General features: G+C 39.9%; 4 protein-coding genes across 4 annotated transcripts; all 4 read left to right on the plus strand.

Moving 5' to 3' along the window:
• Positions 1 to 3,375: 3,375 nt before the first annotated feature.
• LOC115048701 (uncharacterized) lies at positions 3,376 to 11,026 on the plus strand. The gene is made up of 6 exons (XM_029510397.1): positions 3,376 to 3,649; positions 6,938 to 6,982; positions 7,282 to 7,344; positions 7,908 to 8,055; positions 8,680 to 8,841; positions 9,559 to 11,026. Exons 1-6 carry the CDS (start codon positions 3,599 to 3,601, stop codon positions 10,692 to 10,694), a joined length of 1,605 nt encoding a protein of 534 aa, XP_029366257.1. The 5' UTR covers positions 3,376 to 3,598; the 3' UTR covers positions 10,695 to 11,026.
• Positions 11,027 to 16,422: 5,396 nt separating this feature from the next.
• Positions 16,423 to 31,610, plus strand: pdcd4a (programmed cell death 4a). The gene is made up of 11 exons (XM_029507115.1): positions 16,423 to 16,849; positions 22,271 to 22,570; positions 22,876 to 22,973; positions 24,680 to 24,793; positions 25,025 to 25,246; positions 25,857 to 25,954; positions 26,385 to 26,499; positions 28,249 to 28,356; positions 29,196 to 29,306; positions 29,463 to 29,602; positions 29,979 to 31,610. Exons 1-11 carry the CDS (start codon positions 16,804 to 16,806, stop codon positions 30,028 to 30,030), a joined length of 1,404 nt encoding a protein of 467 aa, XP_029362975.1. The 5' UTR covers positions 16,423 to 16,803; the 3' UTR covers positions 30,031 to 31,610.
• A 1,567-nt stretch (positions 31,611 to 33,177) lies between these two features.
• On the plus strand, positions 33,178 to 38,373 carry mogs (mannosyl-oligosaccharide glucosidase). The gene is made up of 4 exons (XM_029504344.1): positions 33,178 to 33,526; positions 33,915 to 34,138; positions 34,322 to 34,515; positions 35,554 to 38,373. The coding sequence occupies exons 1-4, from the start codon at positions 33,178 to 33,180 to the stop codon at positions 37,322 to 37,324; spliced, it is 2,538 nt and encodes an 845-aa protein (XP_029360204.1). The 3' UTR covers positions 37,325 to 38,373.
• Positions 38,374 to 47,802: 9,429 nt separating this feature from the next.
• LOC115049284 (early growth response protein 2b) lies at positions 47,803 to 49,544 on the plus strand. Its single transcript, XM_029511375.1, has 2 exons — positions 47,803 to 47,959; positions 48,211 to 49,544. The coding sequence occupies exons 1-2, from the start codon at positions 47,803 to 47,805 to the stop codon at positions 49,542 to 49,544; spliced, it is 1,491 nt and encodes a 496-aa protein (XP_029367235.1).
• Positions 49,545 to 69,814: the final 20,270 nt, after the last annotated feature.

A 69,814-nucleotide genomic window follows, 5' to 3' on the forward strand; every position in this document is an offset into this window, starting at 1 on the left:
TACCCACTGTGTGTGTGGTTTTACTATTAGATAAATGACTGTACTGTGGAAATTTCGTTGCAGGCATGATTGTTGTGCAAGTGCGATTTTATCTGCAGGTGGAATAGAAAGAACAAAATTAAATCCTTGTTGTATATTTCTGTGTAGAGTTAAATACATTTTGCAGAAAATAAATAATAAAAATATTATGATGATATTCTAATTTCCCGGACAAATTTAAAAACATCACAGTCATAGCAACAGTTCAGAGGATGCAAAAACATAAGATCTAGAAAGGTCTATCATGGGTTGATGGGTGTTTTTTTGTTGTTGTTGTTGTTTTTTTTCTTTTGCTCAGCCAATGCTCTCGATACTTTTTAGAGAGCAGAAGTAAAGCGCCCTGTGCCAAGAAATTGTTCAGTGGTTGTAATTGTCTTTCGAATATCACATGTGCCTGTTGTTTGAGGATGAGTCAGTTCCAAATGAACTTTGATCAAAGTCTCTTTAAACCTTCACTTTAACCGGTTGCTATTTTACTAAATACCGTAGATTTGTGAGAGTGAAACTGTCCATTTAAAAAAATCCCTATCTGTATAAAACCTTTTCTGGAGCAAATATCTGTAAAACTGTGTATTTAGTCACGTATTTGCAAATGTGCAGTTCCTGTTTCACAGTAGTTAATCCCGGTCTGTGGATAGAGAGAGGTTGATGACTCTGATATGAGATAAGAGAGAGGGAGAGAGAGGAAGAGACGTGCAGCAAGGCCACAGCTCACAGACTTTGTGCCAGTTTGCAGTTTGTGTAAACTCTTAATTACCTTGGCTATGCACCAGGCATAGCTGAGTTAACAGGCATAATTGATCTTTACTATAAATCATGTGCCTAACATCACCACATGTAGTAAAACAAAACATGTAATTTCATTTTGAATTTCCTCTAAATAATATTGCAGGCTGTGTGTCCTCTTTTGTACTCGGCCAAGTGATTGTAGGTTTCCCCAATCTCATTTTTTCGGAGAGTGAATGTGTACATGGCGCTGTACTTTATCCAAGTATTTATTAATCTAAGAGTCAGTTCTCACAAAAAATAGAACATTTATCAGGTTGTATTGCTTTCATGTGTGGGTGGATACTTGCATGTATAAGTGGTGCAGGAACAGATGACGTGTGCTTTGCCACTGTCATTATGTTGGTGAGAAAAGAAAAATAAAAAAGAAACTTTTGACCAAATTCCTTTTCTTACAATTTTGAAAATATTACTGTAATCTGAAATCATTATCATTTCATCATGTCTACAGGATGAAATGGGAGAGGTATATTAACCTAGATTTTCCAGCTTCTTATGTCTCATTCATCCCTTCCTATTTGGTCCAACATAATTCTCTTGAATTTAAATTAGTGGACTTAAAAATACCCTAGTGCCCACCATTGTATCTCACTCATGCAAATTGTTGAGAGTTATGCTAGACAACTTTTCACATAACACGGCTGTTTCCTGTAAATTCCTGTCTGATGTGGCTAACATATTATGAAAGGTTGTGGGGTTAGACAGCAAACTAACACCTGTTTAACGGTTTGAACATAACACTCCTGAACAACCTGTAACACACCCTTATTACTAATGCTGCATTTAACATGCTTTACAGGGTTTATACGTGACTGCACAACCAAAACTAGTGGGCAAGAACTTCAACCTGTGACAATGTGAGGAATGTCAACCACAAGTAAGTATGGAGAAAACAATAAAGGCAGGGCAGTGGACTGTACTGGGGAGTTTCCTTGTTCCCCTTTAGTGCAGATGGACTAACACAAACAAGTTACCATAATGGTTCCTGAGCTGAAGTCTTACTTTTCTGCCTCTGGTCATTGATCTCACTTCAGAGCACAATTGCAAAATGCAATATCATGTAGTCTGCTGCCCTCTTGTGATCAGGAGACAGGCTACCACTGATGTACTGCTGGATTTATATTTACCCTGTTCCGTGAGCTATTAGTCAAGGCAGCAACATAAAATTTATATCACGTCAGAATTTATGCTATTTGCTCATTGGTTGAATCAAGAATACATGGACATGTAAATATAATTCTGTTCAAACAGATGCACAAGAAGTTTCATTGAATGTTTGCATAGCTGAGGTTAAGTCACCACATCACACACATATATATGTTACATATGCTATATATGTCATACATGTTATATATGTTATATTTCCAGGATTAGTTAATGAACCAATTGTTATATCACCAAATTACAATGTATTCTGTAAAAAAGGCTACTTCTGTTACACTTTGCATAAACATCAGCTGTTTCATCAGTCTGTTTAAGTCTGTTTTATTCAAGAAACTCCTGTAAATTGCCCCCGACACAGAATGAACTGAAAAAAAAAAAAAAAAAAAAACTTGCCAGTGATGTTTGAACATGAAGATTAAGATAAGAGGGGAGAAAGGGGCATGTTTTCTGGATTGCTAAGGCTGTCAACATCATTAGGCCTCCATAGGAGCCCAGGGAATCCCACACAGGAGAGGCTTAAGGGCTGGCCCACCTCTACATCATAATCTTGGCTCGGCAGTGTAGCATCAACCCCAATTCAATATGTACATTTAAAATAAAATTTGAAGGCTCTACATATGCAGTTACTGTTGAAAGCTTTGGGGATGTTATCATCTTTGACCTTGACCTTAAAAGTCAGTTTCTTGAAAGGACCCAAGGGGTTACTGAATTCAGCTCATGCAGGTTCGACTCTTCACACACAGACAACCAAGTCCTACAGCTGTTTGCAGTTTTGCATTTGCCTGAAATTAAGTACATTTTCTGTTTGTTTGTTTTGTGTGTTTATCTAAATGGCTACCAAGTCAATCCAGCTTGTCAGCCAAATTTTAAGTACTTTTTTTTGAGACCTTTCTTTATAATGCCCATGTATGAAAACGTAGAAGTGGTCATAGCCAACTGTTAGTTAGTTGTTTTGTGGTCCAGATAGGATCTCCCATAGTCTGCAAACAAATACAGACCCTGTTCATTTTGCGCGAGATATAATAATAATATTATATATATAATAATAATCTTTCAGGGTTTTTTTTTTCATGACACCCATCCACCAGCTTTATCGTGTTATCCTCATTGTTGTTGGACTTATTTATTTTCTGCTGTAAGTGGAACATACTGTAGTTTCCATCGACCATTGGCTTTGCGGTGGTTGACAGAGCATATATGTGTGAACAGAGGGCCGCAGCTGCAGCCTCTGTGCGGCTGTTGCTGGGAGCTCCGGCCAATCAAAGCCGCAGTGCTCCCATACAAGTAGATGGGGGGCTGGAGAGGCATGACATCATACTCAGCTCCGGCCCTCTCCACCAAAACAAAGATCATTTCACTACGGCAAACCGCAGTTGATAAGCCGACCGCGCCGACCAAGATAAGACCGCCGGTCGGGGCGCCGGTCTGGGAGGTGGTTACCGTCCCTCCGCCTGTCAGTCGGTCCGTCAGTCCGGGGGCGGGGGAATGGCGGATCAGGAGGCCGCCGTGTCCGTGAAACCGGGTCAGCGGTGATGGGGCTTCAGCGGAGCGACAGCCCGCCTCTGCGTGTCCGCCTTCCTGCCGTTTAGCTCTGCGTTCAGCTCTGGCAATGGATCCCGAGAACAAGCTGACTTTCTGCCTCGGGCTGAAGGCGGAGGAGGTAACGCACCGCTGTCAGGAGCTGCAGAGCAACATGCTGCCATCCTGTCATGCCAGCCTGTGTTGTTGTTTGTTACTGCTGCTGCAGCAGCAACAACTTGTTGTCGTGTGCAAACCTGTCTTTGCATTTCTTTTGTTTCTTTTGGCACATTTATCCATACAATAGCTGCATTTTTTTCGGCGCTACTACAGCAAATGGTTTGTGTTCAGTAAAGTCAGTCAGTCGTGGTTACTGTTTTGTTTGTAGTCCAAAGTGGAAGGCTGTGTGTGATGCTGGGGTCAAGACACAGCACAAGTTTGGAAGGTCATGGCACTCAAACGCATCACAAAATGTACCAACAATCATGACATACTTTTGCAAATATCCTGAAATTGTCCAAATGTGACTTAAATCAAATTAAACATGGGCAGGACACAGACTTTGTCAACTTTCTTTGGAAGAAATTGATTATAATATTGATTTCCATGTTAGTTTGTGACTTTCTGACTTGTGGTGTTGTCCAATGCATCAGGGGATTAACACTAATTTATGCAAGCGTGCTTACAAGAGCCTTTTCTGCCAGACCACTCACAGTCTCATAGGTCTAATGTACGGCTGCATGTCCAGCAGAGGAATAGCTTACTGTCGAGTCAGGACACTGCAACTAACACCTTTATCAGACTTTCACGACAGGAAATCTGTAATGGTTTCCCTGTTCTGCTCATACTCTTGCATGTCATTTCTTTGCTTCCAAGAAGTAAATATATTCAGTCAGACCTCAACCCACATCATGACAGTAGATTGATACAGCTTTAGAAATTTTATTGTAAATTTTATATAAATTTCTGAGAATTTTATAGTTTAACATCCTTGATAATAGTCTAAAATCAACATTTTTTTTGGCAGGTTTTCACTTTCCGTTCTTCAGCCAGCATCAGTAAAGCCAATGTCCTCTTCGTCACAGCTTACAGAAGTTTGCATATCGCCATTCAGCCATCATCTCTCTTTTTTTTTTTTTTTACCTTTCATTTGTTTCTGTGCTGTGAAAAACCTTTGGGACCTCAGAGACGGAAATTGTGGTTGGTCTATGGTCTGAAGGAAAGCCTGAATGAGATCCTCATTCACACTCAGGGCTCTGTGGTGGGCTTACCACAGGAACTCAGCTCAACATCACTGACGGCAGAATATTTCCCCTCTTCACTGTGACTTTCGTAATAGCATAGAAACACAGTCATGTTAACCACGTGAGGTTTTGATTGACTTCAACTTTGCAGCTAGTGGTGTGCACATATCAAAAACACATAGCTTGACGGATCTCATTTATTTATAGTTTGCTGTAGCAAAGTCACTGAAAAATAGAAAGTAACAGTTACTCAAAATTGACCTGAATACTTGCAGATATTTATATTCTACTTAGTCTCCTGTCAGCTAATTTCTTATTAAAATCCAAAGTTTTGCTTATTTATTACATGAACAAACTTTTGTAGTAAAACATGTTTATATTTTATGAGAGCTATTTGAGTAGTTCAAATTCAAATCATTTAACCTGCAATAATAGCATGGAAGATCACATGTTCAAGGTCATATATTATTGCCTACCACCAGATTAATATCTTACAGAAACTCTGTCCGATGGAGAGCGGCTTTTTTTGAGCCTGTATATCCTTCAACAGACATTGCTCTTCCACCAAAGTGCCACATAATGATAAATTATGCATTTTAATAAATCTGTGGATACATCAGGTGTTCGAGACGTATTTGTTATTTGCAGCTTTAAATTACTACTACTACAGTGACATGTGCAGCCTCAAAGCTGTGTGTGGAGCTGGTTGCTTTTTGAAATTCAGCTCAGCGTGATGTGGTACTTTATAAAGAGACAGCAGCTGTGATCTCACACACACACTGCAGTCTTGGTCTATCATTGTTCCTCATGCTGACTATATAACCAAGAGGAATTGTCAACAGGAGAGGCCTCATTTACACAGCTGCAATCCTGGTGTTAAAGACCCCCTAACCCAAAGATTATATGTAAAAATGCTCTGCTATGACTATTTTTCGATTGAAATAGCTTTCCCACAAAAGATTTGTTTAAAAAAGCTCTCAAATAAGCTAAAAACACGTCCACTATTTCTCCCTCATTGAAAAATTCAGGTTTTTATGAATAGTCATGAGTATGCAAATACGTCAGACTTGTGCCCGCCCACCGTCGCTGCCTGATCTGGGTTGCTCAGTAACAGCTTTGTGCTGTGTCAGCTCTCAACCGTTGTCGCAACCCCAGGAAAAACGCTCGGAAAAGCATCATACTTCAAGAGCTTCGTGGCGAAACCCATCCGTTTGTGCGCTAGGCTCAAGAAGCAGCTGTCCTCAAAATGCTTGCTGCAGACCCGCGTTTTAGGTGGAATATTTTCGGGGACATTATCATTCCAAATAATTTGCAACCATTTTTCCCGCGTGGTATGAACCTTTGGTAAAAGATTAAGGCTGGTATCACGATTAGCCTCTCCATACCCAAACACAGAGCAAGCGTTCGCCATTGTTGTCTGTTTTACGTTGCTCCCGCATTCCAGTCTTTGCATGTATTATGTAAATGAACTGGGAAAGAAAATCCATGGGATTGGTTGCGAGGATTTGTGACGTATAAAATCCAACTGAGGAGCTGAAAAACTGAGTCCAACTTTTTCAGATCTGGTTTTGAAACTGCATTTTCAAAACTAAAATGCTCAGTTATGGTGCACACTAGAGACTTCACAGCTGAAATGTCTTGTAGCAAAACCACTACACAGACATGTTAACAATTTGAAAAACAAAATTTTTGGGTTAGGGGGTCTTTAAACATGGTAGAGAGCCCCTTGTGTGTCCCCATTGTTGTTATAACAGAAGACCCAGTCATACACACACGCAGCAATTTTTGTCTTTTCATGGACAGTCAGCCGTTCTGGTATTTACTGAGGTCTATGTGACTTTTGGAGCTTTTAAATGCGCACATGGACAGAATTGCACATGGATAGCATAAATCTAGGTTACATAAAGTATCAACATCAACACAGCACAAAAATGATTTTTGACTATTATCGATCAAGGTCCTTTCATCAACCGAGATGCTGCACGTAAAAATAATTGTAGTAATATCATATGATTTGATGAAAGTATTGGTTCTTTTAAAGGTCATCGCTGATTTACAGGTGTATGTTTTGCATGCATTTGTGTTTGAAAGTGTAAAGAAAAATGTGTATCTGAAATGTGCAGTTCCAATTTTTGTTTATTTTTTTCCATTGTCATTGCACCTTTTCTCTTTCTGTCTTCCACCAGATGACCATGTCCCTGCAGTGGCTGGATGGTGTTGAAGCAGCTACGGTATGAAGCTTGACCTTCAGCTACAACTAAACATGTGATGCCACTGGATAGTAGAGAGCATTGTCCACATGAGTTACAAAAAAAAAAAAAAAAAAGAAGTCCCCAAGTGGTGGTTGCTATGGCGATGCATAATTACTTGTTATCACTTCAGAGTCTCATGTGTGGTAACTATGTACATAACAGATTTGGCACCCATTTGCTGTATGATTTTTGCTGAAGAGACTGTGCTCTTTTTTCCACAAGCAGTGAAATTTTGTCATGGTCTGTCAAACATTCAATATTCTCATTTCTCATTTTAGGTGGCTGTTGCACAGAAGGAGGCTGTTTCTCGGACAGAGGCTAATTTGCGCCCAATTAATACGGTGGGAGAATAGGTTCATTTAGCCTGTAGCAGCCATCAAACATACTGTTGTCTGAGACAAATTTAAAGCTGCACTAAATAATATATATTTTTGATTTATTTCGTGTGAAACCAAGCATTTTAGCATTTCTTTCAGTTTATTTTTCTGCTTTTGTGGTCTGCAACTGGACAGTCTTAGGTCATTTCCAGCCTCAACTGCAGCCCTGTTAATAGCAACTGCAGACAGCTTTTTTCAGTAAAGCAGCTATGATTATCATTGGTACAAATGTTTGCAAAGACTAAGATCCACTTGCTAGATTTTTATGGAGCATTTATTGCTTGTCACTACTAGATGTTAATCCGGTGTTAGTCTGGTTCTGTCTGATTAAAAACTCTTTCTAATGCTAATAAGTGGGGCTTTGAGTTAAGATGATACTATCAAAATCTTTTGCCAAGGTTGACAATGAACCTACACTCATACTGAGAAAGGGAAAATCATGGCCACACGAATCATTACAGCATTATAAGCTGCAAGAAAATAATTTCCTCTGTGTTTACATTGTGATTTGCTATGTTGTCCAATAGGTGGTGAAGCAGCAGGGGGATTCTGGTAGCCAGCCTGTAGTCAGTCCCAAGTATTGTCCTGGAGTGAACAACAATCAGGGTTACCTATGTGAAACAGGACACTGCTGTGGAGAGACGGGCTGCTGTACCTATTATTATGAACTCTGGTGTAAGTGTGGTGATATTTTGTGATATTAAGTAAAGCCACACAGAAGAATTTGATATTTACTTCCATTGTCATGACATATTAAGAGCAGCTTCTAAAATAGTAAAATGATTTGCCATTTTACTTTTGTCATTGCCTCTTTTTTTTAAATCTTATGCTTTAAAAATACCTAAACGGTTGTTATTTGTTGCTTATGACTATCTTAAGGTGTAGGTAATTAAAGATCAAACAAATACATTTGTTTTCATGATTATGTAATTTGTTTAATTTTAAACCAAAATAACTCAAACTAAAACGTTGTCATTGTTATACATCTGTTTTAGGCTAAATGTTTCAGTACTTTCTAGTTAAATTTTTCATCACTTCAAGATGACAAACCTGACTCACAAGCTCATATAGCGTTGGGCAGTTGGGAGAGGGTTCAAGTACATGTTTACAAAGATTTATCTGCCCTGCTCTCTTACAGCAGATGGCATACAAAGCTAGGATTTAAATTTAAAGTTGTAGAGTTTGGTTGAGAAAATGTAATAATGTGACACATAATCACTGTGATTGTAATGAGGCAACTTAAATATTTCTATCCATGAGCATGAAAGTTCTGCTCATTTCCCTTTATTTTTTTTTAAGGGTTCTGGCTTTTGTGGACAGTACTGATCCTCTTCAGCTGTTTCTGTGCATACCGCCACCGCCGGGCCAAGCTGAGAATTCAACAGCAGCAGAGACAGAGAGAGATCAATCTGATTGCTTATAATGGAGCCTGCAACTACCCTTCCTCCATGCTGGACCTCAGTATGTTCATTTCATTTAAAATGTTTTTTAATATATATATATTTATATGCCCAGGCTAGCTTCAGATTTAGTATGTTCTGGCGTCTGGTGCTTTTCTATGAGTGAACTCAAACATTATTACACTTAGATGGGCCTACACTTCTGTTGCTTTAATTCATTTTCACCGTAGTAAACGCTTCTGTTTATGCGTTTGTATAAAAAAAAAAAACAACGGTTCAAGAAATAATGCTTATTACACTACACACAATACATTATATATATATATATATATATCACAGCAATGGTCTTCACCCACTGAGATATTATCAGAAACAATACAATTCTTCAACCATCCACCTGAACCAAAATGCATGAACAGGAATATAAGAAATTGATGTCATTTATAGAGAAGCTTGTTTGGCCACCCATGCTGCACAGAAAACCTTGTTTGTAGCAAGTATATTTTTCCAAGTTTTCTCAATTAAGTCTTATGAGCCCCAAGCATTTTGGTTTCTATTATAGCTGGTTAAACTCTGAAGATTTATCATGATAGAAAAAATTCATAATTGTCTGTTGTTGACATTATTGAAGTGTTAAAGAAAAAGGCTGCAACATATCACCTCATGGAAAAGCATGACCCAACGTTGATCTGCTGTTAATAGTTTTTGGATGGCGGTGGAGAGGAGATAATACTTGTCAGTGGGTTAACTCATTATTTTGAGTTAATGTTTTTTGCAGGTTTTCTGGCTTCCTTCAAATTGCCTTCATATGAGGAGGTCGCTGCACAGCCTACCACCCCTCCGCCGCCTTACAGCTCTGTCTTCGCCGTGCAGGGAGGTAACATGGGAGGTCCCAGCTCCTCTTTCCCACATCATCACAATCACCACCACCCCTGTCCTCCCTATCTGGGCCCTGGGCCCAGTGGCCTGACTTCCTCCCAGAGCTCTGACAACTGCTACACCAGTTGCTCCTGTGAGTCATGTTCCCTCACCTCCCCCTCCAGCACCTCCTTCTCTGTCCAGGTGACAGATGAAACGTACGACAGCAGCCACATGTCAACACCCAGCGAAGCAGGGGGTGACTATGCTGTCATGTGTCCACAGGCTGGGACCACCTTTACCCCAACCCTCTCCCCACCAACTCCATCACAACTATCACCTGATGTTGTACCTGTAGTTACTCGAGATGTCATACCTGTCCAGAGACGCTACACAAATGGCAGTGAGGGACTCACAGCTCCACTTCCCCAAATGTCTCTTCCTTTACACTCTCGGCCCTCACAACCTTCTCGCCTTCCACTTTCTCCCCTCATCCTGTTATCATCCCTCCCTCCTGGTCAGGTGCATCCTCTTGTCCTCTCAGACCCTCTAGGAGCCATGGCTGCTAAGAAAGAGAAGGACGAAGAGGCCTCACCAAATGGTCCCACCCTGAGGCCGACACCATCTCTCCCCAAACAAGCTCTCTCCTCCTCAAATGTGGCTATTTTTATGCATTGCAGCAGCAAAGGTGAGCAGAAACCAAACAAAAAAGAGGAGGAAGAGGATGGAGAAGAGGATGATGAGGAGGATCATTTCCGGCATCGCCGCCTAACGGGCGACTCTGGTATTGAGGTGTGTCGCTGCCATGTGAAGAGAGAGGAACAGGAAGAAGAGCAGCTACAGAAGGGGCATTTTACTAAAAGGCGCAAAGAGGCTGTGAAGGGGGAAGAGAAGGCAGATGCACTGCATGATAGTGTGGACTGCTCCGTGCGCGGGACGGTCGGTGGGAAGTCACCTCTCCGTGATCATTGTGCTGAGCAGCATGTCCACATCGCATCATCATGCACTGTCCTCCAGAAGACAAGCGATGCTGTTATCACAGTGGAGTCGTCATAGGCTGCCAGTGGGATCTTGTCAAGCCAGTAGAGTTAAGTGAGATGTTTATACATAATGGCATCCTTACAGATCAAGACTAGTAGGTGAAAAGTTTAATCACTGAAACAAAGTCTTGAAAGGTCTTAAGCCAAGGCATGGGATGAGAAAGAGATCCATTTATTTTGTGTATATCCTGTTTCAGAGGTGCACCTGACGGCTGAGTCACATTTTTGTAGTCAGTTAATTTGGCTTGTGGTTTAGGAAAAAGCTTATCATCTTTTCTAAAGTGATGAAAATAATAATAAATGTTTTTTCTTTATTTTGCAAACATTTTTACAAGTGACTCAGTGTCAACATACCAACTTCCCTCCAACATTCACCTTTAATCTCCCCTTTTTTCTGCATGATGCAACAAATAGCATTTTAGCTCCTGATAGTCAGTGGTTCAAAACATCAGGACTGAACAAAAGTAGGCTCATATAAGGATTAATAGCATAAGACCGAAGAACAGCGTAGTTCTGCTTTACGGAGTTCTGTTTTTCTTAAGTTTTAATTTTTTATGTGAAAATTACAAATATTTCACAGTTAAAGTTGATTCAAACTACAGTACAGGCCAAAAGTTTGGACACACCTTCTCATTCAAATGAATAGGAAAGCGTGTCCAAACATTTGGCCTGTACTGTAAACAATCTTAAAAGCAACAGTGGAATGGCACAGAATTTATTTACATCTACAATCTGTAATGGATCTTGACAAAATATTCTTTAATTTTAATGGATGTTAGGACAAAAAGGTTTGGAGCCATTGCCTTACTGAGTAAAGTAATACAAGACATTACTTCTGTAAACTGATCCACATTTGTAACTATAAACAAGACTATTCATTCTTTAATAATTAAAAAAAAAGATATCTATGAATAAAATAATGGGTTTACATAAGTGCTCAACAACAAGCATTATATAATCTTCTAGCTTTTGGCGAACTAGAAGATGTGATAGTGATCAATGTAATATTTAAAATGTTTCGTTATAGGGTGAACTCTTGCTTTCACCAGCCACTTTCCTCTGTTCATCAGTGGAAACAATGACAGGAGGCAACTATTATGACGGAAGCCAGGGGTGTGTGTTTTATACATTTACATCTTATATTCCCTTAAGGAAAAGGGGAGCAAATATTGATTTAAATGTGTGGGTGGCACAGCTTTACAGAGGTATTACGACTGTATGTTGTTGTTTTCAGACTGTTACATAAATACACTGTATAATCACCTGACTGTTTGATTTTGGATGTAATGTGTTTGAACATATTCCTAGTTGGTCATTGCCATTTTTGCAAGGCAATCTAAAGCTAATTCCATTATTGGACTGTTGTTTTTTTTTGTTTTTTTTTTTAAAGACAGAAACTTTAAGCCCAATCTCATCACTGATAATGAATGTAAAATGGTGTATATCAGTGAAAAAAAAAAGAATTATACTTTAAGTGTCTATGAGGAATTTTTACAGCATGATGCTTGACTCCAAATTTAAAAATGTCAGAGAGAAATTGTCCGAAACTGCAGCAAGGCAACACTGCTAACTGCCAGGTTTGGGTTTTGGGGAGACACTTGCCACATGCCTATTATAATATCTGTCCAAGCTGAGTGAGGCATGTAAATGTTTGAAGTGGGGTGAAGGCTGTGTCTAATACTTTGTCAGCTGTCCGTCACAAGAATAATCTCTGCCTTAGCAGCTGGAATTTGATACTCTTGATCAATGCTGTGTACTCCTTAGGATTTTGTGAAGTCAGTTCGTATGGGACATAGCAAGTGTATTCTCCTGTAATCAACTCCGAGAACAGACTGTACTGAAGAGCAGAGCAAGTTTCACATGTTTGTCTTGCTGTAGTTACTATGGCACAAATATCTCTGTAGTTCTTTGACTAGAGGCGACCCTGACGGTTTAAATGTCTTAACGCCTGAAGAGAAATGCTTTCAACTTGATTCTTAGTTCTGTAGGGCCAAAAACTTTGCCTCAATTCAGCTCTGTAATATTTTTCTGTCAAAGACAAATCATGTGTGTTTGTGTGCACCTTAAAAAGTGTGTAGGGAGGCAAGTAGGATTGTATTGCAGTGTGGTTTTGCGATGAGAGTCACCTTGATAGCCCTTGATCTTCTCTGTTCAAAGCGCTTGTGAAGTGACTCACGTTGTGTTTCAGAGGTAACAGATATTCATCATCCTCTGAACACATCCAGATAAAAACCTTTTGTCTGCTATATGTTTTTGTTGTTGTTTTTTTTTTTTTTTTCTTTTGGGGGGGGGGGGGTACAAGTCAGTCTTTATTTGCATTTTATTTTATTTTATTTATTTATTTTGTCTTATCAAATTATATGGTGCCTAGATGAAAATACACTTTCTTTTAGCCATTCTATAGTTAAATGCTGCTATGTGAAAGTGTGCGTTATGTAAATTGTGTATAGTTGCATATCAAATAGGCAAACATTTTTTAGCAGTGCTTGGCAGTCTTGTTGTAAAATAAACACAATATATTTGAGACTGGCAAAAACAGTATTTAGCAATAGTATTCACACTTTCTTTTCCTTATTCTAGTTAATGCTGGTTGATAGGAAATGAAATGTGAAAAAGACATTTACCTCTTCATGACTGACCCATGAGATGTGCTGGGCAAGGGTCCTTGATTGTACATAACACAGCTTGCCATTGTTTTTGGCGTAAGGTTTCTCCCACTTGCAAACTCAGATAACCTGGTTTTGACTAAGTCCTTCTGTGTCTTGTGTATTACAATTACATTCAATTGATATCACATCTTGAAAAACTTCAAAGACTTTTTCTGCCCATCTTGATGTCAATAAATATCCTTCCTATAGAAAAGGTTTTCAACTTATTTCCCAAATTAAAACCTTATTTGTGATTATCGACCAATGATGGTAGCAACAAGGTGTGTCATTCTTCCATTGTATGACACCAACCAACATGTAAAAATTTTATTTTATGTTATTTTTTTTATATTGGTGACTTTAGGATGGACTTTTTCATAGCAAATAATTTGTTCATTCCATCCTCTTCATATCACACTTTGTTAAATTTCAAATCAAAAATCGTTATTTGAAAATGTGATAATTGTTCTTCTCCCTTCAGGTGTTGAGATTGGCAATAATAGGAGCAAACAAACTGCATCGTAGGAGAAAGTGCACCCACTTTGTTGTGATCTTTACAAACTATGATGAGTCTAGAATGGCAGCGGGAAAAAATACTTTTGCAAAACTAAGCGATCAAATAATTAAATCTTAGACTTCTTTGTGAGGTCTTAACACTAGATTGCTAAATGAATTATGAAGCTAAATGTAAACATTTTTAACCTCTCTCTTTTTGTGGAATTTCTGGACTAGTTTTGTAGTAGATATAGTCTGGGTCTTGCCCTGAAGATCATAGTTTGTGTGTGTAATAATAAAAATCTTAATTGTGTGAATAAATAAAAAATATATATATTATTTTCATGTACTCAACAATGGAAATTATCTTGGATGAAAAGTAAAAGTAAAGTTGTGATTTAAAAAAAACATCTCTGCAGAAAAAAAAAAAAAAAAATATATATATATATATATATGAAGAAGAAAAAGTTCTTAATTGATGTTTAGTTTTCTGACTCAAACATAATACTAATACATGAATACCATGAACTGGGCCAGTTTTACCCTGACACTGATTTCTCATTGAAGCCACACTGAGTTCAGTATAAATAGAAGTCGTTTAGTATAGTACCTAGTACATACAGACAAAATGCCCAAAATCCACCCCACTGTAGGCCAAGGCCTGATATAAGACTGTTACCTCGCTGAGTTTTGACTGAAAAGGACTGTTACTTCTCCTTATCAAGATAATATTTACTCTATATTTGTACTGACTTTATTTTGTAGTTCCAAGAGTTCATGAAATTACAAAAACAAATAAGCATACTGGCACACACAGAACCCACATTGGTACAACTAAACTAGCTCACCAGGAAAAAACAAAACATCAAACTGTGTTATTTATGGATAATGGTTTGTCTCCTGAAAGCGTTCTCCTTTACTCCTGCAGCTACGGGACAGCAGGATTTATAACAGTATCAACATGTGATTGTATGTGGAATAGTTCAAATTAATATTACTACAAAATGTGATGTTCTTTGAGGGTATTTCTGTGCAATTCTACCTGCAGCTCTTCAGTGTCGTACGCATGTCTGAGAGCTTTTGTCAGCTGTCTTTTTGTGGTGTTAAATCATTGTCGCTTGTTATCAGGCCAAAGTTGAGTGTTGCTAGCATTTGTTAACACGATATTTGTCTATATAAAAATCCACATTTTTATGTCATCATGAATAGCAAGTTGACTTTGTACCTTTTTGCATATAGCATAGAGATTTCTGATGCAGACTCTGGTGTAAGATCCAAACAATGAGATTCTGTCATATTTTTTAACATCTATTTAGTTGCACATCTTTTGGTGCATTTTCAGAAGGTGGGATTGTATATAGATTTTTCCCTTTGACTCTTTTCCCCCATTGTTCCTCTTTGGGATTTTATTGTGTTGGACACCAACATCTGTGCTACTCTATTCAACAAAAACTGTGGATCTTGTGTCAAAATAAATGCTGCCAAACACATGCCTGTGCTCTCTGTCTAACTTTTATTTTGGCACGAAACATGCACCCACTTGTGAGTAACTGTCAGTAGCTGTGACTCAGTTGAATCATCAGTTTGCATTCACTCAGAAAGCCTCATCCTTTGAGGAGTAAAGGAAAATAACATTTTATGAAATGTGTGTTTTGTCAGATTTTTATGCACAGTTGATAGGCTATTTCAAATTTTATTTAGAGTGGAAGGACCAGAAGTGAATCACAGGTCCATCAGCCCATTCTTGCCCTGGTGACCCCCTGCAAGTTAATCCAGCCTTGATTATTACAAACTGCACACAGCACTGTGGACCAGTTGTTGCCATAGAAATTACATTCTGATGCAGACAAACAGAGGAACCACCAGGAGGAACAACACACAAACTGATTTGTGTAAAAACATGGACAGTGACACAGTGATCTGTATTATCCTACAGACATACTAGCAGAGGGACATTTGGCTTGTATTGATAAATACATCACTGATTACTGCTGGACTTCAGTAAATTGAGCTGGACGTGTGTTTAGCACCATCCAGTGGTGTGAATATGGATGACAAAAATAATTGTGTACATGCTCAACAAGTTGAACTCTTTGTCTACTTGGAAAATCTAATTTCTACTCTTGCAATTACATACTTAAAGCCAAAACCGTACACATACCAGAGACAGCAGCCTCACACCACAAACCGCAAAGTCCATCCCCTCAAAAAAAAAAAAACTAAACAAAACACTGAACAGCTCCCCATTCCTCCAACAGCCATAGCCTCTTGCAACAATGCCCATTAAAAAGCAGAATAAATATTAAAGAGAGTTAGAATTAAAATCACTACCTGATCTAACTGCAGTTTTATATCACGGGTCTAAATCAATACAGCATTTTACAGTACAAAAGACGAAAAATGTATTTAATACGACCAAAATGATTGCTAAAGGTGACAATAAAGCGATTAAATAATAATAATAATAATACTAATGATAACAAAGGGGTATTTAATCCGAAACTAATTTCCGGCTCTGTGATTGGTCAGAACAGACCAGCACCCACCCCCTCAGTTGACCACTCCCCATCCGCGTTTTCTCCACGTGACTCCTCTCGGCTCGCTCTTGCAAAGTTAAAAACAGACTTTGTTTATCTTCGTGGTTGTTTGCTGAAATTCTCTCGGACTAGTTTATCTGCTTCCTTCCCTCCAGCTCTGCTCAGGGGTTTTACTCTTTCTAATTCAATCTCATAATTTCTTTTGGTTCTCTTCAGCTCGTGCAGCACGATAACAAAAAGAGTGAAAGGGACTTGGGAGTTTTTTCTCCTTTTTTATTCGGTGCAATTGGACCAAAGACTTTTTTTTTTTTAAGAGTAATCGATCTGCTCTGCAGACGTTTGACTGGCAGCTTTTTGTTGCAGGAGCAGCGAACTGTCCCTGAGGATATCTTTCTTTCCGTTTTTTGTTTTGTTTTTCTTTTAAATCAAGCATTTGGAGAGCGCGATGGCGACCGAAGTGGATACGTGGTCCACCGCTCCCCAAGCCGACGGTGAGTCGATGCACCGGGTTGTGCAGCAGCAGCCGCCGCACCTCGGTGCAGAGAGTCCGGCTGATCCGCAACAGGGCCTGCCCGCAATGCTCTGCCCGATCCATTGTCCCTGCATGGGATGGGCTGCAGCGCCAGCCATGCTCCACCATGTGCTCTATGAACCCCCCTCCGCACACCCGCACACGCACGCACACACACACACACACACACACACAAACGTGGTGCGACAACCACTGCACACTTACGCAACATTAAGCTTTCAACGTCGCAACTAAAATCAAGCTGTGTTTGCACGTTTGTTGAACGGCTCTCTACATTTAACCCCTTCGCGTTTTCTGATTGGACGAAGCCGCGGCATTTACTTCCTCTTTGACTCTCTCGGTTGAGCAGCCGAGACTCAAAGGCATGAGACATTATCTGTCTCAGTTCCTGTTTTAGCTTTGTATCTTGTTTGTCAACAGTTTGTGCTACTCTGCTTCCTGATGTGACCTTTAGTCAGATCAGGACGCAGTGCAGACCCCCCCATTTCCTGCAGAAATTTTGATTTCTTTAATAAACCTCACGTTTGCAGAAACACATCGATGACCTGTTGACACCAGAAGCAGGATGTAAGGTAGACTCGATGTCTTGGCCTCATCCTGTCAGTTCCACAGATGATCGACATGGGGTGACTGGTACTTTCAGCCATTTCAGGTTTCTTTATTTTAATGATACGTGAGCTAACGTTGGCTTCCGTTTACCTCTCAGCCTGGCAATGACGTCGACACGTATACCCCCCCAACACACACACACACACAAGCCAATGGGAAAACCTTACATAATCTGTTGCTTTTATTGAAACGTTACATAAGAGCTATCAAGTTATCGAGTTGTAATTGTATCATCATGATATTCACGACTGTTGACACAATACCTTAATTTGTGTTTCTTAAAAATACACACACAACAGCTGATTGACGTTTGCAGCTAAACAATGGCCATGTGGGACTGCACATGCTAACTTGTAGTTGTTTTTGTGAAGTGATTGTGAGTGTATGCACCTAAAAGCGCCACAGATGGGCCTTTCCTGCATCAACCTGACTGGCCTATTTTCTCAAGGAGGGTTGGACACGCTAGATGGAGCAGCCTCGTTGGATGAGTTGGTCACACGCAGTCAAAGACTCTATTGTCTGAGCTGGACGGGAGGGAGGAAAAAAAAGCTGAAAACAATTCCCCTATATGTTGTGGGTCAGGATGGAACTTGAACCCACGTAAAGCAATGGGAAGTGTATAAAACTTAAAAAGCAGAGCGTGCGTCCCTTCAAACATGGATCTAAGAAAGATAAACCATCCATGCTTTAAGGGCTCTTCAGTGTTCTATAATTTTAGGTTCAAAACAAAGTGATTCATTAATATTTTACTAGTCTGGCTGGTGGCCCCAAAAGCCCAGTACCTGTTTTATAAAATGATAAATGTAAAACATTTTTGGATACTATCAATTCAGGATATGCAGTTTTGGCAATCAGTAGCTTGTGAAAGTATGAGAAGTAGTATTAAGGCAGCTTTGTCAAAGCTCGGAAAAGTAAGTTATTGGTCTCTGACCTGATTTCAGAAGAGAAGATCATTATTCATTTTTTTTTTTTTAGCATTTTGTGTTAATAGCCTGTTGACCTGTCAAATGCGTCCCCACTGTGGACATGTTTACTGTGTCAATTTTTAAACTGACACTTCAGTGCTGTGATTGGTGCTCCATTGAAGTCCATTTAAAGACTATGTGGAGGCCACCTGTGAGAACCTTTCCATAACCGCATCATGGAAGAAACCCACTGCCATAACTGTCAAGCCAAATGTCTCTTTGGCCTGCTGAGTGCAAATTATGCTATGGTGTTTGCCTTCTCCTTTTTTGTTCGTTTGTGCCCCCCTCCGCCATACATTCATGAAAGCAATGTGTGCCTGCACCTTTCATTTGCGTTATTTCCAGTCCTTCAATTTGGAAACCCAACAAACCCCCCATGCAAAAAGTAGTACTTTGCAGTGTACCATTGGAGTTGATTGAGTGGTACACACTATCAGACTCTTAACTGTATCTAAGAATCTAATCTTTTGTGTGCACCTCCCCTTGCACTTTATCTGTGCTGTTGCTGTGTGTTTATTGCAGAGAGTGACTTGAGAAGCACAGTCAGCAAAAGTCTGAATGAAATTAAAGGGTTTTTTAATTTTCTCTTTAATGAAAAACATTCATGTTTACACATACATGTGGCAACTAATGCACCTACATTTGTGTATCATGTCTAGCCAGTTTCTAATCTTCTGTTGTTAATTTATTTATTTTTTAATTTTTTTAACAAATTACCATACGCAAACAAATTTGGATGACGTGTCTAATATGCAGATTTAAGTGAGAATTTGTCCTGGTGTCCTTTCATTTAATGAAATGACAGCTAAACCACTAAGCCATCCACACCCGTTATTCCTACTGATAATTACCACCCACTTGTCCCTATATCATTGTGCAGACATTTATTTGACATGAGAGGCTGAAAGGTTAACAGAGAAAGCTCTGGATATTTACCCACTTGAACTGTAAATAACCTGACTTTTTTTTTTTTTTTTAAACTGAGGTTTAGATTCTGAGCAACCATGATTCAAAGCAAAAGAAAAAACATTTAATGGTATGTAGTAGAGATTGACCAGTAGTTTTTTCAGGGCTGATAACCAATATTTTGAGCCGATATGAATTTGCAGTCAAAGGTAAAATATTGGCATCAAAAATTTGAATAATACAAACTTAACTTCCTTTAAATGCCTTTAGGCATATATTTATTAATTAGCTTATCAGATTTGCAACATGTTAAAGTTGTTTTTTTTTTTTTTTTTTTAATCTTCAACAAATAGAAATCTTTGCAGGGAGCTCCCATGCTCAGTAGCGTCTTATAAAGTTTTCTACAGTAAATTAAGTTTCCAAAATTTCAATATAACTGACGCTCAAGATCCAGGTATTTTTATGCCCGCCTTGACACCTGGAAAATGAACTTTTTTGGCATCAGGCGCCACTGAGCACCATCCGTAGGAATGAATGGGCCCTGCCTCCAACTCTGTATCCCATACTCTTTATATATTCATGTTGGGAACTGCTATCCGGACCTTTCACTGCAGATTCACTGTTACCTGTGCCATGTCTCTGTGTGTAACAAATCAGATGGTGCTGTGGGTGGGGCAGTGCTGGAGACAGAGTAGTGACAGCAGACAGAGAGGCGCGGCTGCATCAGAGCCCAAATAAACCAGTTTTAAATTGATCTCTTATCGGTCGATGGATTTTAAAAAAGAAAAAGGCAGATGCCAATATGCGTCAAAATACCAAATATCCGCACCGATAATCGGTTGATCCCTAGTATGTAGTTCGTTTCCCCAAAATATTAACTGACCCTCAATCAAACCAGCCTGTGGGGTTAGTTGAGGATGTTTTAGAGCAGACATTCAAACCTTCATCTGTTTAATCATTGGGTTTTAAGATTCCATCCACACATGTATTAAGGTGTATGGAAATACTGTGCTTTGGATAATAGTTGCATTGACTCTCTTCTCCCACATTAAAAGAAACCTACAGTATATATATTTTGAATTTGTCCATGTTCATAAATATATGTAAGAGAACCTAAACCTGTTTGTGCGTACATGCCTGAAAGCCACATTTGAAAGGGCGCACAGAAACTTTGCCAATCAGTAGAATAATGTAAAAACAACTTTTAAATGACTTTTACAAATGCTGGAGGGTCTGACAGATTCTCTACAGTTAGTCATTTTTTTGTTTTTTTAGCTAGGCCTGCCTCGAGTTAAGGTTTGTGAGATCTCTGTTCCACTGACTTGCTTCTTCATTCATAAACACTGCCACTGTGTGGACACAACAGTCCACCTCGAGCTTACTGGTTCCCACATAGTATGTAGGGCATAGGTTTTCTTCTTGTCCACATCTGGCAGAGCAGCTTAACAAAACTTAGTTTCAAACTGACTGGTTTTCTGCAGTCAGAGGCACATGGTCTTTGCCATGTTTTTTTTTTTTTTTTTTTTTTTTTTTGAAGTTTGTTTGTTTGGCTGTATTTTGGGTTTGCTTGTTTTGCAATTCTGGCCTTTTGGCAAACGGTGCCAACTTTTTCTGCCCTCTCATTTTTCTGCTTGTTTCCATTTGGCCGGTCTTGTGTTTTGGCTCTGTGCAGTTGGTTCATTCCTAATTTACAGTGCTGGCAGGCCCTGTGGCCTACATTACGGGGGAGGAGGAGCAGAAGGAGGAGATGACACATGGTGGGCTGTTTACAGAGTTTTGAAGGCCAAGGGTGTGGTGCTGTTTTTTCTGCAACAGGTTAATTCAGGGAGGTGTCTTGTTTTGTTTTGTTTTTTTAAGGTGTTTCCCTTTGTTGAATTGACTTAACCCTAACCCTAACCCTAGGTAATAAGTTAGTTGGAGCCATTTTGGTGTTTTTGCAGCACACAAGCTGCTGCTGTTTTTCAGATTTAGATTGATCTGGGGCTTGGATATGTTCCCCTCTCCTCCCCCAGTGTGTTTTCTACATCTCCTGTAATCTATAGGCCCATAACTCCTCTAACAGCCATTTGGGCCCATGCATAAGGGATCTAAGTATTCATTACACCCTCAGATATTCCTCCTCCTCCTCCTACTGCTGCTGCTTTCCTTCTCTCCTTCTCTCCTAGAGCCACATCATGTGACCCTTCGTGGTCCCAACCATGCCATATGTAGTCAGGTCCAGTAACTGCTGCAGACTGATCGCGAGAACAGAGGGGAAAAAAAAGATTGCTGTCAGCATTTCTCCAGCATGTGTTTGCTCTTTCCCTCCTCCCATGCCCATGTTTTGGCTGCAGTCTGAAGGTGCTCATGCTGTTTGCCAAAACCACACCAAATAATTAGTTGTGTTTGCTAAACTGGTACATCTAAGAGAAACGCCAACAAATCAACCTTCACCAGATTTAGTTTTAGCAATTAGTGCTGCCAGATCCTTTTAGACTTGACTTAAACAACTCACACACATAAAGACAATATGAACTTGTTGCCAGCATCAGCAATTAGCATCTTATATTCAGCAGCTGGAAAAAATGCTTTTAGGTGGTTTATTGTTAAGGATCAGATTGATTTGATTATTAATATATTTTGACAAAATATCCTGTCTGTATTTCTCTTTTAATGAGGGTACTGAAACTTTGGGAATAATGTGAACTTTATGCAACTTGTCAAAATCTTATGTTAAATAAATAAAAGCATGTCTTCATGGATCTCAGTTTGTGGCAACGTGATGGAGGAGGTTTCCATTTTCTGTTCAATGGGACAAATTGTGTTTACACATGTTTAAACGCGTATTGAAGAATTATGATTTTCTGAAGTGACTAGTACAATTTGCAGTAAATCAGTTGTTCCAACTCCTTTCCCCACAGGCATGTTCTCTTTTGATGACAACATAGCAGAGGCAAACCATCCCTACGGCGACGACGACGTGCTGATTGAGGCTGAGGTCAATGGTAACTGGACACCCCAGGAGAAAGCACTGCACGAGGCAAGGCTCAAAGCCAAAGCCAAGCGCCGCTTGCGCAAGTCCTCGTCCCGCAACTCAACCAGCGAGTCCTTCTCTGAATCAGGAGATTTGGCAGGAGGTGACCCACACAGTCCAAAAGGCAAAGTCACCACCAATGACCGTAAATCCAGAACGGGCAAAGGCAGAGGCCTGCCAAAAAAAGGTAGAGCTTGCAGTTGGAGGCTTTGAGCACATTTTTATATGCCTGAAGGAAGTTGGAACTTTGTAGAGGGGCACAGAAGAGGCAGACTTCCTCTTTTTTGAGGAACAGAAACAATTAACTGATAATGGACACTTTGAATTACTGCAGGTGAAAAGTAAAAGCACACTGATAGACATAGCCGTAGTAACAAGGAAGGTGGTTATTGAAAGAGCCTGTGGATTTTGTGTTTGCTTATGTATGTGTATATACATATGGGGGTTACATTGGTGATTTTGATTTATTTGCTGGCTGTTTGTTTGTTGCAGGTGGGGCAGGTGGAAAAGGAGTTTGGGGGGCTGCTGGGATGGTTTATGAAGATGAAGAGCCTGATGCACGTGACCCAAACTATGATGAATCTGCTCAGGTTAGTGCGTATGACACCAGCATGCATCATCAAATGGGAGGCTTGAAAAGTGATATCAGAAAGGGATGTTGGCCAATCACCTGTCCACCACTCATATTCAGGATACTATCACATATTACAGACAGAAGCCACATGTCCTCAAATTTGAAAAGTATTACTTTGTCCTGACAATCGCAGAATAATTTTCTGATAGATTGTTAAAGCTCTACATTAGGGGGAAAACCTTTATGTGGAGCAGTGAAAATAGAGAAGTATTTCACCAGAAAATAGAAAACTATTTTCTCTGCTCCACAGAAAGATTTTCCCTTAAGCGTAAGAACACCTTCTCAACACTAGTTTGTTTTTTTTTGCCCCAGGGACGAATAAACATCACTAGTGCAAGCTTTTTGTCCCAGAGAAGGCCTGCTGAGTGTGTGATCGAATTGCACCTTTTCAGTTCTTGTGTCAGACAATGATCTTGAAGGGCTGCTGCAGCTTCTCTGATGCTCTGAAGATCGAAGAGGCTTCTCTGAATCAAATAATGATCTTCCATCCTTGTACTCATGGAGCTCTAAATTACAGAATATGCTATTCTCTTGTTATGAATTGAAAATGTCATTTATGTTGCATCAGTAAATCTTGCATCAAAGCTGCTTTTATATCCGAAAAGTCCCAGAGATTTGGTTGGCGCTCACTCACAGCACGCCTACTCGCATGCTTGTTTGATCCAGATGGCTGTGTCCCATCAGAATCAATGGTGTTTTCAATCTTTAACCCTGTTATCAAGCAAATTGTCAGCATGGTGCTTGAAGCCACATTTGTTTGTTTGGTGTTTAATGGTCAGGCTGAGTGATGCAGAGTGGGAAAGGAGCTTCTGTCAGTCCAAAGTTGACAACGGTTTGTGAACAGTTCTGAAAAGCCAGTGTGATTTGACCTTGAATGTTGCAGGAAACTAATGGAAAAATGTCAGTGTGTTAAAAGGGAACTGAGGCAGAATGGTCCAAGAGAAAGAGAAAACAGATGGAGTATGTGCAGATGTTTAGAATCATGCTGAGGGGTTTACCTGAAAAAGGATCTCTGAATGAAACAAGCCACTCTGTCTTTGGGACATTAAAGAAATGTAAAAGAAATTTCAAAATCCCTGCACTGGGCACAGTTTTCTTTCCCCTTTATTTTGTTTGACCAGTGCTTTGTTAAAAGATCAATAACCTCCACATGAAGCCAAAAAATAAAGAGCCTTTTCCTCAAGCTTGTTTTTCTTTTTGGCTTGTTCTTGACCAGAAATGATTATTTAGGTTCCTTCCCATCATCCTCTACAGCCAACAGCTTCTTCAAGTAACGTGAGTGGTAAACAGGAAATTGAATCAGCTCTTGGCTGTACACCTTCTTTTCCTCCTATTACATGAACTTGGCTTTATCAGAGAAGACAGTTGATTTATTATTTCGACACTCCAGGTCGAGCAAAAATGTAAAAGTAACAAAATCAGTTGGACTGGCTTTTTACTAACATACTTCATTCATGTGTACAAGTACTGAAAATGCAGAGAGACGATGAAGCAATTGGTTTGCTTTCCAGAAGGACAGAACAAAGAGGATCACACTTGTATTTCCATTCACTTGTCATTATTCACATTAATTCACTTTGTTGTCTGCATTTGCATGACATGAACATGGATGGATTTTCTTTTTTATTTCTTTTTTACTGATGATAAATTGTTCTTGCACAGGGGGACACAGTTTATGCAACAGTTGTGCCAGAGGTGGATGAGAGGGAACTGGAAAAGATGGTTAATCCAATTGTGCAGGAGTACTTTGAACATGGAGATACAAAAGAGGTCCAGGTAAAGGATTTCAGATGATGCATTACCTCATTCCTTAGTGGATATTGACCAGGACTGATTGGTTTAGGGAAAAGATTAAATATATTATGTATGAATGGAGATCAATAACAGTACTGGCTAAAGTCTATATATCTCTGTAAACTATTATTTCAGAGTTTACACACAAAAAAATTATAATTATTGATTTAGAATCAATTTATTGATTGACTTTTCCCCCCCCATTCCTGTCAGATGTTGCTAAAGGGACTCAACCTAGGCCCCCATAAGTACGAGTTCTCATCCTTGGCAGTGTCCCTGTCCCTTGAGGGCAAAGCCAGTCACAGAGAGCTGACCTCCCGCCTGCTTTCTGATCTGTCAGGCAAAGTGCTGTCACAGAGTGACATGGCCCGTGCCTTCGACAAGATGCTGAAAGAACTGCCAGACCTCATTTTGGACACACCAGAGGCTCCACAGGTGAAACACAAAGGAGACTGTAGCAGACAGAGCAACAGATTTTCGCACCCTTGCTCTAAAATTGTTTTTTGTGGTTAAATAGCTCTTAAGTGGTTGGTGACCAGACACACTTAAAAGATTAAATATGACACAACAGGCATTTGGTGGTTTTTCTCATGGCACTCATGGCCAAGTACTTGGCTCCAATTACACACCCTACATATTTTAAAAATTTAACACCAGTGACTTCCTTGAGACACACAACTTTCTCAATTAAACAAGGATGTGTGTTATTTTATTTTTATCTGTTTATCTGCATTTTTCATTTGTATGATTAACTCAGACAGAATGTATTTTTACAGTTGAGATTATCATCAAAAGGCACAAGATCACTTGCAGTGACAGTAATCATCTGTGCTGATTGTCTGTTGTAGTTATCCCAAAGAATAGTTAGTCTGATACTGAAAACAACTCTAGAGGCCCAAATGATCTATATAGTTGTTCTAAAAGGTACATGTGTATCTCTGGTCAAGGATTAGTAAAGATGCACTATGGCTGCATACTGTCATACTAAGAACGCATTGGACTTGTGATGGGGTTTTCATGGATTAAAGGATGTTATCTTTCTCAGATGTTAGGCCAATTCATAGCCAGAGCCATAGCGGACCATGTCCTTCCCATGTCTTTCCTGGACTGTTACAAGGGCAAAGTAGACTGTGAGCATGCCAGGTGAGTCAAGAAGAGATCAAGCTCTAATGTAAGAGCTGGAAGATGTTTTTATAAGCTCTTTGTGGTTCTTTAATGGGATTTTATGTTCAATTCGTGATAAGATGAGCAAACACGGATAATGGATGTTGCAGGAACACACTTTGGCATTGCTGTCTGTATGTCAAAAACAGTTGGTGCTTTTCACTTTTCTTTATAGAGAAGCAGATGTCTTCTTTTCCTGTAATTTTGTAATTTTTCCATGTTTACATGGACTGAAAAATGTTTGTTGTTGTAGTCATTTTGGGCCTCCATGTTAAATTCTCTCCAGTCTTGTCAGTTTGTTTGTTTTTTTTTCCAAAGTTAATGTATAATGTAAATACACACTGTTCATTTATGATCATATGAAAAGCATATTGTGTTTTGGATTTTTTTTTTTCCCCCTCCCTACCAGAGTGGCTTTAGACCGAGCTGCAGTGCTGCTGACCATGAAGAGGGAGATGGTGCGTTTGGACAATGTGTGGGGTGTGGGTGGTGGCCTGAGACCTGTCAAACATCTTGTCAAAGAGGTAAGCTTAGTCCTAACAGAAAGAGCGTCATACCCTATTAAAATCTCACCTGCTTGTATTCATATCCAAAATAATTGAATCCCATCACCTGTGGTTGCCTTGTTTTTGTATTTTATTTTATTTTAATTTTTTTGTGCTTCGTAATGTAAATGGAAGGCAGAGATGCACTCTGGGTAGAGAGCAACAGACCAGACCACTGCTATGTTGCAATGTCAGCAGGGCACTTGTCTCCCCTGAAAAGTGGGAATAGCCAAAACAAGTGCATAAGAGGGACTGACACAGATACGCATCCAAGCTTTTAACTCAAACATACACTTTACAAACACACACACACATGCACCCTGCGTATTCTCTGCTTTGTCCTTGTTTTACAATTGTTGTTTAATTGTCTGGATTTTCTGGAATTCTTCATGCTAGCGTGAGTGTGGATTGTGTGGGAGGTTCAAGAGCACAGTTTGTAAAATTGCTGTAGCATGTAAGTTACAAAACATGTTAAGAGAATGTTAGTTTATGTAGAAATAAAAGAGTGGTTTTTCTGTGTCCAGCTTTATAAAGGGCTTCGGACTCTCCTGTCCAGTTTTGATTTCCTGCCTGTGTGCAGCGTTAAGGGCTGGACACTGGGCTGGAGGAGGCACAAAGCCTCTTTGAGTCACTACTCTCCCTCTTCTCTCTCTCTCTCTCTCGTATTTTTTTACTAGCAGTTTCTCCCTCCCTTCCCTCGTCACTGTCCTGCCTGTCCATGTTACATTTCCCTCCCATTATAGCTCTCATGATGCTCAGGTGACCACACATTCTCTAAGACCCAGAGTTGAGCCACATATTTTGGTTTAGCTCAGTCTTTTGCACTTGTTGCGCCAATCATGCTCCTCAAATCCCAAGTGGTGTGACTAATTGCTCCATAAATGGTGCATACAACATGACTGAGCCTTGTAAAAGATTAATCTTAAACTCTAAGATTTTAAGTGCCACTTTAAACTGGAAGAAATACCTCTTTCTGGCTGGCTCTAGTTTCCAGTCATATCAGGCATGTTTGCCAGATTCTATTTCCTTAGGTGGTCAGGTTATTACTAGAGTAAATCCCCTCATATAGCTGGAAGAAAATGCCATTGATGGACAGGTGCTTCCAGGTGTCATTCAGCCTTGTGAATACAAATGGGTGTCAGGGCAGTTTTTTAAATGCTGCAGGAAAGAATTCCATTGCAAATAAAATCACTCCTAATTTATCATGGTAAATCTAAAATGTTTTCTTTAAAATAAATAGTTATTGTACTTGCATATTCACTCGGACAATTTACTGTTCATGTTTGCTATTAAGCAGCTGTTAATTTACTCAAGCAAATGTACAAGGTAACAGCCTAAGAGGAGTGAAGGTAATATTGTCATCTGAATGAAACGGGCATTTAATGGATTTGGGGAATAAACCAGTCAATTGGTTTAAAACATATCACAGATAGGGGTGGCAAATTATTTGTATATACATGTTTCTTCCGCATCACACTCTTTGCCAAATGCAGGTGAATAAATCTTAATGCCTGTTTGGCTCTCAGTTAATACAGTAAAAAAGGATGAGGCTGTCTCTTTGTAAATTCTGTTCTGTTGTATTTGCCTTTCTTTTTCTTTAGACACAACAGCCCATTTCAGGAACAATATAGAAACAAGTCTCTAGACCTTTTCCAGTTTGCAGCATAGAAATCCAAAAAGTTAAATTCAAAGTAAGTAATATTGGATTTATTGGCGTGTTTGTTCCAGATGAATCTTCTGCTCAAGGAGTACCTGACATCGGGAGATGTATCAGAGGCAGAGCACTGTCTGCGTGACTTGGAGGTCCCCCACTTCCACCATGAGCTGGTCTATGAGGTACTGCACATCAGATGTTTTTTCTGTCTTGAATGTTGCCGATATTTAGTTTGGGGGAAAAAGGGTCAAATTTTTTCCCAGAGATGTGTCAAATACACACTTTTGTCAGATTCCTCTGTGGTTATGAGGTTACAGTTAAATCATCCGTGAACCCAGTCAAGTAAACTTATGAGCAAAATCAAGAAAAAAAATCTTTCAGTTCTGTTTTCTGCCAAGGACAGTCTGTGTTTGGCAGCAGCGTCCTCTAATTAGCATTTCATGTATTAGCAAACCTCAATCCCAATCAATCAATTCAACATGTTGAAGCACATTTTAATGAAATGGAAATGTTAAATGTTAGCAGACTTAGACAACATTAGATTGCATTATCCCCAATTAGATTAAGGATAAACGTGTCACACCCATAAACTCAATTGCTTAAAAAAAAACAACAAAAAAAACCAAAAACAAAAAACACACTCCAGATTCTGATTTCTTTTTCTTTCCATTAAATGGAACTGAACACAAACATTTATATAAATCTGTCTATTTGTGCAGCTATTATTGTAAGTTGTTGGATTTTACCACTGGTTGTAAACACAGAGAACTTTTGAATGTGCTGCAAGTTCAAAGTATCAAACTACTGCATCCCAGCAAAGTCATGTTGTTAGTCCTTAAGTGTGAAAATGTCTGATGGTGCGTCTACACACTGCCGCCATGTGGTGAAATGTGTGGCCTTGACATCAGAAAGAAATCCTTGTTGATCACATCAGTTACTTCTACCAAAACTTGCTACTTGGCACAGAACATTTCTCTCTCTCTCCTTCAAATATTATTTTGTGTATATAATTGTTTTCCAGGTTGTAGTGATGGTACTGGAGTCCAAAGGAGACACTGCCAGTCATATGATGATAAAGCTGCTGCAGTCCTTCTGGAAAACAGGCCTCATCACTGTGGACCAGATGAACAGGGTCAGTCTCTTAATGCAATTTCTTATAAACAACAAAAATAAACAACAATATTTTTGTTCAAAAATAGTTTTGCAAGTTTTCCAATTTTTTTTTTATTCACTTGCATTTAGCCATATCATAATAGTACCCCTGTTTATACATTGTTTCCCATAAAAGGGTTTCCAGCGTGTCTATGATGAACTCCCTGAAATCAACCTGGATGTGCCACATGCCCACTCGATTATGGAGACCTTTGTTGACCTCTGCTACCAAGAGTCTGTTATCACCAAGCAGCTGAGAGATGCCTGTCCCTCCAGGTTAGTTCATTAATAATTAGCACTTAAACAGTTTTTCTGTTTCCATGTCTCCCAGTAAAGGCATTCTAACACACCAGTGTTGTTGTACATTTTCTCGCTGTCAACAAAGCCAAACATGTTAGTAATTATCCAAATACTACCCAGCAGTTTTCTAACACAGCTACAAACTGTATTTGAAGCTTGGCAATAAATACAGGTTTCTGACACTGACAGAGGGGGGGGGAATACACACTTTTGGTGATATTGAATACAAATAGGATGAATCATTATTGTGTTTTGGTCTATTTGTAGACAATTAGAAAAATACAACATAACGGAGCATGATAGTGTACACCAATATTTAACCAATCTCACCACAAACTTTATTTGCTTACAGAGGACGAAAACGCTTCGTAAGTGAAGGAGATGGAGGAGTGATCAAGAACTAATCCACGAGACAAATAGCAACAGGAGGAGGGGGAGGAGGGGCATCTACAGGTCCCTCCACCCTGTTTCCGCTCCAGCATATTCTCCTGAAGTCAGGCATGCTGGGAGGATAAAGTTTCTTGTTCCTCCCCTCATAATGTTGTCATTACACAAACCAGCATTGACGTTCAATGAGAGCAGACTGAGGTGTGGCCTGGGCCTTTAGTTCCCCTCGTCCTGTTGATCACTTTTTGACATTTTTGTAAGAATATTCTTTATTTCTGGGGTTGATGTTCCCCCATTGCCTCTGTCTTTGTACCTGTTTGTCAAGAATAATTCAAGTCAGGGCTGCAAAAGACAGACACACAGGCGACAGGTTGTTTGCTGGTTAGTCTCTTGCTTTGCTTCATCTGTTGCCACATCTGGATTTTTTTTTCCTCAGATTTTGCACTAAATGGTGGGGGGGGGGCACTTAAACAGAGCATACTGCACAGTTATTAAGATCTTAGTAATTTAGCTCAAGAACAAAGATCCAAACCTTTTTATTTTCTGCTATAAATGATTTTAATATTTTCAAGGTTGCCACGCTTTGTATGTTCTGGTTCCAGTGGTTCTATTGATCTCCCCATGAGCTGGATTTTTTTTTTTGAATCTTGGTGTCTTAAGATTATTGTTCACTTTGTACAGCACACCAATCCTAGAGGTGTTTGGGCACTGTTTGGGTGGTTTATTGCATTGGGGAAAATATGAATTATGAGCCCTATATGAAAATGATACCTAATCTGGTTTAATGTGTAAATACATTGAACATATTTTGAGTACTCCTACATGAACTCTGGATTGCAGTTAATGTATCTATACCCACGTGGTCAGCAGGGAATTCTGTGCAAAATATGAAAACCAAACTTGCTTTAGAAATCAGAATTAATAGGGGAATTTTCTTTAAATTTATATTCTGTTCAATATGTCTGTGAGACCATACACCACTGTCTGTAAGAGGTTTACATGTTGACCAAAGTTGAAATGTGGACAAGAAATATATTTCATTCATTAAAAAAAAGTTGACAAATTGATTTTATTTTATTTTTTTTGGAACCATACAAGTATTTGTGAAAGGCTTACCAAGATTTTGTTCAAAGTATTGATCAGAGCAGGGGGAAGAAAAATAACTCAACCCTGAAATTGAAAAGCTAATAAAGGCCAAGGTGTTGTTCTTTGTTTTGGGGTTGTTTTCTTTTTTTTTTTCTTTTTTTTTTTTTTTTTTTTTTTAGTCTTGACACAATTTATGGTACATACAGCACAAGAAGCCTAGCCATTGGTCTTCGAAGCAAAGCCTGAATTATATCTACAGTGAAAATGACTAATTTTAAATTTCTAGGGAGGTTTAAGTTAAATGATCCACATTTGGAAACTGGAGCATTTCACAAGGCGCTCATTTGTGCATACAACTATCCACTTTTATGGCTATAATTTTGATGTTTTGTATTCCTACGGCCATATTTGTACTATTGATTTATTTGGGAACAACAAGTTGTTCATAACATACTATCTTAGATAAGATGTTTAATTTCTATATTTCAATAAAATGCCCTGTTTCCCTCTATGAAGTCTCCACCTCACCCCCTTTTTTTTTTTTTTTTGCTCAGTTTATTTTCATGGGTGTCATTTGGAACAGTTGTGCAGATATCATTTGGAGATAGGAGTATACAGGAGTATAAAAAGGATAATTATTTTTACAAATGGTTCCCCAAATGCGTCCGAGAACTCGGGTCTCGTTTTTTGTCCCGGCAGTACGTGAACGCAGCACAGCGAGTACACGTCAGTGGAAGCAAGTACTGACCAGGAAGTGGCTAGCTAGCTAGCATCGGAGAATGAGCGGCTGAAAAACTGTTTTGTTTTTTTTTGTTTTTTTTTTAAAGGTTGGTAATCGTTTGCTCACTAAACAATATCAGAAAATTGTGTCCTAGAAGCATATCATATCTGTCGAAACACGTTTCATTACAAAAGCTAGTGGTTTATCGCCAAAATCGATTAGCGTGCAGCCTGCAGGCAGCGTTTCTGCACCGGCGGCTAAAGCAGGTGTCTCAAGCTGGAAACGCTTTATATATTAAGTACGTTTGATTTATTAAATGATTGTAGGCGTAAAAGCACATTTACTGTCCTTATTCCCCATGCAAGCATAGCTAGACCGCCCGGTTTGAGGCTGAGCCGCTACAGGAAGCTCCAAGACTAATGGCAGAAATAATAAAGACGACGTTAACGGATTAAAATGTGCCGTAAATACAATCATCGGATGTATTTCTCTTTGCTTTGGATCGAATACGTACCCACTGCTACCAGTTTATCAGGTGCACCTGGTTAGAAACATGACAGGATAACAGTGAACTGGATTTAGGCATGTTTGCTTAGCAGAGCAGCAACGTGAGGCGATAAAATTATTAGTCGATCACAAGAAGACTTTAGTCTTTCTGTTGTTGAGGAAAAACATATCTAATTTATTCCAGACCTGATTGCTTTGGATCAGTTGAACAGCGTCATTGTCTTAATGCAGACTATCCCTTTTAACTAAATTATCTGCCCTCATTGACATTAGAACTGTACCAATAAGATGCCCTTTCTGTTTTACTGGCTGAAATGATGTTATGGCAGGTATTTACTAAAGTAACAAAAAATAACAGTGACCAATGCCAAATTAGATTTGGGATTATTTAAACAGTGTCTCTATTCCCATGGATAGATTATGAGACAAGAACTAACTAAATATCACTAGCAATAGAGAAATACTTAAAATTATAACCTAAGTCCCAATGAATACATTCTGCTTTTATGGTCAATTGCTCTTTAAATTAGTGTAACTAATTAACTGGCAAGTAAATGCCCATATCAACAGTCATGCAAAAAAGCTTTACATTTTTCAGGGGCTTGAGAGCAATTTGCATTTCAGTCAATTTGTGCTAGCCAATCTCATTTTGATAAGTTTATTGCATCACATGGGTTATCTATGGACTCATCATTGAATCCTCTGTTTGTAATATGCAATATGAAACTGTAATCATAAATTAAGTGACAAGTGCATACAGTAGAATTGATGTCTATAGAGCTAAACCCACAGAAAGACATGATGTATATCTTACCCTTCTTCTCCTTGTCTCTAGCTTCAGAAGGGCAGGATGGGCAGGCAGAGGAAGAGGGTAGTGAACAGTGAAGCTGCTTCCCTTCCAAGGAAAGATGATAAGCCCTCCGCATTTCACCGCAAAGAGAAGAAAAAGAAAACTGATATTGGGAAAGTTTTCATCAACATCTCCATTGGTCTTTGCGTATTCAGTCTGATATGGTTCTTCTATGCCCTCTACATGCGGTCCAGCCTTGCAAAACAGGTGGTGACTCTTCACCCATCACCGTCTGTCCTGGATGCCAATAGTAGCACAGCCAAAGTTTCTCCAGAAAGGTTCTGGGGTTCATACAGGCCGCAGGTCTACTTTGGCATGAAAACCAGGAGTCCAAGGTCAATTGTGACAGGTAGGCCAACACACTCAAAGTCAAGATGAATCTGGAGAGCACTTTAAATGTGGGATGCTTAAAGGAAATTATAACACTGCCATGGTTTTTCTGTAAAATTGTAGCGATGAGATATAACCTGGGATTTTAGTATTGTATGGATATTATATAAAAATTGATTAATCTCACCTTAAAATAAATTATTCAAAAAGTAATTTGATTGGCTCTCCCTTTTGGTATTTAAAGTTTTGCTTTGCTGCATTGATCACATTTTCAGTGTTAAGTTGTGCATAGTCAGAGCCAGGGTGAGAAATGGGCTCAGACACCCTAACCCTCAAATTCAATTAAATTTTGTATCCTCTTTGTTGTACAAGCAAATGTATTTAATAACATTTTTATATCTCCCTAGGCATGATGTGGATGCGTCAATTTTCTGATATGGACATAAATTTAAGACACACTTGTGAGCATGGGGATCGTTTACAAGGTTATGGTTGGCTGATGCACGATGGAATGACCTTCGGTGTTCAAGAAATCAGGGACAATGATTTCACCCTCACTACAGAGTTTGTCAAGAGGATGGGAGGGAATCATGGAGGAGACTGGACCTGGAGGATCACTGCCAAACAGCATGTGAGTGGTCTAAATTTGTTTAGCTTTACTGTATGTGCAGATGTTCCTTTGACCAAATGTATAAGTAATACATTACTAATTACTAATAATTGAGTAAGGATATAGTGGTCTCTGGTTGTATTTAATATCTTTTTAAAATATGAATAATTTTGCCTGATGCTGACTTCTGTTATTACCGACCAGAGTTCTGCCCCTCAAGCACCAGTCATCTCCCTGATGTTTTACGCAGCAGCAGACACACAAGGCTCATTGGAGGCTCACGTGGAGGAGAAAAATCGCATTGCATCCATCACTGGCTTCTCAGAAGAGCTCGGAAACTTTAAGATAACCTTCCAAAAGCCTGTTACTGGGGATATATCCAGTGCCAAATATGCCAGGTAAATGGATAAATGCAGGGTAAGTGGGTAAGCCAGCAGTGGTTTTAAAAAATTTGCATAATCAAGAAAACTGGTGAAAAAATGATGTAGAATGACTGTCAGTGCTCAGTTTCAGCCGGAGTAAAGAAAGCCAACATAGCAAACAGAAACATAGAAATCATTGGCAGCAACTGACTCAAAATTGTGGTTAACTTATTAAGTTATGTTTGTAGTGCTGATCCAAACAGTTTAATTGTGAGTCAGAGAGGGGAGGAAAATGTGTAAATTAAACTTGTGATCCAGGAAGCATACCAAATTTTGTTATAAATTATTTATTTTTTTCCCAAAGTGCTATTCAGAAAGGCACTGTGTTGGTTATTTACAGCTCTATTCTCCATCGGATGTGCAGTCCTTGAGAATTTGACTCTTCGGCATCTGTGTGCCACATAGTGAGATTGTACATAGAGAACAAGTGGAAAAAAAATGCAACCACTAGATGGTAGCAATGGCAGGATCTTATTTCATTAATTTCATCATAGTTGTGATGTAGAATGTGCATATTTTTGAAAAGCCAAAAACAATCACACTATTATTTAAGGACTTAACTTTTATATAAACAAAAAGAACTGTTCCAGTATTTCTTTCTTTTTTTTTTTTAATTAAGTGGCTCAAGACACTCTGCTGGTTATATATTAAGAGTATTCAAGAATTATTGAACAGCCTTTAGAAGGGGAAGCATAATAAAAATATAAAGGTATAGCATGCACTGACAGAAATGAAAATTGTATGAATTATGAGTTATCGTAGGAAGGTGGATGATGTAGTGTAAGTGGGAGCTTAAAGTTTGATTTTACTGCTACCAGTCACTTGACCTATGAGTCATCGATACAACATGAGACAACAAAAACTAAGATACAGTCAACAAAGGCCAAATAACTAATCAAAAATCACCTGTACAGCAGGAACTCACTATAAGTTACACTGATGACTTTTGTGACAGGTTATGTTTCATGGATTTGGAAATGCAGAGCAGTTAACAATAGTCTCTTACCTTTTCAGTTACAACTATCTTCAGACTGTGTCTCCTGGCTTGGAGAAGCTGACTGATATTGTGAAGCACAGTCTGAACCACAGGTTTGTCTACAACCTTCCTTCTGGTGAGAAGCGGCATTACATTGCTTTAGACACCTACAAGCGCCCCCATCACCAAAACCAACAGAAACCCACTGACACAAGGGAAGAGAGTGACTTTGTCATTCACCAGGTGACTGTCCAGACACCATTTCAGATCGAAGTTTTGTTTGAGTCTGGAAGCTTCCACAATCGTCCCAACCAGCTGGTGGGCTCCATCATGACCCAGGAACTAGAAAAAAGGAAAGTTGAGTTTGATGAAAAGTTTGAGAAGACTTTTGGGCTTGAGAGCAAAGATTTTAATCAAGCGCATATCAAATTTGCCAAAGCATCACTCAGCAACATGCTGGGTGGGATGGGCTACTTCTATGGGCAGTCAGTGGTGCAGTCTGTCTACAATGAGTACCCGCTCCTATACCCTGAAGGTGCCTTATTCACTGCCGTACCGTCACGTTCATTCTTCCCCAGAGGATTCCTTTGGGATGAAGGTTTTCACCAGCTGTTGCTTAGTAAATGGGATCCCCAGGTGACAAGGGAGGCTATTGCCCACTGGCTAGATCTAATGAATATGGAGGGCTGGATCCCACGTGAGCAGATCCTGGGAGATGAGGCTCGCAGTAAGGTCCCGGCTGAGTTTGTTGTTCAGTGGAATGAGAATGCCAACCCACCAACTCTTTTCTTAGCTCTTCAGAAACTTATTGCACAGCTCTCTGCTAATCCTGACAATCCGGCTTTCCAGCCAACTTTGCCTTTCCTCCGACGGGTCTTCCCCAGATTGAAAACCTGGTTTGAATGGTACAATACCACCCAGACAGGGCCCAAACCCAATTCCTACCGCTGGCGTGGACGCGACAAAGACACCAATCTGTTCCTCAATCCCAAAACCTTGACTTCTGGATTAGATGACTATCCTCGAGCATCACATCCCTCAGCTGATGAGCGCCATGTGGACTTGCACTGCTGGATGGCATTGTCCTCAGGCATTATGGCAAGTATAGCCCGGCTTCTAGGTGAGCCCTATCAAGACTATGAACTTTCCCACCAAGTGCTCAGTGATAACAATCTGCTTCATGAACTTCACTGGTCAGAACAACTCCGTGCTTTTAGTGACTTTGGAAACCACACACAGGCCGTGTCCTTACAGCAGGAGAAGGTATATGTCCCTCCTGGACAACCCCGTCATCAGTTCCCCGTGGCTCGCCTTGTGCGCTCAGTCCGCAGGGTGCCCAAGTTGCAGTATGTTAATGCTTTGGGTTATGTTAGCTTGTTCCCCTTCTTACTGCACATACTCCAACCCAATTCACCCAAACTTGAACATATCCTCAGAGATATGAGAGACTTCAATAAACTGTGGACACCCTACGGCCTCCGTTCACTCTCTAAGGCAGATCCCATGTATATGAAGCGAAACACAGAACACGATGCCCCCTATTGGAGGGGTCCAGTTTGGATAAACCTCAACTTCTTGGCAGTTAGAGCCCTCCATCACTACAGCAACATGGAAGGGCCATACCAGGAAAAGGCAGCTGCTCTCTATGAAGAACTCAGGACTAACATAATCAATAACGTTTATAGACAGTATGTTGAAACAGGATATATCTGGGAACAGTACAATGACAGCACGGGCAGGGGCCAAGGAAGTCATCCCTTCACTGGCTGGTCAGCGCTGACCGTATTAATGATGGCTGAACAGTATTGATGCTGTAGATTTCGTCTCATGTTTTCTTCTTTTATCTGGATGGGACTGATACAACTAGACCATGTATTATAAAAAACTTTCCTGGTTGACAAATCTCCACTGAGAAGACCCAGCTGATAAAGGCATTATGATCTCCACATATAAACTTTAATTAAAATAACAGGTTTCTCACTGCTGTTCTCTGAAGGGCAATTTCAGACAAGTGTAAGTGCAGCTATTGTGACTTTGCTCTATGTGGAGCTAAGCACATTCTGGTGCTTCAGTTATGTACTTAAGATGCATTTTATTTAACAATGTCCTTTTGCTGACACGTTCACATCTGCACATTCACTGCGGTTTTTCATATGACAAATTAAGACAGACATACTTTTATTTAAGGAGCAGGATATTCAGTGGTCACGACTGGAGGATTCAGGCTTCCCTACTTGATGTGATATGTGGCAATTTTGAATGGCCAACCTATTCCTGCATACATGAAAATGACTCTTGACAAATAAGGGACTTTATCGCTATATGTGCCATTTTCTGTGTCTATTGTCATTTGTTCCCTGTCTTAATGATGGTAATTTTGATATTTAATTGTTAAAACTTCTGAAAAGTCTTGCTTAGCATTTCTAAAATAACTGCTACTAGAAGCAGCTTTATTTTTTATGCACAGCCTGTGGTTTGACTGGCAAGAAATACAACTTGCACTGTGATGTTGATAAAAACAATAAATGGCTCAAATAATGTTTTGTCATACTTTACTTTTTTAGTAATGTTGGTATTATACCTCTTACTTATCTAAGTGTGTAACTATAAACGCTGCATGAAAAAGAGGCAGAAAAAAACCATTCCACTGTCGTAATGGCTGAAACCCTTAAGCTCCTTTATACCAGGTGCATGTAACGGGTGTTTCCTGAATCCAAGGTTCCTACCATAGCTCTTTTCTTTTTCAAATGCTTTAGCATATTCCCAAACATGCAAGAGTTGTAATACTTAATGGATCTCAATAGTGGTGATAAGCCCGCCTTTTCACCCGTTTCCATTTGGGTTTGTGACATAAACTGTCTCTATGTTCTGAGTGAAGAATAAAAATACTGGATCCTCACCTTGCAGTTAATAACTCCTCACATGTTCAGGACACATGTTGGCACTTTTCTGTCAGTCACAGCAAACCTTCAATTCACTGTGTCCTGGTACTATTTCTTTTGTCAGATGGCGAATTTGAAGGCCTCAAGCTGACGTCAATCTACTGCACGTTATTTCTTTCTTTCTTTCTTTTTTTTGCATGGTTTCCATGGAGCACATTTATTGTGGGGGCCTGGTGCTTAATTAGCTAACATCAAAAGAATAGAGAGTACATACATGGCGAATTCTTTTCACTCCTTGACATATGATGGCATACATTCACAGACTAGCCCGTCCAGTGGCAATCTTCCTATTCATAACAATATGCCAAATATAAAATGTTTATACAGTGCTGAGCACTGACACTGGCTATCTGTTTATGTGCATGACCACTGGGTTCCAACCTCTAGACTTTATTGAATCCTTTGAATGGGCTGGATGTGTACTTGTATAGTTAAAGGCTTAGCGTCGTGCATTAAGGTTGCATGGCTAAAAATAGCACCTCTGTCAGCAGAACAGCAGATAGGCTGTGAAGCCACAGATTGGTAGTTTTGCCACATTTATCAGAAGATACAGTATGTCCCTTTGTTTTGTTCATATAAACTGAAGAAGCAGGAAATGAACAGCAAGACAAATGAACATTTTGAATGAGTGGCAAAGGTTTTAAATTAATATTTTTGCAGTTTTTCCAGCGTTCTGAAAAACTTGATTGCCTGAAACATTGTGATTTTTAATCTAAAAAATTATGGAATATTGTATCAATGTGGAATGATGCCTTCGGGCTCAGTCGTGGGAGACACAAATTCATCATTTGACCTTTTGACCTGTTAACGCAACGCATGGTATCGAGCGATTTGGACAATGATGAGCCATATCCTCTGCCATTTGCCATTTCTATCAGAGGAAATGGATTCCTCATCCCCTCAATGCAACTACAGTCGAAAATGCATTTATTTCTTTGAAGTGTGCGGACAATCTGTGACTAAAGCACTCACTGCGCAATCCATCCCCCTCACCCAAGACCCTTTTTTCACAGTGAGATGGGATAATAGCCAAACAGCATCAGAGCTAACTAATGTGACTGCATAATAAACAGATGAGTCAGGGAGTATTCATTTGCATATCATCCCAACCTTATCTGTGCTTCTATATAGTGAATGTTTTGTGATTGCCTTCAACTGATGAGCTGATGAGTGTACTGAACTTGGAATGAATGCAGAGTCTAAATGGCTGCAGCCCAGTGTTGAAATGGTGTATATTTTAGTTTGAAATCACGATATATGTGTTGGGTAATTATAAACTTGTCAAATAGTTCCTGTCTGGACATATTCCTCCCTCCTCAACCCCCAACCCTTTGCCTATAGCACTGACTGCTGTATTGAATGTAATTACTGGGAATTTATGCTAGAGGGAGCTAATTAATAAGGCATTTGTGAGTGGGAAAGAGGCTTTTTGAATACAGCTTAGCTATCATTTTACTTACAATGGAGAGCTACTTAGAATTAAAGCAGTATAAATGGATAATTATGCTAATGGCTCAATTTGGATTTAAGATATGGTGGCAGGCTGTATTTCTACATGATCACTGCTATTGCATTACAGCGGTTTTCACACCAGTTCTCTCTACATATGTGGGCTTGTATGTTCTTATTATTTCACTGGAGATGTCAGATGTTTTGTCCTGGGGCCACAGTAATATGTGTGTGTGTGTGTGTCTGTCTGTCTGTCTGTTAAAAATTACCAAGACTTCTGCTCACTGTAACATATGCATATTCTCATCTATATGTATTCCTTAAACCTCACAGTGATGAAGTGTTTTATGTGTCATCTTCATCATCTTATTGTATGTTAATCTTGTTCATAGGACTACAGCTTTGACACCAGTGCGCGCTCAGGACTGCGTTTGTTGTTCCTGGCATGAAAGACTTCCACTCATTGTAGAAGATGGTGCCGACTGGCCTAATTGCTGTTTATACTTGCCGTCCTATAAAATAACCTCCAGGATCCAGTATCTCCAGTTCTCTCTTCCCTGCCTTTGCCTTGCAGAAGCTCGCTGTTAAGCGCTAAACTTGCCTCAGCAAACATAGGTCTATGTATGTTATGTAAGGCCCACTATAAATAGGTTCACCCGCGATCTTTTGTCTTTACCTGATTCGCTCTTAGCCCAACAGTTTTTATTTCTGGAGAGAGCTGTGGAAGCTAGTGCAATGTAGAGCTGGCTGTTTCCATAGTTACTTTTGTTAGCTGCAAGCTCTTAACATTCTTCATCTGTTTCCTCACATGTCTGCTGTTAGCTATTTGTTTGAATCTGTTTGCATTGCATGTGCCCAAAATGACTGTATTTGCATCTCACAAGCAGTAATGAAAACAATGCTCTAATTGTTAAGATTCATATCTTGGTATGTGTGTCTGTATATGTGTATGTGTGCGTGTGTGTTTGTGTGTGTGGTTTCACTGGATGGAAGAAAGCAACAAATAGAAATCAGTGTGGGTGCAGATGAGTCAGAGACTAGAATATGTAGACCTATTAACTTCTGTTGGTCAAAAGTACATGCAATTAGTGCTATGTTGTGTGATGTTGATTTTGTGTAGTGGATGCTTTTGAGTTCCACTCTTAAGGGGATATTTGTTGTATCTGCAAATAACTACAATACTTGAATTTTCACACTTTATCAACAGTTCATCAAACATTTTTGAATAAGTTATGGAGTATATAAAAAAGGAATTTCACTCTTCTTTTTCATGGATTTCTCAAAACAATTTGCATGCAGTTAGGTAACAGCAGGTGCAGGAGCTGGATCAGGCCCAAGAATTGGACTGTCAGAGTGCTGCGAGCAAGGATTCAACAGAGAAAAGGGCAAGGTGGGAGCCATGCGAGTGCAGTGTGTGTGGAGGAGTCTGGGGGCATGGTTAAAGAAACACTGGGGCATTCCGTAATCACGATTGGAGAGCTGAATGTGATTCTCGCCCATCCCTGTTGTAGAACCAAAGAGTACAGGCGGCTGGGGACCAAAGTGGGCGAGTGCGAAATTATTTTTGGATTGCACGGGAAACCTGCTGCACCAACAGCAGCAGAAGCATCGGGGCCTGGTACCGGGCTTCCCTAACCCACTCCCACTCTCACAGGAAGAGCAGGAGAAAGATATTTCTACAAGAGAAGAACCACACTTCCGCTGCTTTTATTTTTCTTATTCATGTTATTTTTCCTTTCAATTGCCCAGCGTTTCAATGAAGATGTGGTATATATAACTGTACAGTGCCTAACATAACAGAAAGGCAGAGAGATGGAGAGAAAATAACGAACTTGGCAGCTGAGGCGAGTATCTTGTATTTATAGAAAGTCGTGTTTCCGGCAGAGGTTTCTGTGGTTTTAGCACTCCCAATCCATTTTTGCGCTGTCTTACAGGCTCTATTGTGTCCAGGTTTAGAGTGAAGATGTTCCCTCATCTATTGCCCTGGGGGGAGATTTGACTGTGAAACATGTCAAAATGTGATTCGGGGGAGGCAGATGGATTTCTCCAGCTCTTGTGCAATCCTAGCTTTCGTAGGATTGCTCTGGCAAATCTGATTTGCATCAACAAACTTAAAAAAGCATTAGTCAAAAGTACAACAGAGCACTTGAGGGCTGAATGTAAATGTATGCTGTATGATATATACATTTCATTACGATATGGATGCAGGCAAATTGGTCGGCCACCTCATTTTTTAAATTTTAAGTTTGTGACATAGATTCAGTGCAGTATTTTCTGTTTAACCTCTCAAGATCACGATGGGGTTGAATTGCTTTTTCATATCAAATGGCAACGACAGCCTCTGCATCTCAGTTGATTTCCTGGTAACGATCAGGTTCTTCTATTATTTACTCTCAAACAGTGTGGGTTGCATAGCTGGTTGACAGAATGCCAGGACATTGAGATTTTGAGGAGCCACTGAAACTCAAGTGAGAATATTTTCAACTTGAAGTTAAGGTTTAGAAGTACAAAATGACTTGGGATGTGACACCACATACAGCAGACACTTCAGCTCTTCCAGTTTGGAGACAAAAGTTAGATTGGCTTTCAGATATTTAAGCTCTGAGAAACTGACGACAATTGAGCTTTCCACTACATTTTGAATTGATTGACCACTGGTTTTCAAAAAAGGTGAAAGTCCACTACTTATCTGATTTTTTAACTGGAATCCCAATGTTCTTTTTAGAGCAAAGGAAATATTTTTATAATTCCCAGCATCACTGCTCAACAGTGTCTGCTCACTTCTGATTTGTGGTGCAGAATTGAGCTTGTTTTCTCACATTCAGTTGGATCTGTACAGTACTGTAAGTATGTACAGACCTCATTTTATCGGCAATACGATCTATTGATGTTCCTTTAGTTTCTGTCCATAGCTTGACCGCACAGTTTGGTAAAATAAACAGAACATAATTACCGTAAATTCTGGATTACAAGCCGCTACTTCTTTCACACGCTTTGAACCCTGCGGTTTAAACAGCTATGCGACTAATTTATGGATTTTACGGGTTACGAGCTTCATGCCGCCACTACATTTACATCAAACTTACATCAAACAAATGAAATTACCTAACAGGTCACAGTGGACCAGTGAAACTGTTCGAATTAAATTCAACGCACCCACACTAAATTCTTCAGATCAGACGTTTATTTTGCGCTTATCATGGAAAAAACACGAAGCAATGCATATAATGCAGCTTTCCAGTTAAAGTCGATCGATCTGGCGAAAAGGCGAAATCTTTCTGTGACATAATTCCTGCCATATGCAATTACCTCCCATATTCCCGACACCCGCGACTTATAAACAAGTGCGGCCTTTATATGTACAAAACTGTTTTTCTCTTTTTTCTCTAAATTTAGTGCGGCTTATATTCAGATGCGCTCTATAGTCTGTAAATTACGGTAGTGGGAATCACATGGATATAAACATCTGGATAATGTCTTTTTTAAGGTAATGTTTTTGTTTTTAGATGTTTGTGACAGTATTTCCTAAAATTCAACAATCTTTGCCCTGACATTTGCTACACACATCCAAGCCCCTTTTGTAATCACTTTGGTAGCAATATTAATTTTCCATGTAGTTCCACCATCAGGTTAAAACTTAAGTTTGTCAAGTCCTTTGGTTTATAAAGAGCTGGTGATTTTCTCCTCAAGTTGTGTTTGTGTTTAGTGCTAAGTAGCAAATGTTATGTATGCTAATGCGTTAAACTAAAATGGAGAATGACATAATTTTTCATTTTTAAATGCTGCTTTGCAAAAGCTTGTAAGAATTGATATTATGAACAGGCTGGTGACATTTGCATTTAACTCAAAGGACAGCCTCATAGTTAGCATAGATTAAAACTTATTCGAATGCAGGACATTGCCGTGAATATGCACTAGTTTCATGTTTCTTTAGTGACTAAGGGAAAGGAAAGACATACAATTTGAAACTATTTTAAGTCAAAGCATGTTCCACTTGTGCTAACCATTGAGTTGGGGTACTAAGGTATCCTTTCATTACAGCAATATTTCATCTTCTTACCATTGTTTGTACTTTGAACCTCTTCTGAAGTCAATAACCTTGTTAAAATGTGGAAGAAACTTTGTATTGCTCTACATTCTTTCTCTTCTTGCCAGGTACTTAAATAAGAAACTGGAGCATTTCATCTTACAGTACTCAAATGTGAAGGAATAAAACAAAGGCTTTCATTTAACTTTCACCAGTATAGAGTTACTCCTGCACTATAATGTCAGTAAGTGCTAACATTACATAAATCCATTACTTAGTCCCTGTGCTGTGGCATTTTATGGAGGAGAGAGGTTAGCCACACTGCAGTTATCATAACAGCATCCCATGATCTGAACTCTGTGTGATCAGATTGGTTTTAATAGACTCTGGATTACTTGGAGGCAGTTCCTCAAAGCTAAACATCTCTGGGCCTAGAATTAGAGTGCACCATCTGAGGTGAAAACGATTTGTTCCGGAGAATGTCACTGCTGCAATGAAAGGGCTTATATGCTATTATCATACACTACCTTGAAAAGATGACAGGGAAGCAACTCAGAGATCCTTTGATACATTTTCCACAGCTCAGTATTTGAGCAGATAACATAAAATTTGAGTAGTCTAGTGTAAGCAGGTGGTTTATTATATCTAATAGTCTTTTTGCATTTGTGATGCATGAGACACAATACATTTATTCCATATTGCCCATGTGCTTTCTTATCTTTAGTTAATCTTGTTCATAACCAAGCACACTTTGATAGTTTTCAAATGGCCTGAGATTCAAGCTCACAGAAGCCCTTTCATTGCATTTCAAAATAAGGAAAGAAAAATAGTGATAGTCATTTGAGAGAAATGTCTTTCTTGCTTGGTTCACTTACCTCATGTAATTTTTGCTTGTATACATCCATATCGTGACTCCTTAGCACAGGGTTAGGGTTAGCGTGGAGCGTAAAATATTTCAAACACTGAATATAATGTAGTTCAGTTCAACATGACCTTTGACTGCAACCTAATTAGTTAGTGAACATGTGATTTAAATTCCACAATTTCAAGAATGCCACCAAAAAACAAATGTTATTAGATTAGTAAACGTAGATTCAGACTAGAGAGGACTAGTTTATTTGAAGTTCATAGATCAAATGCTTGTACACAATGTACACACATAACAAACACTGCAGTTGTGGTACAAAACTTTGATTTGATTCAATTGCTTTTGTTACCCTTTGTAGCGGCAAAAACTCCAACATTAACACCAGCTGTGGAATAAGTACTCATTGCATTTGCCTGAGTAGCAACACCCCACGAAAATGATTTATTCATTCCAAGTAAAAGCATGCAACATTTCACTTAAAATAAGATAAAAGCACACTGAATTATTTGTAACAAAATACTAAAGAATAATAAACTAAAAGAATAAAAAGTAAAAGAGCTCACTAAATCAAAATGGCCCTTGCAAGTGTCCCTCAATAACACTTTAATGTTCTATATAAACACAATAGAACTACACAAAAGGTTTAGTAGTGTCTAGGTTTTTAATGTGTAAAAGGGCAGCATATTTTATAAAAAAAGAAGAAGTATAAATTGATGTAATATCTCAATCTCAAGATAATGTCCATAGCCTCTGTATGTCACATAAATGTGGCCGATCATACAGTACATGGTTTCTCTCACAAATGTAGCAAAAGAAGCTAGTCAAGCGAGTACAAACATTATGTTTGTATTTAAGTACAAACTTAATATTCGAACATTTCTTATTATTTGCATTGCAAAACAAAAGGTCATCTGATTATAGTCAGAAGCCCAAAATAACCCCACCGTTTGGATGGCAGTGTAAGGTTTTGTATACAGCTGATACAATACAGATGAACCTACAGAGTCCATGTTCATGTTGTATCAAGGGGATCATTACACCTGTGTTGACCACTGCTTCTGCAGAAGTAAATACACAACACTGGATTAAATCAAAAATCATTTCAGCAGTAATGACTAGAATTTCCCATAGTCCTCTAGGGTGTGATTGGATTGATGTCGTGAAAAAGAATGACATTCGCATGAACACAGAGCCACTGGAAGCATTCAGTGTAAAGTAACAGCCGGTTCATGTGTGATTACACGGCTGAATGGTGCACAGTCGCTATCCGTGGTCCTGAACCTCCAGCCGGTGCCAGAGGTCTGCAGCAGCCTGCTCCATCCTATGAAAGAGTATCGACTTTTTGTAATAGGAAGTGTGACCACGGAGTGCACCCGGCAACAGATGCGAAACTGGAGAGAGAAAAAAAAGCTTTGGGGTTGAAATGTCATGTGAACAGTTGGGTTCAACCACTGAACACCTCAGGGGTGTTATTGACTCCCTTCAATGCTTTTAAAGGCCAAGGGTTCGTTCAGACCGGGCTTTGCAGTTATTTGCCCTGACGGTGTTATACGACCACAATTTCCAACGTGACCACACGAGATGAAGGGATTTTGTAAATCTAATCAGTGGACAGCCTGGAAGAGGTGTTCAGTTTAACTGCAGAAAACATTAGGAGCATGCCGTCTGGATGGAGAGGGAAGTGTCAGGAAAAAAACTGGGCTGCAGATTGTTCTTTTATTTGCCTTGAAGTAATTAGTGCATCTGTCTCAACTTTATTCAAAGATAACCTTGGGGACTCAGATTTCTGAGAATAGACTATTATCTGCTCATGATCCCACATTTTTGCTTTTTTATCGTTTAATTAATCATCATTTGGTGTGCTGCTTTTTAATTTTTCCCACATGCTACTAGACAGAGTATCGGCTGTTAAATCTACAAAGAAGAGCTGCGGTCCGGTGTCTGAAATCAGCTGTGCTCTTAGAGCTTTTAAGTTATGGTCCACGTGTTATAGGCCTAAGCATTATTATTAAAGACACAAACGCATGCATTTCCAAAGCCTGAACTTTGTTATAGGACTCATTAAACAAACCTATTTTACTGCACAGTGTTGAGAGTGTCTCTTAAATCTGAAGTGCATCCTGGGTAAATCAAGGCCATTTACAGGGCATATGCTGTTTATTGGTAGAATATTTTATGTGGTTAAGATTCCCTGACAGAAGCCTGTCCTTCTGACTCGTTAAGCGTTATATTACTTTCAGTACACCCCCCCAATATGGGCTACTGGGTCTCACCTTATCTCCTAAAACTGGAATATAATGTGAGCGACTGAACGGCTTTTCTCCTTCATTTTTTGCCACACGCTGTGTTTGATACCAGCCAAAGTAAGGAGCGGGTGGACGTGGTTACTACACCGTTTGGGATAAATCACCTTCAAAATATTTGGAGGGGTTGAGATCTGGAGGCCTGTACCAAGAATAACATGCTCATATTTACATCATGGGCTCACTTCAATTATCTTTTAATTGAAAGGATTCGCCCTCAGTATGCAAATAAATACCTTTAACACAGCGCTTTACCACCCAGCTCTAGCCGCCACTTGTTGCAACGTCAGACCCCATCTCTCCGGTATGGGAGGGGGCGGGGAGGTGGGGGGGGGACTCCGTCACATCCTCTGTCCATATATGGGCATGAAGTTTACACGCAGCGGGGAATCCTCTCACTGGAGCTGATGAATGGGGAGGAGGGCCGAGGGAGCTGCCAAAGTGTATATAAGGAGGGAGAGGGGAAGTCGCTGATGTGAAATCCACAGCAAGCAAATACCTACCGAGGAGCAGGGACTGACAGGAATACCTTTAATTGTTGCTTTTTCCACCTTTTGACACAGACGACTTTGGATCATTTGTTTAAAACTATCAAAAGAGGGTTGAAAGAAAAAAATCATCTGCATAATTATTATTGTTTTCCATTTTCCCCTTTTACCTTTTTCCCTTTGGACGGACGGACTTCTAAGTGCATCATTATGTTGAACAATATGGATTTGAATGCGAAAGATTCATTTTACCCCCAGTTTGACAATTGCAACAGTTCTTCTCTGGGAATGGAAAACAACGCACGGAAAGACAACCAGGAGGTGTATGTCGATGCAGAGCGGGGGGTACCTGCCCAATTTGGTCACGGTGAGTTCGCATCTCTGCACAGTCGGTGAAATGTGCATGCATGACAATTTAAATGTGTTAAATACCAGAGCCTCGGGAAATGGAGGACACTTAAAGTCCATTGGTGTGAGGCTGGATGAAGGCGTCTCTTGAAGATGTCCCTGTACCAAAATACGCATGCATGTTTATGTAACGCCGATTTTCCTCATCGTTTAATTGGCTCTGATATGCATATATATCTATAACAGTTTTGTTTCTTTCTGATCCAACAGAAGGAGCCCCTGCAACCCTGAAAACCGAAGCTTCCAACTCGGAATTTGCTTTTAACCCCTGCGAGTGTCCAAAAGACACCTACACCCCCTCCTCGCTCGCCTACTCTGGCAGTTTCTATGTTGAGGCATCTCAGGGAGCGCCGTGCAGCACCGAAACCCTCCTTAATATGATAACCGAGATCGTTGGCATATCTACTCTGCCACTTTCAGAAGTGCAACAGAGCGGCAACACTCGGGGAACTTATCCATCGCCTGCGCCGATGGAAAACAGCAGGAATGGCACTTTTGGAGACCCCGGCCCCAAAAGGCAAACCTATACATGCCCCGGAACTACTCCTCCGGTTTACTCTCCGGACCAGACATGTCCGAGGTACACTGATGATCAGGTCGGCAGCCAGGCCCAAGACCCGTCCACTTCCCAGCTCAGCTTTGGCTCTTCCCGAGCTCCAAGCCAGAAGAAGACTGAGCCAAAATCAGAATCCGCCTCATTCCCTGTCGTGGTCAAGAATGAATTTGAAAGCAGCTGCTACGAGTGGGGATCATTTAATAAATCTGACTGTTTGGAGACGAATTTCCAGACAGAAACCTTCCCAATGTCAAGCGATTTCCCACCCGATCAGCAAATGGATGTAAAGGAACTTTTAGATACGTTCCCCCCAATTTGTCCCAATCCGGAGATGGAGTTTAAAGTGGAGGGAGGCATCAAGCAGGAACCGTGTTTCTCTGACACCTGTTCTCAGAGCTATTCCAGTCCTCTGTACAATAATTACCTCCCACCTCCGCCGATGGGCCTCTCCTCCAACCTGAAACCATTCCCTGAACCCCCACAGCAATCAAATCAGTGCGATTCCTTGTACACATCACCAGCTTTACCAAGCACCATAGACTCCATCCTGTATTCTTCCTTGTTGCCAGATTCTTTCGCGCAAAGTTACACCACCCGTCCGGCGAAGCCCCCCAGGGCCAGAAAGAGCCCCGCCGCCTCTCACGGCCCAGCCAAAGAGAAACCCTTCACCTGCCCCATGGAGAGCTGCGACCGGCGCTTCTCCCGCTCGGACGAGCTGAACCGTCACATCCGCATCCACACGGGCCACAAACCTTTCCAGTGCCGCATCTGTTTGCGCAGTTTCAGTCGTAGCGATCACCTTACCACCCACACCAGGACTCACACCGGGGAGAAGCCCTTCTCCTGCGACGTGTGCGGCAAACGGTTCGCCAGGAGCGACGAGAGGAAACGGCACGGCCGCGTACACCTGAAACAGAAGGAAAAAATGGAAATAAAGCCACAGGTGACCGCCGGAGCGTGGCCATTCACTCTTCCCGAGGGAATGTGAAGACAAGCCTCTGTGAAAACACATAACATTATGTCTTTCCGTCTTGGAAGATACGCCAGCTGACTTATACCTAATGTCTGAGTTGATCTGACTGGCAAGCCCCAATGCCTGACATAAGAGGTTTTCGCAAATATATTGCAATTTTTATTTTATTTATTTATTTATTTTTATTTATTTTTTTTGTTTTTTTTGGGGGGGGGGGCAGAGAAGGAGAAAGCTTCGGCCTTAGTGCCTGCTGCTGATGCTGCTGACTTTATGCAATGAATGCATAAGTTGGAAAAAAGTTGTCAAACAGGTCAACAGGGACTTGTTGCTCGCGCTGTCAGTAAAGCCAAACCTCTCTGCTGCGACATTGCATGACTGCTGTTCAGCACCTCTTCGTGTGGACAGCTCCAGCCTCCATCCGCCCAGAGCCCGGATGGATTGCATTTACAGATTATTAATATCTCCATTTAAGATTCTTATTTTCTGCTTTTAGCATTCTTAGAGCAATGGTTTGGACTATGTTTCTTAAAATGCATGTTTATGTGTTTTTTTTTTCCTTTTAACCAGAATATCAGCCACTGTCAAGGTCCTCCTTCACTCCATAGTGAGGATTATTGACACGAATGTAGGCTAACACAAATTTATGGCTTGGACCATGAACCTGTTCATCTTTGATCAAATTTAGTGTTTGTTTAACTTCTTATCATTTGGCTGTCAGTGTTTTTGTCATTGGTCTTTGTGTTGTGTTACAATTGTTTGGATTATTACGATTGTGAAAGATATATCATAAATGGAAAATAAATATATTTGTATTACTGTACTTCTTTGTATTTTTATAGCTAACTGTATATTTTACATTTATCACATTTGAGTGTCATTTCTAAGGTGAAATGTATTCTAACTCATTAATAATGTCTTGGTTTTTTGAGGGCTACTGTTTAGTAACACAATATTTTAAATGTGACAATTTGATATCAGAAACATTTTCGCACTTCATCCCATTGTTGGTATGATAAGAATTATTTCATTGAACTGCTGATCTAGATTTAAAGGGACTCAAATGTACAATAGTTGTGGTACGGCTTTTCGACAAAATGATTTTACAATATGTACAGAAATATGTTTAATCAAGCTAGAAATGACTAGCAAATCATATAAACATTGCTTTTGAGTAATCAGGTAGCACACATTGCTGCGAGTTTTCTGTGGACTTTACTTTAATGATGAAAGGGTTTTGACACCTGGTATCTTACTGGAGATACTGAAATGTTCACTCCAACAAAGAAAAAAAGTAAAAAAAATGTCACAATGTTAAGAGTTTGGTGGCACTGTCACCAACAGGAGACTGCAAAAAAGTAATTCAACTCGCCTTAAGTTATATTAACTGTTCAAGTAAAGATTTTGTACATATACAGTTTCTACAATACTTTAAATTGATATTGATGTTGTTATTTTTATGAAAAGTTTATGAACAAAATAAACATTTTCTGGAGCAGTAATTTTCCTGTGCATGGTTCAGTTTGATCAAACCCACTTTATTTCCCTCTCTCTGCCCAGTTTCTTTAATACAGCTTTGGGACCCCCCACAGGGAGCCTTCAGATGAGTGCATCTCTTCCCAAAATATACGTTGTAATAGGCCACCTGTTGCACTACAGTGTAGCCTGAGACAACACAATCCTGCCCTGTGATCACAATCAGAAGATTCTTGAATCAAATGTACTAAAGTGAACACTCTGTTACACTGTGATTCTGAGTCCCCTCAACTTCAATTATCACATTTTTCCTGACATAAATGTAGAGATGAGCACCATGATAATCTCTACAGGAAACCTGTTTAGCGGGCTGTTTTCTTACCATGTCAGTGAAATGATATGATACTCTCAGTTAATTCATTCCTTTGTTCAGTCACTCATCAATTTTTGTAATAAAAAGAGATGAATTTCCACTGAATTGGTGAATGCAATTATGGTCTATTATCTTTTTTTTTTTTTTTTCACTCAAAAAATGGTAGTACCGAAGTCTCCTCATGTCAAAATTGCCTGTGCACACTTGTAAATGAAATTAATGGTGTCTGTGCCTTGAAATCTCTCCACAAGATTTTAAAAAGAGAGAGAGGAAGCAGTAAAAGCAATTGCTGCAATTTCTGATGGTGAAGGCAAAGCAACAAAATTTGTCACTTGAAAAGAGAAGACCTAAATGCATCACTCACTGATGACCATGATGCAAGTGATGCTCAAGTCAGAAAATGTCCATTTTACAAATTGTACATGGAAGAGAAGGATAAGGAGAGGAAAGGAGATTTTTGAAATGCTTTGACCTCTTTATGCAGCTTTTCAGCAACTAAGATGTTACGGTCTGTCGCTGCAAATTATGCAGACATGTTTAACCAGGGACTCCACGATGGTACGTAGGACATGCATGTTCATATGACGGAGTTGGCTGGCAGAACACTACTCCGCTTGCCCACGGCAGTGCGTAAGTGCCTGCGTTGTCTGAAGCTGACAAACATACTGTACCAGTGTGAAAATGCAAGCTGCCACATGGATCACTGTGAATAGTATATATCCATCCTCTCCTGTCCATCAGTCATCTTCACTTTCAAAAGCATAGGGCCTGAGCAACATCAATATGCACTCCCTTATTCATGTTGTTTTAGTGGCAAACATTGTCCAGCTCTTGATAGTTGAGGTTTTGAATAGCAGTGATGTGCAGTCACTGCAGTTATCCACACACTTGAAGACTGAAGAGTAATTGATCCCTGGCCAGTGATGGAATTTCTGCATTTGTGCATTTGGACACTCAAATTCACATTTGCATACTTTAAATGGTCCTTGATCTATCTACAGAATGTGAGTATGGTTTCAACCATGTTGTCTTTATCAAACACCTTACTAAACTCATAGTTTGATACAGACAAAAGACTTAAAGCTCTTCCCCCCTGACATTTATGTTTGTTTTTCTCCCTTAGACATGTGCAATTGTGGAAGCCAATAAGTAATTGTGCAAGGGAGGGGGGGACATGACTGCCACTGAGAACCATTCCACATAAGAACATGAACCTTCATTGTTAATGGTAGTGCATCAAGTACATTAAATCCTGGCCAAGGTATTACTAATACAAATATGTTAACACCAGGACTTTTTCAGAAACCTTAACTAAGGTAATTTTTCTGTGTGACTAACATATTCCATATGTAGCCATCCAGGAAACCATCAACAAATGTGATTTCACTTCTTCATTGTCTCATCCAATTAATCGCTTGATGTAGGATTGCTTCTGGATAAGCCAATGGGGATATTTATCTGCTTTACCAAATGAATACTTTGGCGCAGGATTAAATAAAAAATCTTTAAAAATTGACAGTGAAGGATTAGACGGTCCCAAATTCTGAAGATAAATGTCATTGCAGAATGATATGTACTTACATGTTTGGTACTTGTAGGCACAAGCTTTTCTTTCAGCTGATTGGCACATAAAAGTTTGTTTTTCATACTGCCTAATCTATTTTCTTTAATGTCTAATGTCTAGTGGGACCTGCAGGAAGTTTATATTATATAGGTTTATTACAGTTAAGTGGTAAGCCTATCCACGTTCGTCATTACATCTTTGAAGTCTGTCTTAAGAGGTACAAGTATGGCCCCAGTCATCTCTGAAGAGCCCAACATCCCTTTTATCCATGCTTGAACTCCAAACAATTCTACCTCTACAACAATAATCCAATAATCACTTTCAAAATGTATGAAAATGAATTTATTTGCTTATATGAAGGATCAGAGGCAGTTTCAGTGGTCCAAGCTTCAGGTATCAGGTCACCTCAAGTACCCATTAATAATCACAGTCCTACTTGAGACGGTCTATATGGCCACACAGCCTCATTCGCTTGTGGATTGATCCATTGTGGGATAATCACCACATAATTTTATGCGCCCCTTTAAAATGTGCACAGGGGCACGTCATGGTCCTTGGGGTGGGCTCAGTAATCAAAGTGCATAATCGCATGGCGGTAATGGCAATCAGGCTTAGCAGATTAATTCCTCGGATCATACATCAACCCGTTGGTCCTGTATCTGATCATGATGAAGGGTGTAGGTGGTCTGGAGAGTGCAGGTGATTAAAAAGAAGAGAACCACTGTGGCCATAAGGAGCTCGTTATGCAAACATTTTAAAGTGCCTAATTCTTTCCATTGTTCTGGTTCCCAAATTCTTCATTTGTATTACAGATCAGACAAAGCGCAAGAAAATAATTTTTTCCTTGCTCCTTCATAAATTACAAGTCAACTCAAGGTTCAAGGACTCTGGTCTGCCACTTTTATCCTGTGCACAACATCTCTATGGTAACTACGTCAAAGGACTTAAGGTGAATGCTGCACCTAAAGTGAATGGAAAGCAGTGACCATACCCTGGCTGGATGAATGAATTTACAGCTGCCCTTGGAACATCCCAGCAACGAAGACTTACTATCATGCCAGAACAGTGTAGTCCAGCTGTGTCTATATAGTACAACCTCTAGGAATCTGGGCAGTCCATGGAAGCAATAACCTTAGTCGATACAAATAGCTTCACAGACATAAAATCATTTCTTTCTAATGTACTGGTCTCAGTTCTCAGTGTTTTGCATTCTGATTGTTTCAAACAGGGTGAAATTTGGTGATTCATAAAACAACATAAATTATTTCACTGCTACACATAATAACACATGATCAATTTTTTATATTCACTATAAATCAGCTGCCTAATGCAGAATGGGTCACTCGTGGTGAGAATAATTATCTTGGTCTGTTCTTCCCCTCAGCTTCCGTTGATATTGATGGACTTACTTCCAAAAAAATTCCTTCCTGTTCAAATGTCTGCAGCAACACGACGAAATATTAGCTATTAACCGAATCGGCTGGTGGCAGATTATTACCACTACCTCTGACAGTGACTGATCGTCTAAATAAGATGTAATATCTGTCTGCAACAATATGCATAAAAACAACAAACTCACCAGCCATGCTCTTGTCATTTTTGTGCAAACCAAGCACTGTTAACAATGGACTGTCCAGCACAGGCATTTTGATATGTGTGTGGAGAAAAGGTAATAAACTTCAGCTGCATATATATATATAGTAGCACAACATAGTTTAAAGCTTCCTGGATTGACTATAATGACTTTGAAGGAAGTTTGTGCTTGTGTTTAAAAAAAATGTCTATCATGCTATGACTTGTTGCATATATTCAGAAAACCTGCTGTCACATTAGCATTCAGCCATCTCACAAAAAGAAATGTGTAAAATCCACCCATCTACATAACATCACCACATACACTCACAAGCCTTAACCCCTCCTCCCATAAAATAAATTACTGTATGACCATGTGTCCAGTAGAGCTGAGTGATTACTTTAGTGCTTTGACATTTGCAACAGCAGTAATGAGGCTTGTCTTTGACAGCTGTGTCACTACCAGCAGCCTATGTCTCGGCTGTTCAGTTCATTGCTGGGAAGAAGGCATACTGTGGCCAAACACTGGCACTCTCTCTAGATAATGATGGCTCACCCATAGAGAGGCTGAGAGAATGTGTCTAAGTCTGAGGAAACTGTGCGCATGTGTGTTTCCGCGAGGGAGGCCTATTGAGAGCGTATGTGAAATGTGTTAGCAGTGTGTTTGTCAGTGTGTGTGTGTGTGTCTGTCATTGCCAAGATGGAATCAGAAACTGGGAGAGGAGGCTGGGCTGGGACATAAAGACTAGTAGTATAAAAATGAGTGGGTTGAACACGCTCCGCTCATACAGTGCACCCTCAAGCAGGACGACGATTTGCATGTTCACACCAGCCTCAACCCCAACCACAGTATGTATTCTGCATCTAAATTAGCCATCAAAATCAAGCGTCCCCTTTCCCAGCTCCATGAAATGTATGCAAAATGTAGCTACTTCAGCATTAGCAGCTTGCTTTTTCTCACGCAACAGTTGTTTTAATGCCTGCTGCAATGTGATAGTTGTGAACTGGAGCCATTAGCAAAGAACAGCAGTGAACAGAGAGAGCCTCATTATGATGTGGACACACAAGTGCAAGCACACAAGTGAATTAAATAATACAGAGAGTATTAATGAAGGTTAAAGATCACTTAATTTTATGTATGACTGTGTTTCTAGTTTCGTTTTTAGTTATATTCTACGCTCTCGTGTTCTGTACTGTAGTTTCGATTGTGTGGTTCATTGTCATCTGTTGTAGTCTGGCAACGTTCGGACTACAGTGTTGTAAAGAGTGTGATATTTTATTTGGTTACAACAGCCCTATTTTACATGATAGCATTCATGATGCTCCTGTTGTGTTAAATATGCTGGAAAACATAAAAAGAATTCTCCATATGACCATAAATACTGAAATCAAAATAAGCCCCATCTCTCTAACAGTCAGAAAAACAGACACAGCCACTGCTGAAATGTTCAAAACTTTTGCGACTTCAACAGAAAGTAATTGGGCACTATTATTTAAGAAGCTATTTCATAACATTTTCACAGCTCACATTAATGTGGATTGTATGATTGGAGCATTATTACTGCTCATTACTGAGCAGATTTACACTGTTGGTACTTGGCAGTGCCAATGGTACATAACTGTGCATCATATATTATGAGATGATTATATGTTTTACATCTGAAACTTATATATATATATATATATATATATACTTATATATATATAACTTTATAACTTTATCAGAAATGGTGTGCCTATTTTGGCCAAGACCCTCCTTGCGGTGAGAATTTCACAGCTCCATGTTAACATTACATAAAATCTGCAGATTTGTCAGCTTCACATTCATGTCAGGAAAATTGTGCCTGACAACAAAGATATTCTTTTTCAGACATGGTCATAGGTAAGACCACCACAGTTAACCAGACTCATTGTCATCTTCATGCAATCTGTTTGAGATGATGTGGCATGTAGTCATGATAGAAGAAGCCATAGCAAGTTGGTAAACTGTGGTTGCAACGCTCATCCTGCTTGTGGCAATCACATGATTATTAATTACTATTCTGGAGTCCACAGTCTGCCGAGATAGCATGCTCCACACATTTACCCCACCACCATCATCATGGAGTATTGACACTAGGCAGGTGGAGTTCATGGATTCAAGCTGTTGATGCCGAATTCTGATATGTGCCTCAGCAGATTTTTCAGACCATGCCATTTTCTTGTCTTCAGCTGTTGGGTTTTGTTGCACCTGTGCCCCTGTGCATCAGATTTTTTTTTTGCTGGTTGATCGGAGTGGAACCTGCCAAGGTCTTCAGATGTTGTTGCCCATATGCCTCAAGGTTGACTTGTTGTTCATAGTGGGATGCTTTTCTGTTCAATAGAGTTGTCAAGTGTGGTTATCTGACTAACTGTAGCTTTTCTGTCAGCTCCAACCCATCAGGCCATTTTCAGACCGCTCTTATCAACGCAGAATAAGAATCAGAAATACATTATATTAAACTTCTTTAATATTTCTTTTTTTAACATCATCAGCAAAAACGTTGAGAAACTCAGAATATAACTGAGATCAGAATGAATGCAGAGGTGTTATCTGTGAATTCATTATATTATTTTATGTGTGAAATACTGTAGATTTGTAGTTAAGTACATTACTTGAGTAAATGTTATTTGGTTACTTTCCAACACTGAGCACAAATTAAATTTAGTCGTGTAAACCAAACCCCTGGCTTTTTTTTTTAACCTCCCCCTGGTTAGCAGCATAGCAAAGCTGTCACATCACACTGTATTCCCCTCTTATCCTCATTCCTCACTGTTCGCCTTCAGCAGTGCATAATGGCCAGGTCTGCCCCCACAGTGGCTTTTAGCTGGCGATGCACCATCACTTTCACCAGGGGTATGTGCACAGAGAGTGACATCTCTCCCTGTCTGAGTGTATAGGAGCCCTGCTGGGGTCACAAAGGGGCAGATAAAGTACAGCATGCTTCCCAATCCTAAAAGCCCCCGACCATAAATCAGACTGAAGCTGTCTCTGATCTCAAACCCAGATAGTTGGAAACCTTAAGAAACGTGTTTTGTCCCCCTCCTGTGATTCTTGGCATTTTAAATGAGGGCTTTCATATGTATGAGTCAGAGCAGCAGTGCACATTTAAAAATCAAAACTTCTCTCACTGTAGGTCCCCAAATTCCCCTGTCTTGTGTTGTAAGCAATCACCATGTGAATTCACAATGTGATTCAGGTTGTAGTTTTTGTAATAGCTTTTGCAACTTTGAATAGTATGCTATGACCAAGTAAAAAATGGGGACGCAAAACAGTCTTTGAAGGATTTCAGTTTGTCATTGTTTGGCATGTACAAGAAAGTAAGTATTTAAAAAACTTTGCAGACCCCTGATTCAGTCCCCGTGGCTTAAGCAGATCCTGGTTGCCCTTGTTGTCCAAGGTTCTGCTGCCTGCCATTTAAAACTTTTCTTGAATCAAAGTCTTAAAGAATTAGTAGCACAAATGCACAGTGAGGAAACAGGAGGGGAAAAAAGGATCCTCTGCTGTTGTTGTTAGTCATCTGTGGATCCTGTCACTCAATGCTATGGTGGCATAGGGTCTGCTTCCTGTTAACAAGATATGTTTACAGCATCAGCATTGGGCTCCCACCGTCTGTGTATTTGTGCATTTATACTCCCTGTCACTCCTCGGAATTGATGCATCCACATGTCTGTTAACTATTAACTGATCAGGAACTGCCATCTCTGGGGAGACAGATAGTGACAGGGTCCCTGTTCCTCCAAAGTATTCTGTGGCTGAGGCAGGCCTTCCTTTTGTTAGTAAGCCAAAATGGTAGGATGCTGTGTCTAACCATTAACTAGATTCTTGGCACTGGGACTTACCACTGAGGTGACAAATCACAATGTTTCCCCCGAACTTAGCCTGGAGAAATATTAACGCCACCTCAGCTGGGGCTCTTCCTCTATCACCCTGCAGATAAGTGAATAGATGCTGATTCTTCCGTCATCATCAGCTTCTCCTTCCTCCTACTCATACACTCTCTGTGTTTGTGTCTCTTCTGGCACCACTGACAGTGGCATCTTGTGAAGGAAGGATAGATTGATATGATGAGAGGTAGATGTACTGCTTCCTGCCTGTGGACGACTAAAAAGAGAATTTATGGACTTGTCACTTTGCAGGTCCTGAAAACAGCATAACCCTCAAAGAAATAATCATTATGAACGAACACAGAAGAATGAACAATCACTGATTCACTGACTTTAGCTGATTCTCTTCATTTGTGAACTCTTCTAGTAACTGTTCTGTTGAAAGTCATTTTTAACGTGACTGTGCTTCTGTTCATATGCGCCATTCTCTGTACTCTTAGATATTGTAGGTCTCTCTGTGTTTAACGCCTCTGAAATATTTTCTCCCTCCCTCTGTGAGAAGTTAAAAGGGTGACAGATTTAGCTGTTGCTCCCATCATTAAATACTGTGCCCCTTCATGGACCTCCATGGTGTCTCAGTCCTGCGCTGTAATGGCTGCTCATGGTCCAAATGAGCTGAGGAGCTTTCATGTGTCCTGAACAGCGTACTCCTCTCATTATGGCCCATAGTGGTATCACATCAAACAGCCTCAGTATTTAAACGAGAATTTAAGTATGTGATGAGTTGGAGCTACAAAGTGACTACCAAGTTCAAATAAAATCTGCCTTTTGTGGTTATGCTGTGCAAGCAAAATGCTACAGAGATTAAAGTCTTATGTGTCTCGAGACTAGTGGCATGAGACCTCAAGTCACTAGTTTCTCTGTATATTTATACAGAATTGATCAAAAATTTGGCGTAATCTGGCCTTTTAATGGTTTAGGGGGCTTTTTTTAAAGCTTTGACAAAACTGCAGACTGCAATACTGTGATTATTTAGTGCCACGGGCTATAAGCACAGAGGACACTACTTCTACAGAAGTAGTGGCCTCTGTGCATAGCACGAGGCACTATTTATTCTTCGCCCATACTTATTATTATTCTTTTTATTATTATTATTCCGTCACTTTTTCGTCCGTTAATGCGGGTCGTACCACTGAACGAAACCCAACAATATATATATCAAAACGTGCGGCTCGATTGGGAATAGCGTGCTAAGTTCTGGGTAGTCGATATTCCGATTTTTCCCAAAGTTATTCCCAAAAAACCAGCCGAAATTTTCCATAGAGAATGCATGGGAGACGACGAAAAATCGCCTCAAAAATTCACCTATTTTCTCATCCGCATAGCTCAGTCATACGTGCACCTAAAAATATCATTCAAACTTTAAAACGGAGGAAATCTTGTGCTCTTTCCACAAAATCAAACCTTTTTCTCCCAAACAGTCCACTTTTCAAACTACGAGCTCTCAAAGGAGCAGTCCGATTCACTTTTTCCTCAAAGTTAGAGTGTAACCGCTCGTTAAGTAGAGTGGGAGCACTGTGAAAAAGTAACCGACATTTTCATGTTTAACTCGAGCTCACGGCCAAACCGTGCAAAGGAGACAAATACTTTTTTGGCAAAACGTAGACACAGGTCTTGGGATTCATAAAATCTAAGTTTGAGAGCTCTACTCCTCACCAAATTTAAACTGGAGGGCTCAGAGCGTCAGCAACACCTGGTTTTGGTCCAATTGACTGTAATGCAAATCAGGGTTTTCCGAAAAACAATTTCACTCTGTCTTTGCACTGTCCCTACACGCTCATTTTAAGGAGTTTTCCTTTCAAATAAGACTGGCAGAATCCCCAGACTCTTCTGTCTCTCACGGTGTTTTCGCTTTTCGGACCGGAGCTACGGTTTGCTCGCAATTCGAAGTAGTTCGGGACGTGGTCAAAAGCCACTTTTCGGAGCGTTTTCGGGAGAGTCTGAGCTCTGACCCGAACGAATTCTCAAATCACCGTGACGACCGCATCTCTCTCAGCTCAGGTCTGTGGATCAAACCCACTTCACTTTGGAGCCTCACTGCTTCGTCACACTTTGTCACAGAAACGCCGTTCAAAGTTTAAACGGGTCAGAAGACTTTGAACTCTGTTTGTGAGAAAAGGCTTTATGATAGCTCCTACGCTTACTACGCAATCACAGATCAATTGTCAGGCTGGTCTCATCTCACTCTGTCTGTGGCCTATGGCCATCCCTTTGAATGATGTCTTCTCAAAGACACACACAGAGATATAGAGATGTACACACAGATAGATATCCAGACGCACTCACACATGTACACAGACATACACAGAGACAGATATACAGTAGCACTCACACATTTACACAGACATACAAAGAGACAGATATACAGATCAGGTCTGTGGATCAAACCCACCCCACTTTGGAGCCTCACTGCTTCGTCATGCTTTGTCACAGAAACTCCGTTCAAAGTTTAAAAAGGTCACGAGACTTTGACCTCTGTTTGTGACGACAGGCTTTATGATAGCTCCTACGCTTCCTCCACAATCACAGATCAATTGTCATGCTGGTCTCATCTCACTCTGTGGGCTATGGCCATCACTTTGAATGATTTCTTCTCAGAGACAGACACAGAGATATAGAGATGCAGACACAGACAGATATACAGACGCACACAGAGACAGATATCCAGACGCACTCACACATATACACAGACATACATACAGTCAGATAGACATATGCACTCACACATTTACACAGACAGAAATAGAGGCAGATATAGACACGCACTCACACATTTACACAGACATACACAGAGACAGATATACAGACACGCGCATTGTCAAAAGCCATGGGAGAGTCTGAGCTCTGACCTGAGCGAATTCTCAAATCACCGTGATGACCGCAGCTCTCCCAGCTCAGGTCTATGTGAAGCTGTTGCTGTGGATCAAACCCACCTCACTTTGGAGCCTCAATGCTTCGTCATGCTTTGTCCAGAAAGTCCGTTCAAAGTTTAAAAAGGTCATGAGACTTTGACCTCTATTTGTGACGACAGGCTTTATGATAGCTCCTACGCTTCCTACGCAATCATAGATCAATTGTCACGCTGGTCTCATCTCACTCTGTCTGTGGCCTATGGCCATCACTTTGAATGATTTCTTCTCAAAGACACACACAGAGATATAGAGATGTAGACACAGACAGATATACAGACGCACACAGAGACAGATATAAACATGCACTCACACATGTACACAGACACACACAGAGACAGATATACAGTAGCACTCACACATTTACAAAGACATACAAAGAGATAGATATACAGATGCACTCACACTTTACACAGACATCCACAGAGACACATATACAGATCAGGTCTGTGGATCAAACCCACCCCACTTTGGAGCCTCACTGCTTCGTCATGCTTTGTCACAGAAACTTCGTTCAAAGTTTTAAAAGGTCACGAGACTTTGACCTCTGTTTGTGACAAAAGGCTTTATGATAGCTCCTACGCTTCCTACACAATCACAGATCAATTGTCATGCTGGTCTCATCTCACTCTGTCTGTGGACTATGGCCATCACTTTGAATGATTTCTTCTCAGAGACAGACATAGAGATATAGAGATGCAGACACAGACAGATATACAGACGCACACAGAGACAAATATCCAGACACACTTACACATATACACAGACACAAATAGAGACAGATATAGACACGCACTCACACATTTACACAGACATACACAGAGACAGATATACAGACGCACTCATTGAATCGAGCTCAATCGGTTCTCCGAGCGGAAATTTCAGCAGGAAGGCTTTTGACAGCATGACGGTACGCGGGTTGTTCGTCCAGTCGAGGGGCAAGGGGCGACAGGCGACGGGCGACGGGCAACAAACGACGGGCAACGGACGACGGGCCCCGGGTCCCGTGGCACTTCAAAATTTCCCTGGAATTTTCTAGTTAACATTAACATTTAACATCAGCACCTCTGAATATCCTCTATTATAAATGGCTTTCCACGATCTGATTATTAAAGCGCAGCAAAAATGTTTCGATATCACACAGACCATCATATTAGCTCCCAGCTGAATTATGCCTATTTATAGTTTTAAAGCATTCCACCTCATTTACATAAAAAACCTCTATTACGAGCCTAATTTAATATTAGCTGACAATAATATGACAAGGCAGGATCAAAGGTTAAGATAACATACAATGGCTATTAACTCGATTAACATGGAAATGAATGCAACAACTCACTAGCCTGTTGTCATACCTACAGTGAACAGCCTAAATAAGTTGCAGTGAAAAATCACAAGAGCTGTACTTGATAAGACATACTCATGTTACTATGGCAACATCCATGGCTCAAGCTAAGAATGCAGAGATCTGGATAATCATTGTCATTATGATTCATGGGATTTTGCTGTAAGACCTATTACTATATCGGGACTTTAATGTGTTTGCAGTCAGCCAGATCGGTTTCCATTCAGAAATCATCAACAATGGCCTTGCATACACTCTGCTGTCTGAAACACAAAAGCCTCTGTCCATCATTACATCTCAAATTTCAAGATTAATATACTCTATGCATTCTGTGTTGCGCAAATATGTGCAGATCAGTTCCACAGTGCACAAATTAAAATGACAATATTGTGGCAGTTTGCACAAATAATGAATCATTTTAAATGGAGCCTGTTTTCCAGTTTTTCTGACAGAGAACATGTTGCATTTGCTGGATATCCTGCAGAAATACTAGTCACTAGAATGTGAGCTGTACTTTGCACATCGTTTTAGAACAAATATTTTTAATGTTGAGGCAAATTTGTCCCAAATGCTCTAAATGTTTTCAGAATCAGAATCAGAATCAGAATTGTCTTTATTGTCATTGTAATTTACATTACAATGAGATTTGAGTCCAGCTCCAAGGTGCTTTTCGAGGTAGAGACAGGATAAATAATCAAATATATACAACTAAAAAGAAGAAGAATATAAAATGTGCAAAAATATGGAAAAGAAAGTACAAGGATATAAGCCAGAATTATATTCAGAACTGTGGAATGTGTTGTCGGCTGATATTGCACAGAAGTATTTCACAAGAAAAATATTGCACTGGGCATTGCATGAGCCATGTTAAAAGTGCAGAGTGTTGTAACATGAGGGCTCAATAGGTGGTAGATGGACACTCTTCATAAGAGAAAATAGCAGGCTGGAGACAGAAGATGTTTAGGCAGCACTTTTTACTGAAGCTCCCGGCATCAGACTCCTAACAACCCCACTTCTTCGCCTCTAAGGCACATGTGACTAAACCAACCAATCACAGGCTAGACTAAAGCAGATCTAACTGTAATGAGGTAACAACCACAGAAGCAGATTTAATACTGTTTTAACCTTCACAGGCTGCTGGTGCTTTTAACCTGTAAGTATGTAAATAATAAAGCAGAGATACACAATCAATCAACTGTGTAAACTTTTAAAATATACATCCCGTGAACCAACTCAAATATATAACCTAACTTCACTTTTAAACCTTACAGTGTTAACATTTATTATTGTTCTGTGCAGTGATGGCTTTGGGGAAGAAGCTGTCCCTGAGCCTGTTTGTCAGAGTTCTGTGAGACCTATACCTTTGGCCCGAGGGTAGTAGGTCAAACAGGTAGTTGGTGAGATGCTGGCAGCTCTGCTGAGGTAGCGACAGCTGGCAATGTCCTTTAGGCTTGGCAGAGAGCAACCAGTGATCTTCTGGGCCGTGTTGATCACCCTCCGCAGCGCTCTCCTGTCTGCTGCTGAGCACCCCGTATACCATGCTGTGATGCAGTACATCAGGATGCTCTCAATGGTGGCTCTGTAGAACATCACCAGCAACTTTTCCTCTAGATTGTTCCTCCTGAGCACCCTCAGGAAGTGGAGTCACTGCTGGGCTTTTTTCACCACCACTGTGGTGTTAGCAGTCCAGGAGAGGTTGTCGGACACCTGCATTCCCAGGAATCTGATGGAGCGGACCCATTCCATACAGTCCCTATGGATGTACAGCCGGGCTGGGTCAGCCCTGCCCTTCCTGAAGTCCAGGATAATTTCTTTTGTTTTTGTGGTGTTCAGCGGCAGGTTGTTGGCTGAACACTACTCTGTCAGTTGGTTGACCTCATCTCTGTAGTCAGACTCATCCCACCCTGAGATGAGCCCAAGCACGGTGGTGTCATCTGCAAACTTGATGACGGTGTTTGAGAGATGGATCGGGGAGCAGTTGTGTGTAGCGAGTGAACAGGAGGGGGCTCAGTACACATCTTTGGCGTGAACCGGTGCTTAGTGTGATGGTGGAGGGGAGGTGGGGGCCAAGTTTCACAGACTGTGGGCGGTCTGTGAGGAAGTCCTTGATCCACTGGAAGATGGGGGTGGAGATGCCCAGGTGGGACAGTTTCTGGACCAGGATCTCTGGGATGATGTGGTTGAAGGCAATGCTGAAGTCTAAGAAGAGCAACCTCACGTGGTGCTCCACGTGGCTCAGCACAGTGTGGAGCGCTATGGTTATAGTGTCTTCCGTGGATCTTCCAGATTAGGAAGGCAGACAGGCCCTGATGTGTTGAGAGACCAGTCTTTCAAAGCACTTCATGACCACAGGCATAAGTGCAACAGGCCTGTAGTCATTGATAGCTTGAAGATGCTGGTGAAAACTCAAGCCAATTGGTCAGCACACGCTTGTATTGTACATTCATTTACTCAGTATCTTCTGGTAGGTGCAGTTCTTTTTTTATTGTTCAAGCATCCCCACTTTTTCTGTATATGTTTCATCAAATTCAAAATATACATTTTCATCAGTGGATAAATTAACTCATGAGTTCTCAGTAGCTGGCATTGTAGTCATATTTCTGCAGCATGCACACTGCAAATAATAAATAATAACAGCACAAAAAATGACTTGAGGGGATTCTCAAGGTGATTTCCGAATGCATTATATCTACCCATTGCTTGGCCTTTTGTACCAGAGTGTCTGCACATGTTTTGATAGCTGGAAGTTCAACTTTCAGCTGTATTTTTACAGTTGAGTTGCATTGTTGTGAGGTGAACATGACAGGGATTTTCAAGCTGCTGCCCAGCAGTTTCAGACTTTATTCATTTAATGAGTATAATTGTCACTTGAGGTGATATATTAATATATGGCTGGGCTTCTATGCTCTTTTATTGTGTTACCCTGAGTGTTAACAGACCGCAAAAGCCATTTGACTCACTGATATAACAAGAATCATGCTCTGAGGAAGCCGGACTTGCTGTCGTTTCACACTGCGTGGTTTCTTATCACAGAGCATATTGGTCTGTGAAAGTACACAATGTTTGCACAGGATTTATATGGTGGGCAAATCCTTAATGTGTGTGCAACTAGTCATAATTAATAATTCCTGAGCATTATACTACTTTGAGTCTAGAAACCAGGATAATCCAGACAACCAGCTGATAACAAAGGAAGAGCCACACAGTAAGCTACATGCTCATCTGCACCAACAATTATTGATAGTGAAAAATTTGATTTGACATTGTTCTGTTTCCTAAAATATTAGATTTCTCTTTATATCTGGTCTGATGATCAATTAATCCTTGCATATTACTGGTGCCCCCTGCTGTCCAAAACTTTAACTGCATAGCTGTGATATGGTTGCTAGATTATGCAGTGATGTTGACTTGTTTAAACGTACCTTATTTAGTCTTACATGACCGATTGACTTAAATTGACCTGAAGGTCCAATGGAAAGGACTAATTTTGTGTGAGAGTTTAATAATAAGTATCTTGGGAGGAGGGTACGAGTTGATGCAAAAATAAAATTGTAGGTTTACCTATATGATGAATTACATATGTGATTACAGCTGCACACTGATGAATGTGTCTCTAATCAATTTCATATTTGAAGTTGAATTACTTAAATGTTTTCAACATTGTGTTAATGTTGCACACATTGAGAATGATAATAATAATCCTCTATATAATAATTGCCGCTGTCCGCCCTGTCTTCTGAAATATCACTGCTTTAAGTCCTCTCAGCCAAAATAAAATTAAACTTCAGGCAAAACGTTTTCATTGTACAAGAATGTCAGACATGTGTTGTGGTTGCTAAGCAAACAGTGACTAATAATATCTACATGGAAGAGGTTTGCATTAGTGCAGCAAGCCAAAGCACAGCATGTCTCAGTCTCTACCAATCTAAAGACAATGAAGGTTCACCACACTGTAATTACCCAACAATGAGATTGTCAGTCACTTCTCATAAATATGAATAAGGACGGATGGATAAAGGTGTTCGGTCTAAATTTGCCACGGTTTCTGATGTGAGAAAGAGAAAACGGTCCAGCATCAAATTCATCCTATCAAAATCTCCATAGGGAGAATGTTTTTAAGCTTTTGTGTGTCAGTCTTTCCCTGTCATGACTGGATGAGTGCAGCATGTAGAGGGTGTAGAGGGGTAAAGATTGATTTAACGGGTTTGGGTTTTTTACTTTTTAAATGATGAAAGGGGGTTATATTTTTCAGAAACAGCCTGAGGGTGTCAGCTGTTACTGTGAAATGCAGGAAAATTCTCAAGGATATAGTGGACAGCATATCTCTAAAACACAGAAAATATATCTGAGCCTGCTTTATTCACTTGCTAATTCAAATATTAATGGGCTTTATGAAAATCACCTCTTATACTGCTGCACATGTTTCACTTAGCAGCAATGGAGAGCACTCTCGGTGTCACCAAAGTAGGCTTCATGATAACCATTGTTATACAATTATGTTTGAAATTAACAGGTTATTTTGTCATCAGAAAGGAAAATAGTCAATTAAACTTAAATTTAGTCAAGGAGACTGTCTCTATATTGTTTAATAGGCAAGTCCTGGCTTAGTTAGTGCTCATTGCTTGGTATTATGATCAACATTTGAAAAAACAAAGCATATGAATATTTAATGAATTTAGTAAATATAACCAGTCATAATTATATTTGAAATGTTATACTGTACAATATTGAGCTTGTGCATCACCATTACAGTGACAACTGCAGTTAACATTTATAAATCTATCTTTGTAATTGGGCTGAAATGCAATGATTCCTGTTCTGAGTTGAGATGAACAAGGATGATTCAAATGAACAAAAATCACAAATTACTTATTGAAATACTTCGATGATAACATTTTTTAATCTACTACTGTTATAGTTTTCTGAAGACTTTCATAATTGCAAAAAATTGAGATTCCCACACTTTTATATAAAATATCAGATATCATTTATGCATTTACTGTAATTCACTTATGTGACGATCACAAGCTTTTAATTAAATGCCTATTGGCCACGGGGAACACATTGTATCTACTCTCCTGCAAGTTTTTCTGTGGAAATTTGTGAGGAAAATCTTGACATTTGGCATGAATAATTTGGCAGTTGCACAAGTGTGATGAATTATGGCCCATTTGACACTTCAATTTTCTGTGAGCACATGCTAAGAAAGTAATTGAGTGAACTAAATTATTTTATCAAAAACATCAGCAGACAAAAAGAGCTTGGCACATTAATGGCAGTTTCAATATACAGCCGGATTTTATACATTTCACATCATATGCTAATGTGCAGCAAAGTCTTTGCTTTCCTCCACACTTATCCTCATACATATTGCTCAACATTTTACTTTATGGCATGTTTGTTGAATACAGTGATTTTTGTGTCTCAGCAAAATTAATGCTACTACCCGCATTGAGTTTAGAAATCGGTTTTCCTAAATCCACCTAATTTCCCTTGGTGGAGGGACATCTGTGCTGCATTGTCAAATCGATTGATGAATTGAACTGAATAAAATTGGAATTCATGACATGTACAACAAAAGAGCTGCAGGGAATATGGTTAGTGTTTATCAGTAGCAACCATGTTGGAGGCATTAACTAATATATTTCAGCTGGTAAGATCTGCTCTGTAAGTAAATACTATGCACAATTTGTTTTCAAATAAAACAAGTATGGTTCATAGTGTACTTCTCCTCTCTGACCAGAGGATGGTGCTTAAGTTCCTAAATGGGATTCAGGGGAGGCCATATATAAATGGTTGTTGGGACTCACAAAATGCAGAAATATTTGGCATAAATGTACTTTGAGACTTGGAAGAGGGTTATCTTACATATTTAAGCCTTAATTCTGGACAACTTCAGTCTCAGTGAGAGAACCATGTAGTTGAGGTCAGTCTGTAAAGAAATTGGTAGATGTTCATTCTAAAAACAAAACAAGGGATATGGAGGATGATACATGCTGATATTAGCTGCTGTAAACACTCAATTTCTATGTCACTGGTGCAGAAAACATCCCCGGGCAGTGGCACATGGGACGAAAACATCAGCAAAGTACATGAAGATGATGACTGGCTGTGTAGCCTTCTTTCTATTTTCCTCGTTTCTCTGTCCCCTCATAGCAGCTCAACATAGATGCAAGAGTTATGATTCTTACTATGACGCCAATTGTCAAGTGTTCCTCACTATTGCAACAGATGAAAAACTTATAAACAAATACAAACACTGCATAAGAAAATGAAAACTAAGATCAACACATGCAGTCAAAACCTTTACAAGAATTAATTACATTTTTTAAACACCCAGAAATTAATCTCGCAAATAAGTAACACATCCAGTTCCCTAATATTTTAAGTAAATCAATCAAATGCAATAAATACATTTTAAAGTGAAATTTTATCTGATTTCATGATTTTAACTATGTAATGAATTAACAGTTTTGAAGTACATCACATTTTTGGCAATTTTTTTAAATATTTAAAGACCATGGCATCATTTTAATACTATTCGCTGTGAACTTCTGATAAGCCATCAGAAAAATTTTCAGTTGACATGGTGTTGACCAGTTCAGTGTGTATCGCTCTACTGACCATACAGCAGAAGACAACTCCCCAAACCTTCAACATGACTCTCTTGCTCATCATCTTTGACATGATAAGGTCCAAACATGTCAACAGCCGTGAACTCAAATGGGGCTGCAGGTCTAGTTCTCTCTTGAGGCGGATCGCCCATTACTTGTTGACATCTTCTGGCTTTGACCTTCTTGCAGATCACACAGTTATCAATGACCTTTCCAGCAATTCTTCTCTCTTCAATAATCCATGCTTTCTGTCTCACCTTCAGTAGAGTTGCAGCTACTCCCTCGTGACCCCTGCTATGAGCTTCACAAACCAACAGTGTTGGCAATGTTCAGCGACCCAGGAACCCACCACCAATCCTGGTGTCGTGTGCTGTTCTGGATTTCTCTGGAAGCCATAGCTCTCACATTGGATTGCACCAAGAACTGTTTGACTTGAATTCTGCAATGTTGCTCAAAGCATTTCTCTAAATGGGCAGCGAAAACTGCTCCAGACAGTTCTGCCTTGACTGCTTCCCCCTTGTGGTCCAGA

Source organism: Echeneis naucrates, chromosome 1 (genome assembly GCF_900963305.1).
Source record: "Echeneis naucrates chromosome 1, fEcheNa1.1, whole genome shotgun sequence".
Classification (NCBI taxonomy): domain Eukaryota; kingdom Metazoa; phylum Chordata; class Actinopteri; order Carangiformes; family Echeneidae; genus Echeneis; species Echeneis naucrates.

Excerpts from the sequence above, each read along its gene's own strand:
- LOC115049284 (XM_029511375.1), top strand. The coding sequence starts at position 47,803 with ATGTTGAACAATATGGATTTGAATGCGAAAGATTCATTTTACCCCCAG. Across the intron at positions 47,960-48,210 it reads ACCTGCCCAATTTGGTCACG|AAGGAGCCCCTGCAACCCTG; the intron begins GTGAGTTCGCAT and ends CTGATCCAACAG.
- pdcd4a (XM_029507115.1), top strand. The coding sequence starts at position 16,804 with ATGGCGACCGAAGTGGATACGTGGTCCACCGCTCCCCAAGCCGACG. Across the intron at positions 25,955-26,384 it reads GTAGACTGTGAGCATGCCAG|AGTGGCTTTAGACCGAGCTG; the intron begins GTGAGTCAAGAA and ends CCTCCCTACCAG. Across the intron at positions 29,603-29,978 it reads AGAGATGCCTGTCCCTCCAG|AGGACGAAAACGCTTCGTAA; the intron begins GTTAGTTCATTA and ends ATTTGCTTACAG.
- mogs (XM_029504344.1), top strand. The coding sequence starts at position 33,178 with ATGGGCAGGCAGAGGAAGAGGGTAGTGAACAGTGAAGCTGCTTCCCTT. Across the intron at positions 33,527-33,914 it reads TCCAAGGTCAATTGTGACAG|GCATGATGTGGATGCGTCAA; the intron begins GTAGGCCAACAC and ends ATATCTCCCTAG. Across the intron at positions 34,516-35,553 it reads TCCAGTGCCAAATATGCCAG|TTACAACTATCTTCAGACTG; the intron begins GTAAATGGATAA and ends TTACCTTTTCAG.
- LOC115048701 (XM_029510397.1), top strand. The coding sequence starts at position 3,599 with ATGGATCCCGAGAACAAGCTGACTTTCTGCCTCGGGCTGAAGGCGGAG. Across the intron at positions 3,650-6,937 it reads TCGGGCTGAAGGCGGAGGAG|ATGACCATGTCCCTGCAGTG; the intron begins GTAACGCACCGC and ends GTCTTCCACCAG. Across the intron at positions 6,983-7,281 it reads ATGGTGTTGAAGCAGCTACG|GTGGCTGTTGCACAGAAGGA; the intron begins GTATGAAGCTTG and ends TTCTCATTTTAG.